Genomic DNA, 72,089 nt, shown 5'->3' with positions numbered 1-72,089 from the left:
GATGGTGTACAGCAGGAATAAGGTAGATGGGCTGATTCTTTTTTAAAGCTAAAAAATGGGGGAAAAAATTTAATTTGCATGCATTAGGACCTTGTAGAGCCCTCAGAAATATAAAATACAGAACTACGTAGTTAATGTCAGCATTTCTAAGTAAAACTAGTGAAGTCCTATGTGCTTACTCAATCTCTGAAGGTCTGTTTGAGGTAGTCATGATGTCGTGCTTTTCTGCTTCACTGTTTTGGGACATTTTCTGCCATAGTTAGTAGGTAGAGGTTCACTGTTCTCATGAAAATAGCTATATCCTTACATAAACAAGATGTTTACTACCTGACTTTCTTTGCTGTTATGTCAGAAATTAAAATTAAACACAAGAACCAGAATTAAAAGTTAGTCATTTAGGATCTACGTGTAGTCTACCTGTATGACTATAGTGTGTAAGTCAGGCTCCGCAGGTCTTGAATGGAGGATGCTCAAAGTGAACATTTCATAAGCATCATGTTGGCTGAGGTATATTCACACCTGTTCTTTGGGAAACAAGCCATGTTAACCCCAAGTAGTTTGGGGAATAGAAAAAAGTGTATTTTCCAGGCAGCGTATTCATGACCAAGAATGGTGTCAGCTCTGTTCCTAATAGTTTCTGCAGGCTCCTCCCTTTCTTCATTTACAAAAGGAGACCCTGCATGATGAATACAGGTTGATGATAAGAATCAAGCTGCACCAAATTGTTGGCAGAGACATCTAAAGCCACATTGAACTATTTACCCTGTTCAGTAGTTCAGGAACGGAAAGGTATTTTTTGAACACAGTAAACAGCAGCAGTTTTCATTTATGCTAACATCTTTATCAAGTTCTCCCCATAGCAGTCTCTATACGCTAACAAGATAAATCTCACCCCTGTCCCTATGCCAGGTGGATAATCATTACTACATCCGCTGTGTAGGTGGCTATGTGTTCACAGGTCTAGTGACTTTCTAGAGATAAAGAGCAAGTCAGAAGCAAAGAATGAATATCAGTTTCCAGACTTTGTGCTCCTCTTTTCTAGCTGTTAGAACAAGCAGTCTTTATTTAGGGTTTAAAGCTCAAATCCACCTGAGAACTGGCAAAGGTCATCTTTGTCGTTATCAGAGCTGCTGAATCAATTTTTTTTTTCAGTAAATGATTTGTTTTAATGATCTCTTTCTTAGCTGATCCTGACAATTGTGTGTTCCTTATTTACAAATACTTGCCCAGTGATTCAGGGAAATTAATCCTGAGCTGCATGCAAAATATCTGTTCTGATGAGTAGCTTTTTGTGACTGGTGTTTGGATTTGGTTGTCTAGCTCATGCAGTATTTGCTTGGCACGCTGCCTGGATGAAAGGACTAGTTTAAACAGATAATAACTAATACCAAGTTTACATCAAACAGAACGGAGCATTTACTATCCTTATTTGCATGTGAATGTGTACATTCATACGAAGAACAGCTACTCCTTGGATGTTAGGTTTGTTGAGTTTTCTTCTTCGTAGCACTCTTCTCCTTTTTGTCCTAAATATAAAAAATTGGCGTGAATAAACTCAGACCATCAGTAATACAAGGCATCACCCTAGTGAACAAAACATCCCAGCTTACTGCAGTTATCTGATTTTAGACAGTCCTTTGAATGAACACTCCCCAGTTACTGCTGAACAGAGGTTGTATATTTCAGTTACCCTGCATCTGAGAATAAAAAAACCCTTCACAGTGCATTTTTGTGCTATTGTTTAGGGAGTTAATCAAACGTATCAAATATGCTTGACCACTTTCTTCTCTGGCCACAAAGCAGTTTGTTTTGGCAGTGTCATGAAGATCCTTGGTTAGTACTGACTTCAGTGCTGATTGAGGCTATCTCTGACTCCGTCTACTGTCTCCCTCAGCATTTTATTCATTAATATTTTGAGTGAATGTTGAAACAACAACAAAAAAAAAGAAGTTCAGGCTTAAAATTGAGCAAGTTCTCTATTACTGCAGAAGTCTCCTGTTGGTTGATAGCTGGATTTTCTGTGTTCTGAGGAGGAATAGGCTAACACCAGCACTTGGAGAAATCAGTATCTCTCTCCAGAATGTCCCAGTGAGACCATCTAGCAGTCAAGAATCTGTCTGGAACAATTTCACGGGACTGATTCTTATTCTCTTCCTATTTATGTATGTTATGGCCCTTTGTATCTGCATCTGCGGTGACACAAAAAAGGGCTCAAACAATGTGTAAATTACATATAATCCAACTGCTAAAGCTTTTCTCTACTGCTGAATTCTTGCGTGCAAGGATCAGTCCTTTTATTTGTACAATTAACAATCAGCTAGCTTAACCCCAACCTGTAGATATAGATTTTTAAATAACGAAGGGTAGAAATATTTCACGTGAATTAAATAGGAAAAGTAGCATATGGAATTTAGTATGAGAGGACATGAGGGAGAGACATCCTGTACTAAGTGGTGTGTGCAATTATGTCACAGGCACTAGGATTATACCGCATAGTCTGACTGACAGTCTGTACACATCCTCAGCTGGTGATTGATAAGGTACCTGAGAATATTTTAAATGAACAAAAGTGCATATAGTTGCTTTTGGCCTCCTTTTGAAGTGCTTTTAGAGCAATACAGAGCTGAAAAGCCACTCCCTGCAGCTGCAGTGGGGACGTGAAGAAAGCAGCTGCAAGGGTTTGTTTTTGTATTTCATACTCATGTGCCTTGCGAACAGGAATGCTGGAAAGGAGCTGTTTGGGATCACTCACCTACGGGACATGTGGACCTGAGCCTGCAGTCCTTGCCCAGACGAGAGTCCTATTGGTGGACTTAGGCAGCATTTCAGTTTTTCTGGGAAGCCTCAGCCTTTTCTTTCAAAGGGAAGGCTGGCTTTTGAGCACAAGTAGAGAGCAATAGCTTGCCAGCTGTGAGATGGGCTGTGAATCTTGTTTCTGTGCACACTTGCTGCAGTCTTTGTGGTGGGAGTCAGACATTTCAATCAATATAGGACTAAGCAAACATGGTTTGCTCTGGACAGCTGTTTGCATGGGATTCATGCCTTCCCCAGGGCCTGTCTAAGTGTTAGCTGAGTGCAGTGGGTGCAGCCATGCTCTCTGCTACCTGTCGTAATCCAAGACCAGTTTGCCTGGCTCAGTTTACCTTCAGGAAAGCCTTTCTGAAAAGTGCCTACCCAGGCAAAGTTTTCTTCTGAGCACAGCTTGATCTTGACTTGAAGGACTAAGACTAAGTAATGTAGATGTCTCAGAACATGTATCTTTCTCTGTCCTGTTAACAACCTAGTGGACAATTTCAATTAAATGTGGCAGAAAGAAGTCTCAAAGTTGTATTATTCCAACATGCCTTGAAAAAAAAACAGGAGCAAGGTAGATGACAGAGACTCTATTAGTGTCTCCACTGGGAAAAAGGCTGTGGTTTGAGCTCATGCTATATTAAATCCCAGAGTGTCCACATGAAAAACCGTTTAATAATACCCCAAACTGGAAGAAGCTTTTATCAGAGCATACATCTTTCTAAATGTGAAAGAACCTGACCTTGAGAAACAAACCCATAGAAAACCAGATTTCACAGGTTCTGTTGCTAATAGGTTGATTTTTTATTATTATTTTGGGGTTTTATTTATTTATTTATTTAAATTTGGGCAGTAAGATAGCTGATGCTAGTAGCAGGACTGATCCAAGACTGAAATCCACGTATGGATACCTGTGGACTTAAGGATTTAAAGCTGTATTGGATCTAGGCTTCCTGGAAAGGACCGGTTTGTAAATAATGCTTTCACTGGTGGCAGCAGGTTTCAGATGAGGAGAAATTCTGAGAGTTCAGTGCGCCATGTGGAGCACTCAGAAATTCACACATTCGCTGCTTGGCTCCACCTAGGATGAATAGATAGGAAGGTAGACTTCCCATACAAGGCTCTGTAAAAGCCAGGGAGCAGTTTCCTTCATAGCACTCCCTTCACTCAGCTTATGCTAAGAGAGTTTTTTTTCCTGTTTTCCAGCTCACCTAATTAATTTTTACCTGAACCTTATTCAAACTATCTGAAGTTCTACTTTCACAACTGCTTGGAAAACCTCAGACTTTCTCTTGAAATGTCATTTTCCTTCTTCGTCTGCCTGGGCCAGTAACGTCTCAAGAACAGCCTTTAAGTGTGTCTGTATTTCTGCTTCTTGATAATGATTTCATTAAGTTAAACATACAAAAACAGTTATTAAGATATTTTAAAATCTGCATTAAGTTCTTTCTGAGTCCAAATCTTGACTTGAGTTTGAAAACTTGAAAAATCATTTAAGGCTTTTTTCCCATCTTGTGGGGAAATGGAGGGGACTTTGAGGCTAAACATGCTCAGTCTTCAGGGTATTCCTGTTCTCAGTCTAGACCCAGATTTTGAATTTTGAGCTTAGAATTGTGAAATGACATAAATGCAGAGAACAGTAAGCTTATTCGCCTGTAACGGAGCTGCGTTTTGAAAGTCAGGCTGATGACACCAGATTCCTTTCAAGCCTTCGCACTGAACAGAACATACGAAAAGTAAACCAGAGACCTGATTCCTCCTGTGGTACATGGGGGTAAGGCTAGAGTAGCTCAAATTCTCAAGGACTTCACTGACCTTGTTGGCATTTCTCCTGTTTTATGTAAACATAATATAAAAAACAATAAGGGCCAACAGTTTGTAGCAATGTTTTAATTGGAGAAGACAGAATTTCTAGCTAAGGTATGGGAATTACAAGTCGGGGGATATTAGGCTAGCATTTTAGAAAAGCCACAAATATTTGGTTCGTGATTATACAACAAATCTGTGAAAGTTTTCTAAGCAGCCAGTTTTAAGTATCAAGTTATGCAGAAAAGAAAATAAAGACCATTTCCTCCACTGCAAAATAAATAAATGCAGTAATGAGAATTATAACTGAAGTTCTAAGATGGTTATGAAACCATGTAATGACCCGTATTGACCCACATAATGAATCACATAACAGGAAATAAAATAGTAACAGAAACTCTTTTAGAGGAGTTGGGCTTTTGCCTTTATTCTTTATAGCTTTGTCTAGATGATCTTTAGATATCATCTTTAATAATGAATTATTGCCAGATTTGAACCAGGCAGTGTCTTTTTACCAGGTATTTTTCCACCTTAAACCCCTCAATTATGAACAAGTTCATTTAAAATTATATTTTGCTTGTTAGTTTTTGACTCTCAGCCCAATTCTTTCTAACTGGGCCCTAAAACTTTACTATTGTTTTTTTACTTGGTTTTTGCTAATTTTTTTGTGGGGGTGGGAGGGGGGATCACTTTTATTGCCAGATTTGGATTTAGTCTCTTTCCCTTATGTTGTAGGTCATCCATAACATCTAGCCAACATGTCTGCTGTGAGTTGTATGCCCTGCCTTGGCACTGTTTATCTGAGAAATGTTTTGGCAGAGTTTGTGAAAGGTCTTCCGTTCATTGCAGAAAGCGTGCAAAGGCTGCAGAGAGGTGGCAGCTGATTCCACACCATAACTCCCTACCACGGCAGACACCAAGGGGAGAAAAGTGGGATGCTACAAAAGCAACAAGCGTTTGAAATTGGATTCATACTGTTAGGATTAATGACAGGAGGTGGAGGAAAACTGGAGCAGCATTCCTCAGCCAAGACATTTGAATGATAAATTGCATTAAGGCACTGAAAAGAACAACAGCTGCAGTCCATGAAAAGCCAAATTTATCTAAATTTCTCTAGCTGATCAGTCAAAATCATCACTGAGACTTCTACTTTGTAATTGCTTTTCCACAGAGCAATCAGAGAAGAAAAGAAATTCCTGAATATAGAGATGTCTACATTTATTTTGCCAATTTTTATAGCGTGTAGACCCTGATGTTACAGAATTCCATATTGCTGCTAGCAATGGGGATTTTCAGTGGAGCTTGTTTGGGAACATATATCCCTTTCCCAGGAAGGTGCGATAAGGGCCCTCTTTAAGCAGTTTGGAAGTTCAGTATCCAGATGAACTTTTTGGGTATTGAAGGTAACCTCTGCCAGAGTGCCAAGACTTCTCATAGGGGAAAATAGATTACTATATAGACCTGAGCCAAGACACTCACAAAGGGCTGGCTGGACTTTGTGATAGCAGCATTTATAAGTCTCCATCAAGATCAGATGCAGGAGGGATTTTTATCTTCATGTAACAGCAGGGTGACTGAGATGGGGGGTGATTAAATGACTTTTCTGTAGTGTGTTTTGGTCAGCTGTAGAAATACAGGGATTTGAACCCTCTATACTAGTGGGTCCTGTCCAAGATTGCCTTTTTTCTCCTTTCAAAACTAAGAAATAAGACGCTTCCAACTCTTTTGTCGTCCCTCTCTCTAACCATATATGACCTAAAGTTAAATCAGTTGTTTGCTGCTGATGCCTCCACTGAGATCTGTGATGTCTATGAAGTGCTTTTCCATTACGGTTTGCTGTACATGCATTTGCTGCCGTTCCATGGAAACAAGGAGAAGGGGTAGTGGAACATGGTTACCAAAGAAACGGCCAATTTCTAAAGATGGTGTGTATTAGTTTGTGTTGACAAACACAGATTTGCTTATTTGATATTACATCCAAAAGTATCTTCCTGATGTTACTTCAGTAACCTCAGAGCATATCTGGAATAGGTTGTTCATCCTGTTCAGTCCCTAGACAGGGTCTGACCTGAGCAACGTCTGTAGCAGGTGCAGCTTTCCAGAGGGCAGTGGCAAGTGTCTGAAATTCTGTGATGCTCCAACAGCAGAAAGACATTTCTGGGTTTTTGGTTTTGACGTTGCTGTCCTCTGTAAGCAGACATAGCCTCAGAGGATGAAGAGCTGCACACACACAAGGAAGCAAAATCTCCTGTCACCTTTCAGACATGATCAACCTTATCATCTCAGTCCGGTGGAGCTTGTTAGCTCTCCTGCCTTGTGCCAGACTGGGCCACAGTGCGCCAGGGTGTGATGGAGGCCCTGACACTAATGTATGCAGGGACTTGGTTGAGCTGTGCAAATTTTGCTGCTTGGACAGCGGATGGTTGTCGGGTGGCTCTGGAGAGCTGCTGCATTAGATGGGTGGGCAGTGTATCATCTCCTGACTTTGGGATAGACTACAGGAACCCAGTGGGGAGGAGATGAAGGAGGACTGGCTCTTGATCTTCCCAAGGGAGAGGACAGAAATAGGGTGCATGAAAGGAGAGGAAAAGGAAAAACTGGTGTTTTTCTTCTTCACCATAAATGCCTCTGAGTGAGGGACGTGCCCAGGATGAATTCAAGGTAAAGGAAGGAAGTCCAAAGCAGAAATTGTTTGAGCATCCTGGAAGGGGAATTATTTTGTGCATCGAGAGGAATGGCAATGGGGTGTCTGATAGTAATCTGGCAGCCTACGTGAGATGGTTGGGTTTGCCTTTTGCAGCTCCCCTGGCCCCCTGTGTTACACATCATATGCCACTTGCTTGGGACAGCAGCCCTGCTTCTGAGCTCCTAGATGAAATGGTCATGCAAAGCCAGCTGTGTGTCTGACACTGAGAAGAGGGCTGAAAATGATGCAGGCTCATTGCAGTTCCAGAAGTTAGGATGTGGCTAGATTTTGTAAGGGAACCTGTTGAGGCAACTAAGAGGAAGAAGGTTTATCTGCCTGAGCAGGAGGGAATCGTGGTGGCTGCATCATGCTGGATTGTGTAGCTTTGATTTACCTAGAGCGGCATGCTGACAGCTGTCTATCCTTCTCAGTCCTACTGTGGGATTAGGGCCAAGGAAACGATTACAAGAAGTGAATGTGGGCGTTTGAGTCTCTGGTCAGCAGGTGTGTGTGATATAGCATAAATGTATTTCATATATCCTCCCAGTCATTTTTACTATGATGTGACTTAGTTCCCATAGTCTTATGGGAATAATTTTATCCTAGATAAGGATATGTTTTTTCATCTTTTTACAGCATTAAGTATGTTTTGTTTAGGGGTGTATGTGTGTGCATATGTGAATTTTTCTGTGGTTGGCTTATAACATTAGCCTTCCTAGAAGCGTCACAATCTTGTGTTTGATTGCAAGTACTTAAAAAGTAGAATATAAGGAGGTAATTTTCCTTCACTTGGATATTTTTCTACTAAATACAGCTGTGGATCACCCTAAGAAGCAGTGTTCTTGTGGTATTTTCTGTAGTTGTTCTTTAGGAAATGCTGTTTTCTCTTCTGTTTCCATCCATTACCAGCCACTTACCCAGCATCTGGAGCTGGGTCAGTGATACAAGGTTGTTCTGGTTTCCCAGTGCCAAGGGAGAGGAAGCTGCCCCAAACCTTGACCCCCTTCCCTCTGTATTCACCCCTTCAAATTCCTGCAGCAATGGTTTCATTTCCTGACCAGCCCAGTAATGCCAGGAACTGAGGAGCGAGTGTTTAATTGCCTTTTGTTTCAGCCTGTGTTGTGTTTATTTTATTTTCTTCTTTTTTGGTTATGTTCTGCAGGGGTAACAAGGGCATATTGAAGTGGCAACTCAACAGCTACTCTGAAAGGTTAAAAATGGCCACTTTGGAGTTGCAAAGTCAATGAGAGTTTCAGCTCCAACTCTGGTGCTGTTTAATCGGTGAAACTTTCTCCTGAGGATCATGATATTCTGTTCTGTCGGACTACATTTACTTAACATGATCAAAGGGAGGAAATACTTGTTCTCTTCAGAGTAACCGAATTAAAAAAACACATATTTTGATTTGCCTGTGTTCATATGTGATTCAATCTTGAGGGCAGATTTTAATCTAGTCTAAACGTGTGTAACTCCATAAACTTCACTGAAGTTGTGCTGATTTATAGCAGCCAAAAATCTGTCTTTTTGTGCTCACGTTGCACTAGCATTTGGATGATAGAGTAGTATTTGCAGGAATATTAATGAAAGACAAAATATATACTTTGTATATTCATTTATATTATTTGAGATGTATGCCATGGTAGTTTGATTACTTAAGCCTTGTAATCAGATATTGTGATGGTCACAAGATAGTATTATGTTAAAAAATACAGTCTTCCAAGTAGAATTTGTCCTTTTTTTTTTTTTCAAGAAAGCTGACATGTCTTCTTCAATGAAGAAGGCTTTTCATCAAATCAGTGGTGAAAAAGAAAAACCCAAACGAAAAATAATTCAACATGTGGGTTGTTACTTTTCCATGGAAAATTAAAAAGGAAAAAATTGGGCTGGAACAAAAAATATTTCCTGACTAGTCCTACTTAGAAATTATTTTTCTTAGCATGTCAGTGCCATTCCGACTTTGCAGGAATACTTGAATAGCCGCTAGCTTTGTAATGCAGTTTTTAAGCAGGTTCTAGTAATGATGCCACGTGATCTGTGGCACTGGCCAATACACCCTGGACATTAAGTTCAAATGCTGGACATTCACAAAGATCCCTTTGTTAGTTGTCCAGAAGAAATTCACAAAGGAAATCCAAGTGTAATTAGGATTAGCAAGTAGTCTGCAGAAATTGGTGACGTTTGAGCCAGCCTGCTCCTCTGGCCAGTTTTGAGCTGTTGTTTCCCTCCCTCAGGTTTTGCTGCCTGCAGCATTAGAGACCCTAAACCTTTTCATTTCTGAAGCAGTCAGGCCAGAATTACTGTCCTTGTGTTTACATCCCTCTGGGTACTTAGGAGAGACAATCTGTTTTTGTCAGGTGTTGTATTTATTTTGTTTTTCATAGCATTTTATGTATCAGTACGAGAATCCCTTCTGCTTCAAGTTTCCAGAAAGTTTAACCATAATTCGTTTTTATAAAACCCTGCTATTGGGAGTATGTTTTCTTAGAGTCTGCATGCTTCTGGTGTTAATGCTTATATTTGTGTAAAATAACAGGCATTCCCTCTAATTTCACTTTTGCTTCTTCGGATCATTGTATTTATAGATATTTCAATCTTTTAGTCTGAAGTTCTTAATCTTTTTGCTAGAAAGTAAGTGCATTTGTCTATGGTGTAATTTTCTTTGGATGTTTCAGTGGCTAGTATTATTGGGTTTTTTTGTCTGACAGGAGCATTCACATTTGTAGAGATAAAAAGTTTGGATTTACATAATTAACTGACCTTCTGTGAATTACTCAGTTACCTAGGTGGTTAGAAAGTTTAAGGGAAACTGTTGCAGGCATGTTTGACCCCAGTTATTAGCTGGTCGCTAGGACAGGCAATAACATAGGCTGAGGAGTTGCACATGATGGGGTTTTCTTGGCTAAACTGATAGCAGGATTTAATTTGAAACCTCTGTCTAAAAGAAGTAGTTTCAGTGCTTATCTCAAAGCCTGCTTGACGAGGATCCTAAGTGCACATGGACACACATAAATACTCATTGCAGTCCTAATGGACTAATTTCCTTAGTTTGGGTGCAACCTATTAGTCTCTCAGTAGTCCAAACCACTAATCTGGGACAAAAAAACCCAAGTAATATATGTTTTGAGGGCTCATTGCTGCTAAATCTATAAGTGTACAAAGTTGAGGAAAAAGGAAGATTTGAGCTGCATCTTGCTAATCCTAGTACACCTGTGGCACAGTGACTGATATTTATAAGTTTGATAATAGTGAGGAAGATCAATCTGGTCACGCAGGATTGTGTTCCTTCTTGGTCACTGTGATCTCTTCTGTGCACTTGTAATAAATGGTATAAATATTCTTCTAAACATTTTGAGTATCATAGCTGTTAAATATATCTAACTCCAGTGTTACATATGTGGAAATTTGTAGAAGAATAAGTGACTCTACTTGAAATGCATTTGGGCATGTAGTTTAAAAATTTGGAGCATAAATTTCAGAATTTACTTCAGCTGTTGTTCTGTCCACAACCCTTTTTCTGTTCAGCAAACATTAGCAGGGTAAAATTTTCCTTAGGCTCCTGCAGAAATCCTAAGGTACCAAAATTAAAAGACCAGCCATCCTAGGCTCTGTGTTTAATGAACAGAAAGGTCAGTTCCAATGACCTAATTTAGATTTAAGTTTTGTGTTAAGGACTTACCTGCTTATACAGTCACAGATCAGAAAGAATGCCATGCATTTCAGCGTGCAGTCACCTCCTGCCAGAATAAGTAGCAGGAACCGAACACTTGCAGACAGCTCTTCATCACTAGTTGGTAGAAACAGCCAACTTTAAAATTGATTTAATATTTGTTATGAATTATCCACTCAGTACTAGAAAATGAATTCTTAGTCTACCTAGTCATAGCCATTTGAATATGTATTTTCAAGGAATAGTTTTAGATTCTGAGAAAAAAGCTTTTTACTTGGTTCTTGAACTTGATGAATGGGATTTTAACAGTGCTGCATACTGGTCTACCTCTGGCCTTTATTATGAGATTAATTCTTCGCTCCACTGATGTCAGTGTCTGTCTAACTTAAGTGGGATCAAGATTTTACCCACAGTGTTTTCAGAGATAACAAGTTATATCAAAATTACATACACTTTGCAAATTCCAGCCTAGACTCTTACCAAGCTACATTTATTGTAGTTCCCAGGGATTTCTGGGGATCTCTTTTCTGGCAAGCTGTTTCGACTCAAAACACTTTAGACAGCAGCCTAGCAATATTACCCTCTGTCTTACCCATCTTCCTTATTGGATTAGTTTTATTGATTTCAAACCTTTGATCCTTAATATTCCATTAGTTAATATACTGATCTAACTACATAGCAGTATCTAAGGAGCAGCAGCTTGTAAATGAAGTATATATATCTTAGTGTTGCGTATCATTATCTGAAATGACATTGAATTTTGCATATTGGGCTCTTTCTTGTTATTGACTTGTCTTATACATTTTTTAGAAAGCAACCATAGCCAGAAGTTACACCCTGAAATAATCCTGCTGTGCGCTTTGTTTTTGGCCAAATTATCCCTGGTTTAACTCCAGTCAGGTCAATGGAATGAATTACTTTTATCCCAGTAAGTGAAAAGAAAATTAATTTATCCTGTGGTGGAGCAGCAGAAAGAGGGAACATGGTTACCTTTTCTATAGGAATTTATCAGCCATTGTTCGTCGGCCTCACTGGACTTCTGTGTGTACTGACTCGCCACTCTTTGGGCCGAATAAGAAACTAAGAGTGTGAACACTTAAATGTCTGCTGTTGTGAGTCTGGCATCCACACAGTTCCTCCAGTTTCTCTGTTTTCAATTTGGATTCATCTCCATAAAGATAAAGCAATAACCTGATTTCAAGTAGTATAAACTGTACAAAATTAAATCTTTTACATGGACTTTGAATACTGATATCCTGGTTTGCTATCTCACATGGAAGGTGAAGGGAAATGAAAGGAGGAAACATTTATCTGAAATGAGATCTGCCCTTATGCCAACCCCTCATCCCCCACAAACATATAACAACTAATTTCCAGGCCAGGAGTGCCTAATGATACTCCAGCCTTTTTGGCCCTGGGGAAGGAAGCGTGTGTGTGGTGGTGGAGGGGGGAAGGCTTTCATTTGCTGATCGGTGAGAGCTGGATTCAAGAGCCTGTGTTCAATATTGCCTTTGGTGATATGTAGCTTCTCCTACATATTTAGTCTCTGCCACTGGCTGTCAGATCCCCCCCAAAAGACTGTGTCAAGACGTCAAGTCTAACAAGTGGAAATCACAATAGTCAGCTTCACCTCTTTTGTTTTTACTTACATACTTGTAGAAACTGGCAGTTCCTGCAAGCACTTCTGCACAGGGAAAATGTGCTTGTGATGCAGATTGCTTTGATTCTCTGAAGGTTTTCACAGACTCTGAGTCTGTCCCTGCAGGAAATTCTACTTTTCAACGCTCTCTGCTGTGTGTGCAGCTCTGTTCTGGTCTGGGTTGTTGTATTAATTAAGATCTTTGTGTAGAGTACCACAGTTGAGCAGATACCTGCTAGATTACAAGGGCTCAGTGTTAAGGAAATCTAGCTCTCCAGAAGAGGAATAAAAATACTTGTAAGCAGACATGGACATTAGGAAATGACAGATAAGAGAAGGCTAGATGGATCTATAGGAAATTGTATGGTAAATTATTTACTGTAAGATTTCTGGAGTGTGAATGAGAATTGATGTCTATAGATCCCCTGTGGCACTTCTGTATAGCAAGCTTAAATTTTGTTAAACCTGACCTATTTCAACAGGTTGAATTTAACATTTTGCTAGATGAAAAGGAAGCATGAAATCAACAGAATAGGTTCTGTTTGTGAAAGACCTTGGTTTTGTGTTTTAAGTACACTTGAGGTGAAGTATGTTGAATAAGTATGGACTATTTAGGGGCAGAATCACTGAGGATTTTATTAAACAAAACAGCAAGAAGGTTTGTCATTCCAAGCTGGAAATGATGCCTAGCTGAGCCAGTAAAACACACATCAAAGGTGTACATATGGGTTACATTTTAATATTCTTTCAGTATTATTATAAAGACCTGTTACTAATTTTAAACTGCATTGGTAAAAACAAATTCTTTTCTCTTTTGTCTTTTCTTCTATATTGCTAAGTGATGTAAATCACTAATGTCAATTTTATGCTGATTTATGCCAGCTGAGGATCTGGCCGTGAGAGACATTTCCTCTCCCTATAATCACCCCAAATAGGGAAGGGAAAAGAGGAGGAAGGAATGGTGTCATCTGGATATGTGAATATTTTGGCTGTAATACAACCCTGGAATATGCTCTGATACAAAGATGGAAATATGGGGATTATCATAGAAACTCTTGAGGTAATCCTATAAATAGCAGAGGAGATTCTGGCTAGAAGTTGTCTATTGAAACCATTTTGGAATGAGACAGCTGACAGGAAGAGAATTTAAAACCAGAAACCACAAGGCAGATCCTCACCTGGTGTAAATCAGCATAACTACATTAATTTCAGAGGCATTGACTTGAAAGAACTGTGATGATCTCCACCAGCTGAGGATCTACAACCATAGGTACTGGGTGCCAAATGCTCTCACTCACACTAGTGTAAATCTGGAGTACCTCAACCGACTTGGTGGCGTTATTTTGGATTAACGCTACTGTAAATGAGTGTAGGACACAGTCGCTTGTGTTTGGAGAGTGAAGACAATTGGTTCATAGGATGTGAAATGTGTGTTTTTAGATCAAGGGATACATTTACTTGAGAGACTGTTTTAGTCTGGTATTGCAGATGTAGGCTATTTAACAACCAGGAATTTCCTTATTCACCCTGCTGTTACAGAAAGGTGTTGATTCCATACAAGCATTCATGACGGTCTTGGCCCCATAGCTAGCACATCAATAAATAAGCTAATAAATTCTCCAAAAGAGGAGTAGAAAGCAACATTTCACTATATATGTTCCCTGTGCTGCACTAATAATTACAACAGTACACGGCCACTGCAGTTGACTGAGTTATTTCAGTGTTACACCAACATCACTAAGGGAAGAATTTGACCCTGCATTATAGAGGACATAGTGGAGTCAGAAATGGGGCTTTCTTAAGTATGTGTGTTCACATGTATGTTGTAAGGTCAGCCTAAATTCTATACAGGTAAACATGTTGATGTGAAGACTAGTCTTGGCTCTTCATTCAAAGCCATTGCTAAAGGACCAAGATTTTTAAGGTATACTTTCATTTGTGAGAATACATTCATAAACACATCTAAGGGCCTCTATCTCCCAATATCTTTTGGTTATGTTATATCTACTACCTATTATCTGTTAGCATAATCACGGAATGGTAGGAGTTGGAAGGGACCTCTGGAGATCATCTCGTCTAATCCCCCTGCTTGAGCAGGTACACCTAGAGCAGGGGGCACAGGACTGTGTCCAGGCAGGTTTTGAATATTTCCAGAGGAGTCTTCCTCAACCTTTCTGGGCAGCCTGTTCCATTGCTCTATCACCCTCAAAGTAAACAATTTTTTTTGTCTAGGACGGAACCGCACACAGAACTCTAGTTCTTCCTGTTTATTGCCCATGCTGCGTGCGTTGGTGCACAGGCATTTCAGAGAGGTAATTGAGCACACAGGTCTCCCTGGAGGGGTGCATGAGGACCCGCTGTAGCCATGCACACCCTTGAGGTGGTTGGTCTTCTGATTGTCATCTCATGAGGCAGCCAGGGCACTCTTGTTGTGGCTCTGGTTGGCCTGTCTTATTCCCCCATTGGACATGATGGCATTAGCATTGCCGCTTTGGACCCCACCCCCTGAATCCTTCAGTTTAAAGCCCACCTCATCAAGTTGGCTAGCCTGCTGCCAAAGATTCCCTTACTCTTCTAGACAGGTGGATTCCATCCCTCCCTAACAGGCTATGGTTCCTGGGGAATGTCCCATTGTCATGAAAGCCAAAACCCTCACAACGTCACTAGCCACATAGCCAAGTAGGTTGATTTGAATTATTTGTCTGTTATTGGCTGCCCATTTTTCTCCAACTGGTAAAATAGAGGAGAAGATGACTTGGGCACCAAAATTTTCATTTGTTCCCCCAGGGCTTTTTAGCCTTCCTCGGTTCTGCCGAGGCTCTGGCTTATAGCATCATTTGTGCCCATATGGAAGAGTGACAGAGGATAGTAATCTGTGCTCTTAACAAGTTGTGGCACCCTCCCAGTGATGTCCTGGATCTTAGCTCTGGAAGGGAGCAATCCTCTCGTGACTCCCTGTCGAGTTGGCAGGTGGGTGCCTCAGCATCTTTTAACAGAGAGTCACCCACTGCAAGCACTTGTCTCTTTTTTTTTTAACAGTATTCACTCTGTGCTGCTTCTACAGTTGCACCTTGCAGACCTTGCTCGTGAGCGTCTACAGCTGTTGAAGCTTCATATCTGTTCTTGGTAGTGATGCTGGAGGCTGGAGACTGAAGCAGAGCCCTACTTTTGTGGGTCACCAGGGTCGAAGGTGCCTTGTTTTCAGTTGTGTCCACTACAGGGATGTGGTTCTGAAACCACCTGACCGTCTGTGCCTCAGCTCCACTCAGCCACCTGATGCAACAGATCATCAACCCATGCGCACCTTGTACAGGTACTTATCTTTACACCAGGAGAAGGGTCAGGGCACGTGTTGCAATCTACTGCCTGTACTGAAGCCTCCTTCCTTACCAGTTCTGTCTGGGTGGATGCATCAGACATCTCAGGATTTCTCCGTAGCAACACTGTTTTTAGCTCTGAGGCAAGTGCGCACCATTTTTGCAGAGACCTAGAGCACTTCTTTGGGCTGTGGGCCTACGAGCAGGGTGCAGCACCCTTCCTGTGTACCCTGCCATGCAAACTGCCACGCCATGCCACGCCCTGGCGGACAAGCCATGCCCTGATTGCAGCACTTCTGGTTGCTTATGCTCCCTCGGGCCATTTAAATCTCCCACAGTTGCTTCTGGCAATGCCCAAGCTGGTGGGCCACTCTGCTTTTCCTTGGGTTTCCCTACCTCAGGGAAGCCCCTTGTCTGGTGCCCAGCTGTGGAACTTGCCATTGCCACTGCTGCATTCCCTGCTGACTGATATCTATAAAATACTTCAAAAAGGTCACACAAACTAGGTCCTGTGTGGCTGCTTTCCCAATGTCTACAGTCAGGGGCTGTATGTGTGGCAGGGAAAGACCTTCTTCAGCTGAGAGTGCCCTGGCAGAAGCAGAAGAACGCATGGCTGTGCATTTCCAGTCAGCAATTCCTAACGGATCTATTATTAACATTACTGCACTAATATCTCCTGTGAGATCGCAAATGTGAAGTGGTTTTCAAACCATGGCTAGTAATACTGTGCCTTTAACTGTCCTACTGTGCCCCTCTTTTTTAAGTGCCGCATTTTTTAGCTGCTTACATGTGATAACCGTGTTTCAAGGCTACAGCGGAGTTTACACCAGCTGCTTTCATCACTGAGCTTGAAATAGCATCTAAACCAAAGGGCCCTGGTCTGGATTACAGAGGCTATATGGAAACACAAGAAGAACCAGAAAGAGGAATATTTCTTCTTGTATCCAGAGCATTTCCTGTAATTGGTCTGTTTCCTGCTCTACTTCCTACAGAACTTCTCTACCCTCAACTGACCCTTGCCTCCCATTTATTTGTATTAACCTTCAGCAAGCATCCCTGAGCATCATCTGTTCCTGGTGACATACTTAATCCTACACCCCACGGTGCCTACCCCTCAATCTGTGAATGGCACTGATTTTGACAATGCTGTAGTCAACTCAGCTGCTGATTTTTACAGGCAGTATAAAACAGTAATAATAATAATAATATAATAACAAAAATAATAACTGGTGGCTCTGGATTTATTTCAGCTTGTTCTGCGGGAAGTGTTATATCCCAGAAGCAATATGTAGAAGTTGTGTTTCTGTAGCTGGATCTTTTTACCAAGTTTGATTAACCTGATGGTGAGACGGGACTCGAGGTTGCCAGTTCTGTTTCCCTCAGGCCTCTAAAACTGTTTTTAGTTGTCTACCTTTTTTACTTTTGTTTCTCACACGCTGTTTATCTGAATGGAACTATGGACTGGATCACTGGAGCCAGAGTAATGATATTTATCCACAGAGTCACTGAGGTAGGGTTCATGTTATCAATATTATTTACCATTGAAGCAACTGTACCTTTTGATAACTCTTATTCCTGATATGGCATTGGCTGGGATTTTGGTACAGGACTGCGTGTACAAGTGTTGCACATATGCCCACAGACACACCTTCAATGTTTCCATGACTTTGAACTAAAATTCCCAATATTGTTATGAGAAAAGTAGTCCAGTAAGGAGGATGTGGAGGAGGATGAAGGGCGATGGTCTGGTGAAAAGGGCCTTGTTCTGGGTCTGTCTTATTTTCTAGTTCTGTCTCAGATATTTCCTTTGGCAGACTCCTTCGAGAGGGATTTAAAAAGAATGACTTGCTGACTATTGTCCAGAGGAGGACAAAGATGCCCTTGATCTCTGCTGCTCTTTTTGTGTGTGTGTTGTGGAGGACTGGGCCCTGCAGTCACTCTGTTGGATGTCTCCAGTCAAGGCTTTCTCAGTCCCAGTGAGAAGCTCTGCTCTTGCTGGAACTCAGTGGGAACAACCCATTTAACTGCTGGTTTTGCCTTTGAAGATATCTTCTTGCTCTTTTCCTATGTGGTCCCACTGCAAAACTAAGATTTCCTGCAGCGATCCAGTCTGGGTTTAAATGCTGAGATATGGTAGCCAGAGGGCTGTATAAGCAGAGTTTATAGGGATGTTCCCTGTTCATATATATGTTTTTTCAAATTGTGTTTATTTGTAATGGTGTTGCTGCTGTCTCTGGTTGCTAGTTGGGTTTGACCTTTTACTCAGTTCTGGGTGGGGTTTATTGCTCTAGCTTTAGCTATTTAGAAGTTGTTTAAGCAACTTGTTTTGACCCTCTCTAGTCAGCGCAGAGAGAAGCGGCATCTCCAAAAAACTGATTAATCCCATCCAAAGATAAGTATCTATGAAGGCTGTGGGAGGAGTTTTTATGGAAGACAATTTTTTTAAAATTGTGAATTAGGTGTAGGAAGAAAATGGAAGTGTCTTACGCATCTGTTTGCCACAGAAGATATTTGCCACAGATTTTAAACCAAAGCAACAGTGGTACGAGAATTTATACAAGGTTTTTATTCGCTCTGATTCCACCCATGTAATCTCAATCAAATTTTACAAGTGTTTTAGTATCAACATAATACACCTATGTTTAATTTTTCCCCCCCTACAAATAGACAAATATCTGAATAACCGGTGTAAATAATAAATTAGCATGGCAGGGTGATTTCATTTTAGCTTTAAAAGCAAAGGAGCTCTTTAGAGATTTTGAAGAGGAAATGCCTACATTTTCATATCACTGCCTGCAAATGACATGCAGTTTTATATCTCACTGGATTGAGGTTAAAAATCCCCAAACATCCCAGATCTATGCATAGATATATGTAGTTCTCATTTAAAACATGATCATTATCTCTCAATACTGCTGATTTTCTTAAAAAACACTGCCTATTTGTGAGTGCTTTCAACATCTGAGTTGTGCTTTCAGAAGAGATTAATGAGTGCTTCTTACTGTAATTGTTTGCACACTTGCATTTCTTGTTTCCGTTGTGCATAACTCAATTTATGTTTGTGGCTATGGGCTGGAAGGGGTCTGGTTGTAGGGAGTTCAGGTGGGGTCTAAGTAAGAGCAGTCTGTGGGTGAAAGAAATAAGTAAAGGCAAATTCAAATATTATGGATAAAATTATGAAATACAGAATCATCTGTTGTAGGGATTCATAAATTAAGTCTTGTTTCAGATCCTCCTCATCTTTTATTTCCTGTGGAAATTTTCAAAACACCTCCACTATCTCTCCGGGGTCTTTTCATGTTGTACCACAATGAAAACTTCTGCTCCTCTTCTGAGCAAAAACTGCTCTGGTGTTTGTAAAGTCTAGCACTGTGAAACACAGGCAATAAATAATCGTGGTGCTAATTTTTGTTTGTATGAAAGAAGTAAAACCTTACCGATTTTGGGTTATGCCCTCAATGAAGATAAATGATGATGCTATTTGCTAAAGCAAATTTTTAATAATGGAGATGTTGGCACAATTGGGTAACAAATAAAATGAGAGTAGTGATTTATTTGTAGATGTCTCACAGAAACCACTTCATCAGCTGCTCTGGGTCTATATGGCAGCAGTTTTCCACGGAAGCATCACACAAGAAGTTATAAACAATAACTGTAAGAGAGGAGGTAGGCAAGAAGTCCTATGAGATTAGAAGCCTGTGCAAGGCTGGACAAAGCTCTGCTGCTCAGGAGAGAGTGAGAGAGACAAAAGCAGAGTAATTATAGGCATAATGATCAGTTCTGCAAAGTGGCAATGCAACAAATATTTATAATTTTTGAGTGATGGTGAGGTCTTTCACCTTAGGCTTTATCCTGAAGTTGAACTCTTAACAGCTGTAGCACAATGGTGCCAGGTGCTCTTTAGGTCTGTAGATATTGATTACCTTTCATGCAGCAAATTATCATTACAAGTCCGGAAAGATATGTCTGCTGTTTTTTTCCATGGCTTCCAGAGAGTTTCTGAGCTCTTCGGACTGGGGAAGCCCTACAGACACCCAGATGCAGAGCTTTAGATATGCGGGGAAACTTTCAGCTCTACTGGGAAGATACATAGTAAGATGAGGAGTCACAATTTTGTCTTTAGTCATTCAGCTTCTACCTAAATAATTTATTGGATTTTGCTCTTACATAGTAATAGTGCATTGACTTCGTGTAGAAAACTTGGCTATGTGATGATTTCCAGTTCCTGTGAAAGGCAGGGAGTAGAATTCTGGGTTAGCATTAAAAAGAACTGTGTAGCATGACTTCAGTCACTTCTACACTGGGACAGAAATAGCCTCATCAAATTTTGGCTGTTTAATGTGGTATGGCTGATCTACCTGTACAGTCTCTCTGCTCAGTGGTAAGAGACATCAGTATGGTAATATAGGTCACCTATAGCAGACAGACTGGCCCTCTGGCAGAACCTACCTCCCTCTGTTAACTGGAGAAGGTGCTAAGGCAGTTACCCACGTGTCTCAGGGGGGAGGACAGGATCCACTGCAACTACCACCAGCTACGAAGGAATTTGGTTCTGGTTGAGGCTGGCTATGAAAGTGCCCACAGTAGCCAACGCGGAGAGAAATGCTGGCGGGGAATATTTCAATACATCCTAAAGTCAGATTATGGGAGGGGTGGGACGAAACCTATCCTGGAGGAAAACTGAGTCAAATTTGAATGTGCTGTGTCCTGCGTTATGATTTACAAACAGCTGGACAGATATCAGGTCTCACATGTAAATGTGGGAGAGGGTCAGACTGAACTGAGTTTGACTGGTAGATGTGTGTCTGGGCACTGGCAAAACAGTCATGAAGAATATCAGGAGTGTTTGATTAGAAAGGGGCTGCTTGAAAATGTCAGATTGACAGATCTGAAGGCCAGACCTTTAAGGTCATCTAGGTTGTCTTCTTATATGAAAAGAACTTCTTAATTACTTTTACTTTGAGCCCAAGAATGTTAAATGTAAGCTCTAATGCAAAAAAACAATAGGTAATCTGTCACGCATACCTTGGTGAAATAGCCATGAAGTTTAAAAGGCTTAAACTTTATATACTTAAACTTATACTTTAAAAAGTATAAAAGCATACTGTGGGTTTTTTTTCTTCATAAAGATTTTTCAATTTTATGCTCAGAGAAGCTTTTTACTGTAAGAATACAGTTTCTGACTGTTCTTGGTTATATGTGTTTTGTCAGAAACATGTACTGGCCGCCTTCTCTGCAGAGCCAGCCTGTCCCTAGCCTGTACTGTGTCCAGGAGCTCTTTTCTCCTGGGGCAGGATTTTGTGTTTGTCCTTGCTGAATTACACATAGTCCCTGCCTGCCTTTTCCTGCAGCCCATTTGGGCCCCTTTGTGGGTAGCAGCCCCGGCCTGGGGGTGTATCAATAGTTCCCCCAGTTTGGTGTCATTGCAAAGTTGCTGAGAGTGCTCTCCATCATCTCTTCCTGGCCACTGATAAGGGTGTAAAACAGCACAGGTCCCAACATGGGCTCTGGGGCTACCCCGTTGTCACTGGCCTCTGGGTAGAGTACGATCCAGTAACTACTTCCTTTTGAGCATGGTCGTCTGGCCAGTGTTCTACCCATCTGCTTGTCCTTGTAGTTGAAATACGATTTCTGGAATGCAGCATATGATTAGTGATGTCACATAAAAAGTGAACAGAGAAATAGTTAAAATGTAATAAAAGGAAAGAATAGCTTTTTGTGTCCTTTTTTTCTGAAGGCTGCACAGTTTCTCTGTTGCATTTAAACAGTTTTCTTACATTTTTCCCTGAATAGAGGGAAAGAAATATATTTCCAATGCATTATACAAAAGAATAGAATACTCATCAGCTGCTAAAGAAAAACACTTGTGATACAGGCAACATGTATAATATTTAAAATCGCTGTCACTGATAATCTTGCTTTATGTCATTCAAAGCTTTTAAAGCTGCTCTCTGAGTAGGGATCAAATGTGTAAACGATATTCACGTTACAGTCAGTCTATAACTCTGATTGTCACTGTGATTTGCAAGGAGAAAAATATAGGCATTCACAGCAACCTAACTAGTATTTTCGTTTCCTCTTTGTTATAATCAAATGCTCGCCTTTAGATTAAAAAAATCTAATAATGACTAATGGGCAATGATCTTCTGGATTAGCAGCAGCGCATTCAATATCTCTTTGAGCAGCGATTACCATCTTTTTTGGGGGGATATCAATTTAAAGGTCAAGTGCTTTCATAAAAAAGGTGATTATCCAGTATTTCATATGTTGAACAAAAGCTTAGCAGGATTCATTGTGTGTCAGTTTCTTTTGTATATAGCATATATGCAGCAAAATGGATTGCTTAATTATCTAACTACCTGTCTTCAGGGAAGGTATGTGACCATGAATACAAGCTGTCAAATAGGTACTTTGCTTTGCTTGTGATATTTAATCAATTACTGTAATGATTGCAGGTTATAAGTTGGCTTTTTAAAAATAGGCAAAAAATTTAAATTACTTCTGTACCAGCAGCCAGGGATTTGGTTATATATGGGTGATTTTATTGGGAATGGAATGTGGAACAAAGATGAAAAGGAGAAACTGACAAAATGGGGCCAAACTCCTGGCTGATCCCTTTCTCTTTCCTTTCAATTTTTGCACTATTCTTTTACAATCTAGAAAAATATTATGTTTCTCAGACATGATGAAAATAACTAGGGCTATATTTAGAACAAATCTAAGCAAGTGAACTTGAAGCTGGTTTTATTAACTCTTTTTTTAATTACTGTTATTTTTTCTGGTGGATTTTTATTTGTTACTTTCCCAGTTCAATATAATTGGAGCTATCTTAAAATTTCTAGCAAACCCATCACATTTCTATTTTTTCCAACTCATTCTTTTTTTGTCTTGTAAGGTAGCTTTCTTACAGCTGAAGAAATTCTCATTTGTAGATACGGATTACTGCCTTAGTTTGTACGTCTGTTCTGTTTGTGGATTTTTTTTTTCTTATTGATTGCGTCCTTCTTTCTACTGATGTGCCTGCCATTTGCCAAGTAATTCACATGTGTTTGCCCAACTGCATTTCAAGAAACACCTCCTGTCAGTGGTTTACTGCTGGGAATTTGTGGGGTTCTGTTGGACACTTCACATGGCATTTTTACTTCTGCTTTTGTACGGCAGAAAGTTTTAAAATTGGATAGTAATAACTGATGCCCAGTGAATATACTGGAAGTAGTGGATCATTAGTAACCTTCATTGTTCTTCAAACAAAATTTTGTATATGAAGAAAAAGGTCTTTGTGTGAAGCACAGCTAGTGCTTGGGCTTTTGTACAGAGCTCAATGCTGAAAAGTAAAAGGTATAAACCTGAGTGACCACATGCTGGGAAGATTTTTTTCAAGTGCTTTTGATAAATCAAGTGCTTCTTGCCTTTTTTTTTTAAAGTGAAATGTCTCTAAAAATATAGTTTCCAAATAAAAAATCCTATTACTGTTGTAGAGGGTATCTCATAAATACTTCAAACATCCCAAGTAGGCTGGGAGTTGTAATGCCTTTCTCATTTCTACAGACTAACTGAGGATAACCCGTTTTATCTGCTGAGGGGGAGAGGAAGAAGAATGGGAGTTTTATAACATCCCAGATTAATATGAAAAAAAAAAGAAAAAGAAAAAAACCTATGAGTTTTCATTAGTGTTATTGTATATTAGTCCCACTCCACACATCCACACATGAAAGTTTTTCTTTAATTATTTGAGAGGTGAATACCAACACAGTTAAGATAATTCACTTGATGTACACTGCCAAAAACCTGTGTTTAGTTTTCAGTCCCTGCAGAGTGTTATTACTTAATGCCTAGGTGAACATCCGTGTTTTAAACAATAGGCATTAGCTATTCTTGAGCTTTGCTTTTTTTTTTAAAAAGGGTTTTCCTTGCGGCTGCACACATGGTAAATCTTTAACTTCAAGTGTCCTTCTGTGGTGACCAACTAAAATATTAGCAAAATAAATGTTTTATGGGAAAATGTTGGCTGAAACCCCGGCAGAAACAGGTGGTATTGGGTTATTTCAATATAATGTAATGATGCAGCCAGGTTTCCATCTGGACAGCATGTGGTTGTGTCTACTTAGAGAGTATCAAAGAGTGTGAGTATGCACCAGGGATAATGGTGGTACACAAAAGTGTAGCTGGATGGCTACTTTACAAAATAATAGTCAGGGTTCTAGGTCCTCTGGGTTAAATACTTTTACTGTCAGAATCTGAATTTCTTCATAAAATATTAAAGATGAAGCAAACCTCTGACATGCAATACCGAGCCATGTAATTATAAGGCAGTTCCTGGAAGCCAAGTATTGTTCACATTATAGCTAGGCGTTTATTATAAAAGAGTTCATTACCCTTAGAAGCTAAGACATATTTCAAAGAGAGTGCCCTGGAACAGAGGCACTTTCAGCAAGCTTTACTATACAAGAAAAAAGCCCCAAGCAAGCTGATCAGAATATAGTTAGGAAATGGGAGAGAAATTAGTGGATATGTGACTGCTAAGCACTGAATCTAAACATAGTGGACCAGATACTCATCTGGAGGAAATGGCTCCATCTTCACTGACTTTGGTATAGGCATGCTGAATTACACCAGGTAAGGCATTTTTAGCCTAATACCAGAGATTATTTTCTTTTTGGCTGGCAGATGCTCTCACAAACCACAGGGCACGCATTACAAAGATTTGCCACAGACCATCATCACATCTCTGTGCTCTCTGTACAGAGGCAGGCTAAATCTGATTACATACACTGGCAAATGCTAAAATGGGGACAGGATTTAGCTTGTTGCATTTAAGGGGAGATTTGGAAGATATCTTTGTAAAATATCTTTTTGTGGGCAATAGTGTAAGAAGGGAGTTTGTGGGGACAAGAGAAAGAGGAGGAGAAACAAACTCTTTAGGGGCTGCCAGCAGGAGCAGAGTTGACACAGAGCTGTTTCCGTCACTTGGAAGTGTGGAGCAACACATCAGCTCTATCCCATGGGCTGTTCATAAATACACAGGGCCTGATTCTTCACTGCCTTTGTATTTTGTGCACGTTTAGTCCTGGTTTACAGTATCAATCAGCTTGATAGCCTTTGACATCCTGTGTCATTTGTTCAGCACAAGTGTAAATCACAGAAGCAGGGCTGGAGAAAATTAAGACCAGGTCTTAGGCTGCTGTGAATCACAGAGCCTTGTGGTGTTCTCTGATGATCCAGTGATTTGCACCAGCTGAGGAACTGGTCCAGGCACTCTTTCTCTGCTGATATACCACTCCTATAGATGTATGTGTTAACAATTTCTTTTGCTCTTTTTCCCTTGCTCATGGATGACCTGATTATACTGGAAACAGTTCTTACTGCCAGGGTGAAGAACCACCCAAAAGTTTAGGGTGCTGGCCAGCAGCACTTGGCAGCTGGAGGTCAACATGCGCTGCCATTAATTGGTAGTACCACACAGAGGTGCCAGGAGCCATGGAGAATATGAGATGACATCCAGCAACTGATGAATGTGATGATTAAAAGATCAGCAAATTATTTAAAAGTAATGGGTAGTGGACAGTTTTTGGAAGACACAACCCTTTCCTTTCTGTTCAGTTCCTATTAAACAAACAAACCAAAAAAAACCCCACAACAAAACAAACCCAAACAAACAAAAACCCCAAACTTTTACCTGACATGGGGGATAATATCTCTTTATGCCAAATATAGGTCCCTTCCCCCTTTCCTGAACAAATTTGGCCTCTAGATCTCATTCACAATACCTATATGGAGGGGAAATGTAATTAGAACAGGTATCAAGGGCCAGGCATCTCAGGCCCCGATCCAGACCACTTAGGAAAACAAGGAACTTACCCTGCAAGTGACATTCCATTTAAACTGACGTTATCTTACACCAGTGCTGTAGCTTGTGGTCTCAAGTTGCACAAGCGCTCAAGTGCTTTGCTGGATCAGGGTACTGGATGGTTTTCCTGGATCTGCAATGACTTGAGGTAGGCCACATCATGCTAGCTCATGGCTAAACTAGCCTCAGTTTATTGTTCAGTCTGACCATGTTTACAGTGCCTCCTATGGGATCGTGCCTTGGTGTATTGTACTTCATTTCCATTCACTTTGCCCTTTGAGATCCATGGATGCACGGCACTGTTCAAATTACTTTTTTAAGTGTTGGATTGTGGTCTTCCTTCAAGTGAAATCTTTTCAACAAACTGGAAAGAATTGATGGATTACCAGTCTCCTCCAAATTCAGAGCTGCTACTGAGGCCATGTGTTTGTGCAGCTTCTTGCCATCCTTTCTGAAAATAAAACCTTGCCTAGAGACAAGGCTAACTTGTTCTTTCCCTTGTCCCAAGACTAGAGTTGCTTGGACAGCAGGGAGTTTATGCAGAGCCAATTAAGAAGGGGAAAACAAGCAACAAAACAAGTTGCAAATGTTTCTTTAGGTCTCCACAGAAGCCTCAAATGAGTGACTTGTGATGGCAAACAGGCTGGAGGTACAGAGATTATGGATATTGATGCACATGGCTGTTCATCTACATCCTGATTACAACACTGATTTAATTGGTCTGGTTCAAGGCTTCTTGGCTACATGGGCTGATTTGGATTTTGTTGCCCCAAGGATGAGGAAACTAAAATAAAATGTCCCTGATCTGAGCCTGACAATGTAGGAATGGGAAAAAATGTGGAGGAGGGTATGACCAGCCACCAGCGCTACTTATAAATGCCCTGTCTGTCTCCTGCCTCTATTACGTTGCTGGAACAGTCCTTTACTACTCACCTTTGCAGTGGTCTGTCCCTAAAGCCAGCCTTTGACCACAGGTAGACCAAAAGTATAGTACTGCATGCTGATAGTTTGAGAGTCCTGAGAAAGTAAGAGGAAATTTGGTACATTCACTCTTGCCCTGTCAGAGAATTTTTATTCAGAGAATCCAGTCTGGGGAGGGAACACAGTTACTTCAGATCTGGAAACAACCAAGAAAGTTCAGTGATGTCTCCTTTGAGGAGGCTGTCAGGTGACAGTGAGCAAGTGCCTGGTGTTGCAGGGAGGAGGAGGAGGAGGGAGAAGGAGGAAATTAGCAGTTCTCTGGAGGAACAAGAGTCTTAGCTGTAAAAACAGTCCTAATTTTTGGCCCAGTACCCCCCCCCCCCCACCACACCTGTATTAACAAGGAGAGCAACTCCTTCGGGCGCTGAGTCAGGCTGAACAAAAGTCATTACCCCTCTACTTGTGAGAAAAGAGCAGATGGTCACAGCACAGTTCCAAGTGTGTGGGCGATTAAGTCATGAAACACACATCAGGAGAGGGAGATTAAGGATCTCTGTTGGGTGACACAAGAGTGAATGAGCTAGTAAGCAGCACTGTAGTTTCTGCCAGCACAGCATCTTCTCTGTGCTGTGGGACAGGAAGCCTGAAGGTGTTAGTGGAGGAAGGACGTGGTTCCCGTTCTTGATGCTGGCCCTTACAATGGAGTTGGTACTCTGGTGGGATTTGTTTTAAAGCTGCAACTGGTTGTGCAGGGAATAGACAGCCAGAGGACGTCTGTGTGAATGGAACTGGTTTTCCCATGGTTTTCCCATCATGACCCTCTAAAGCACTTGGTCAAGCTCTGGGTCTCTTTATGGTGTGCATAGTCCAGAAATACTGTTCCTACTCAAAAAGTAGTGGAGGTTCCTCAGCAGTCAGCCAGCCTCTTTTGCCAGTGAAAATCATAGGCAGCCCAGGACTCTTAGCTTGTGGCTTGATCTACAACAGAGGTATGCATCAGAGTAAGGACACCATTTATGCTTGTGTGTGTAAGCATCATGATCTCACATCTTGAGATAATGGTGCAGAGGTAGGAAAGAGGGTGCAGTTCTGGAGGCTGACTCTAAAGCACAACTTGCAATATAGATGCCTAGAAGGGACAGACTCCTCTCTGGATTTTTTGTATGTACCTGCTAATTTCCTTGGCCCTGTTGGTTGATGGGCACATTGCGTCTCCTTGGCACTTCGGAGATTTCCACTTAAAGCCTGTATGCAGCTGTGCTTAAAGATCTTTGAGAATGGACCCCCCAGTGCCTCTCAGGGTGACAAACTTCACCTTTCCCCAGAAACGTGTCAGATGCAGCAGTCTCTTCCTGTTCCCAAGAGGAAACTACTTCATAGCTGCCTTTGCATTTGAAGGCGCTTTGCTCCTGTTTTGAGAAATGTAAACCACCTGCTATTAGTTGAATTGAGGTCATGCCTGTGTCTGCCACCATGGTTCAGGGATCTGCATCTCAAAGAACTTTTGGTTCATTTTGGGTCTACCTGGAGTAGAGAAAGTCTGGGCAGCTGGACCTATTCCAAAGCAGTTCATCAATCCATAATGTTTTCAAGAAAGTTTTATTTTGCCGCCGTGGCTACTAAAGAGTTTAAGGCTGCCCTGGCAGAGGATCAAAACCTGTGTTATTTGGTACTGTACTGACTTCATAAGGGTTTGCAGCATGGACTCAATTAAGTCTAAAAAATCAGGAAGGTGTGTCTTTCTGGTCTTTACATTAAATGCATACTGTATCTCAAGTATTCTGGAGTTGAACATATGCCATGTTTTGAAGCCAGTATATTTGAAGGCCCATGAAGAAACCTACTATGCTACATACCATATATCTCCTGGAAACAACCTAAGTTATAATTATGTGTTCTCCTCTATGGGAGATGCTAGTGAGTACTTCCAGTAAAAGACCATATAAAGGTGAATCCTAAAAGCAAGGGCAAAGAATCATAGAATATTTTTATTTATCATTGAGTAGCATTGCAAAACTCTCTGTCTTCATTTCATTGGAACCCTGGCTGAGTGTTGAAAAACATAATAAAAACAATCAGTATATTCTCATTTTTCTGTGTGAAAAGATGAAGTCATGGCATATGGTCAGCTCGCCAGTGCTGTTAATAATAAACCACAGATAATTAAGCACTGATTTATTCCTCTATGTAAGTGAAACAAATTGCTTTAACGGCTTTTGCTGAGGACCATCTAGTCAGATGGATTATGTATAGGAAGTTCAAACTAAAAATTATTAGAGATCATATTTCAGTGTGGTGGAGGTTTATGGTAGAAGCAATTAGAAACCTAACAGAATGTGTCCTGTATTCTGTTTGATGGAAAATCAGATATTAATCTGGGGAAAAGTCTAATTCTCAACACAGCTGCTCCCCTTGCTCTAATGTACCAGATTTAAGCTGGATAAAAACGGAAACACGTTTTTAAAAATTGATCATAGCTTATAATAGCAGTAATCACCTTGAAATTGGTTGTTACTATAGTTAATGAACAGAGTATTAGAGCATAAAACACCCTCAGATTCCCTCAGGCTATTAACTAACAAGCTGGTTGTTAACTGCTGGTCAGATAGTATCTTTATTTGGTCACTGTCTTTCAAAGACATGGAGCAGATCCTGGGAAGCTGTGGGATGCGGTGAGGTGGGACGGAGTACTTGCTTGGGGTAGCAGCAGGAACAGAGTGGGACCTGGGACAGATTATCTCCAGTGCGAGACTCCCATTTCCCCATATGCGTAGTCCAGTTCCTCCAGGGCATCATTATCCATGTATATGAAAGCTGTGCTGCTGGCTGTGAGCTCCACCAGAGTTTGCCCAGTGGAGGTTTTGCCCCAACATGATGCAGGGCAGCCTGTGGCAGAGTGCTGGAGGTCTCATGCAGGCAGCCCCTGGGGCTCTTTGCAAGCACAGGCTTGGCTTGGCTGGTCAGAGTGGAGAGAAGCCTTCCCTTTTCAGAAATGTGTCCTGGCATTTTGCACTCTCACTGGTAGCAATACTGCATTGTGGCAACAGGAAAGATGGCACCAAATTTGAATCCCAAAATGGGATGAGAAGGAGGAGTGAATTGCTGGCTTTTCCCCTGAGCATATTCAGCAATGGGTGTGGTCTGTACACAAAAGCAAGTTCCACCTTTTTAAAGCTTTTGCTGTCTTAGTGGTTATATTTGTTTTGTCTATTTTGCATTTTGGCTTTGCCAGTCAAAAGCCTTTCTACACTTGGAGGAAAGGCTCCCCATTTGTGTACTAGCAGCATATTTGATAAGCTGGCTTGGGAGCTGAGCTGTGCCTTCCTTCAAGGCTGCATATCCTCCTGTCTTCTGAACTGAAATCCTCATTCAGTCTCGTGATATCAGACTGCCACCAACTTTCCAGCTCTGTCACTACCAGTTTTTTGTTAAAAAAACCTCTTTGCACACACAGTCCAGTTTCTCCAAGAGGCCACCAGATTCAACAACATTATTTCAGACTGGGAAGTAGCGTGTATCAGATAGCCTCACCTTGCAGAGGGGGACCTTCACTATTCAGATATCAGATATCTCCTGTGTAAGCTCAACCAGGTCATGACATGATGCTTTGCAAGTTGTCTCTGGTCTTTGAGTTAGAAACTTTGTAGGAAGATGTACGGTTGCAAAAAAGATAGGAATGCTTCAGTTTACCATACCGAGCTTAGCGTAATCTATGCTTTTTTTTTCGTATTGCTCACAAATTGTTCCTTACAAAATTGTATCTGATGTGGAGATACTGCTTTAGTTTGGATGCTCATTGCTTTCTGAGCTGTGAAGTAGTATGGGGCTAATAAAATGATATCACTGGACTTGCCTCCACTAACCTAAAGGTTCAGTTTTGCCTGCTGACTTTTCTGGTGTTCATAAATTTATGGTTTACTAGTCAAACCTTTGGTATCTTTGGAAAACTTAATGTCAGAGAGCATTTATGACTAACCTGGTGTCTCAATCCCAGGAGTCTGAAGTAATAGGAGCAAATTTCACTATTGCATGTGCTATATTTAGGTATTTTTTTCAGCACTGTTAGGGCCCTTGTTCCTAGAGAAATAGCTCTTTACCAGGACTAGTTGAAATTTGTAGCAGCAAATTTTTCCCTGTGACATGTCCTCGAGATTAAAAATGCATATGGAAAAAAGTGGGTGATTTTGATTAAATTTCTGAGTATTTGATGGGAAAGGTTAAAACAAAACATTTTTTCATTACTAATACCTAGCTGTAGCACTAGACAGGTTTGTTGTGCAGACCACCACAAGTTTTTTATGGGGCTTAAAAGCAGTTTATATCATGCTACAGCTTCAAATATAATTACGCTAGCTCAGAAAATGCTTTGCAGACGTAAAACTCCATGTGTCAGCCTATAGTTTCGATGTCTTAGGTGCAAGAAGGACAGGCTGCTTCAGCAAGGCGTTTCAACCCCATGCTCTGAAAGCCGACTCATTTCCAGGTTGCAAATATTCTGTGGTCTGTGGCGACCTTTTAAACTTTCCTAATCAAATTAAAAAGAGGCAACTTGCTGAATATAACCTCTGTAGAGTGGAAGACTTAAAATAGCTGTTTTTTTTCTTTGCTCTTAAAATGTTCTGGCATAAGTTATTGTAACTTAATTTTCCATGATGGTGTCAACAACTCTTTTCTCCTTCACAGGCCATGCTCTCCTGCAGGGTCTGGCAGTTCACCCAGAGCTGTGGGGCAGGCTCCAGCAGAGATGGAAGGCTGGCCCCATGGCTTGGAGGAGCTGTGGGGCTTACCCTGCTTGGCCAGGAGAGCTGTGGGGCTTGGCCCCGTGGCACCCAGTTTGGGGAAAGCTATGGCACAGGCTGCTGCACCGAAGTAGGGGGCTGTGAGCAGAGCAGGGACCAGGCAGTGGCTGCCCCACCAGGGTGCAGTCCCACAGCAGTCCCCAAGCTGGGCCAGGGTCTCGCTCTTTTCTTGTGGGGGTTTCACTTGTATTAAAAAAAAATCTGCTTTTCTAAAGAGAAGGAGGACTTTTGTGGGTGCATGGAAGTTAGGCATGTAGGAGAGCCTGTTTCTAGGCCCTGCTCTAGGAAATACTTAGGTTTTGAGCTATAATATTGTCATTGATAGTATCATTTGAGGAAAGTGAGAACAATATTTCTACCTGTAGGTGTTTCACCATGATACATTGTGCATGTGGAGAAGTAAAGGATGGACTGCAGTCTCCATGGGTGAAAGTGGAACTGTGACCCTCCACCTTCTCTATGGCTGGCTGCCCTGGACTGCAAAATAAGTGGTAAGTCTCTGTCTTTATGTATGAATTACATTCTATCAGTGGAAATGTCTGTGTCAAGTGAAAGGGTGTGGGTTTTTTTGAAGTCTGAGCTTTGTTGGCTCAATGAGATAAAAATTAAACCCATTCAAATTCAGTTCAGCTTGAAGTAAAGGGGTTTTTCTTTTTTTCTTGTTTTCATTCAGCTGCCAAATTGAAAATGAATGGTTCACACAGTGCTACCTGACAGTTTGTTGGAAAAATAGTCTTCTGAAAAATGCAGAAGCTTGTTTTGTAAAAGTTTTGTGGTTTGCTCTGTGGAAGACAAAATGCTTCATCCAGAATTGAATGAAAACTGTAGAAGGATTGCAGTAATTTAATAGGTTTTATCCCAAATCCCGTAACATTTTCTCTGTAGGTACAGTTACTCAAGCTACCTAATGAGCTCACTGTGCTGATCTAAATGCCCAGGCTCAAATGTCATTGAAAGTATAATGATGTTGTTAAAATGTAAACAGGATTTTTGGTTTCTGTGTTATAAACTACCTGAAACTTTTCAACTAAATGGGTTGTTCGTTTTCTACTGTGTTGTGCTTGAGGTGCTGCAGTTTGCTGTTACAGGAAATCAAGTATGTTCTACTTATTACAAGGAAGTTGTGGGGACAGAGCAAGGCTTTTTGGGTTTTGGTTTGTTTTTCTGTTTGTTTAAAACCATAGTTGTTAATATTGACCAAAGCTATAGTAGTTAAAAGTGTTTCTTTAGGAGAACTATGTTCATGTCTATGTATGAGCTTTCTTTCTGATTGAGGATACTTACCAAACTTACATCAAAACCAAGTAGAAGCCTGTATGAGCCAGATCATTGTATCTTGATCCAGAGAACAAAACAAGAGCATGAAGCAGCTACAGAAAAAAGGCACATATGGAAAATATACTTTCAGGGTTGAATTTACTTCAAGTTTTAATTTTGAGTAAAAACTCCATTCGCTAATAGCCTTATTTCAGGTGGCTGTAACCAAAATATACTTTGGTGTGAACAAGGCTAGTTGATATTGCCTCCAACTAGCCTGCAGGTAAACTTTATTTTGGTATAGCACCCCAACTCTTAAGGTAAGTACCATAGGGGGATTTTTCTGGTGGTGTTGAAAACTCAAGAAATACTTTTGTTTCTTCTGACTCTTTTACTATAATATTAAGATAATTATTTGCCATGTAGCAGTCGTTGCATCTTCTTATCCCCACAGGTATAATGAACTGGCATTTTACTACTTAGCTGTTTCCTCTACTAGTGGTCTGCAAGGAGGTATGTTCCTGAAAGGTTACTGAAACCTGAAGAGAGAAAAAACCAAAACTGAACAACTCTATTTACTGATTTGTTTCAGCACTGCAAAGGTATTGCCCTTAGCCACTTTATTAAAGAAGCAGCTTTCTGGGAAGAACTGGTAGCATAAGAAATTACATCATGGGCCAGAAAGGAAATTTAGGAATTGGAGTAAAGACACCAGGGGCCACAGCTGGAGGTATGAAGATATGAAAGCTGGGATAAGTTTGAGGTTTCTCTAAGCTACACAGAGTAGAATTGAGAGTGAAAGAGACAAAAAAGCAGCTTAATATGAACATTATTTCCAGAAACATAGTTTTGCCTATGAAGTTTAAAACTTTCTTGATTCTGTGTGAAATGCATCTTAGCTGGAGTGGAAGAATGGTAGTCTGGGGCCAGATTTTTCTGAATCTCTGAAGACACGTTCATGGTGAGGCTTTTAGAGCTCAGTTAGGTAACAAAATAAGGATGAGACTTTCAAAAGAAGGAAGAATAGACTTTTACATGAGCTTCAGCATGCAGTAAGCTCACTTAAGCAAAACAGAGGTGACAAGCAGTTGTTAGTTCCTTCTTTGACCTTCACTGCAATAGTTTTATGTTCTGGCTTAGACAAAAGCCTATTTCCCCCATCAGCTCTGTTTTGAGAAAACAAAAAATTGAATGAAATCCCAGTGTTGAGTCTTATTACAGTTTTGCTGTTCAAGAACCCTGATGTTAGCAATGCTCTTTTCAAGCTGCTCTGTGAGTATTTTTCTTCCCCGATCACTTTCTTCTTTTTCTTGGGTCTGTTTCCAGCTGAGCTTCATTGTGTTTTCACTGGAGTTTTTGGCTGAGTACCATTCATACTTACCCAGCCCTTACAGTAGCAGAGTTTAGTTAACTCCCGTTTCTTATGTTGTCCGTCATACAGTATGTGGCCTATCCGTCTATTCTCTTAAGAGACCTACCTGTGCATGTGTGTCTCTGTTCATACAAACAGTGTGTCATAATTCAGTACACACCACTGAGTGGTTGTAGCTGATGGTAGCAAAAGCAAACTGGTTGTGTGTGTTTATGTGTGTAAGTACAGACTTTATTAGAACTAGCTGCTTTAGAAAAACTGCAGATTCATATTATATTAAACTCTTACAGTAACTGGTCTCCTGGAACAGTACATTTGTTCCTGTAATGGGCTTTAGATTTGCACTTGATATTAAAGTTCTGCTTGTAAATAGTTTATAAAAAGTTAATAATTAAGAAGTGCTACAGGTTATAAACAGCTTGGCTTGAAGCATAGACTCCACACAGATCCCTAAGGACTAAATAGCCATTTGTTTAGATACACCTCGCACTTGGATAGCTTACCTTTGTGTTTTGGAGTTATTCACCTCTCTGCCTCTACCTTCCTTCCCTCTTCACAAAACTGGCATGTTGTTATAGTGCCTTAATGGAAAAATTGTTCTGGGTGGACAATAGAAATGGAAACCATCCTTTAAAAAATGTTATTTATTTATTTATTACTTCTGTTAGTTGTATTATCAAGTGAAATTAAACTCTGCGCTTAACTAATCTGAATTTTCTCACCCAATTTTTGTATCTCTCTGTCAGTGCAATATTACATTTCCTGTGGTTAAAAATGTGCTTGAATCTTAGGCATGTCATACCTATTGTAATGATTAAACACCTTTACGGAGATTGACTTTTTGGGGTCATTGAGAGAGGAAACATGCTCATCAGATCTACTTGCTGAGGTATGCTGTTTCCCTGTGTGTTGTCACTGTGCCGTGGATTTGGATAGGGGGGACTCATGTAAGAAGTCACAAGCAACTGTCTCAGGTTATGTAACTGCACCCTACCTGGCCCAGGACTGGACGTCGAGACCAGCAAATTGCTGGTGCAGCTCGTGCACTTGGTGTAATTATGTGTTTGGCTGACAAGTGGGGAAGTTTCGCTACTCCCTCAGACAGTAATTGTCTTCAATCTCCATGTTTTAAAGTCTTAACTAATGATCCCTAAGATGGACTTCTCCCCAACCTCATTAACTAATTAAACAATTCAAAATAAAGAGTTATTCAGGCTGCAAAATATTGCTGAGAGGGCCTTTAGTGCAAACATTAGCATTTCTGCAGAATCCATAATCATTAGAAACAGAAGCACGATGCCCCAGACAGTCCTGTCTTTATCATTTCAATATGCTCTGCTATTACACATTAGCACATTTTATACAGCACCTCTCCCGAGTGTACAGGTCTCTGCCCCTCTGCACATCATGCGTTGCTGCTTGCGTCTGTTCTTTTCTCCGTGCCCCTCTGCAGTGAGGGGTGTGGGAAAAGCAGCAGTAGTATCATTAGTGTCTTGCTGCTGTGCTGCAGTTTTACTGCAACTTGTTTGCAAGTGTGTGATGCTTGACATTTTGAAAGGGATTTTTTTTTGTTGTTCCTCTCACCGGCAGGGAGAGCAGGATAATACTTTGACTGAATAATAATAGTGTGTACTTTCTCTCCAAGTATGCCTTGCAAAACAGCTTGTTGTCAGACACTGAAAAGCTACCAGACGGGGAAGGTGAGGAAGTGAACATGAATAGCATATTACTATTTTCAGGAGGGCAGGGAAAATTTGAAGGGGAGAAGCATATTAGTGGGGAAGTTGTCCAATAGAGCATGTTATGCTGCATATCGTTTTCCTAGACTCTGCTAACTATCTGAAAACAGTGAGAACATGGTTGAAGTTACGATGGTGCACAGTATTTTGACAGTGATGTAGAGAGTGACTGATTCAAATCTTTCAGGCGGACTAAATACAAAGTGAAGTTAACACGCAAATGCTGTGGTTTTTACCCTCCCTAGAGTTGGCAATAGCTCTCCAGTAATTTTTTCAGTTTGTGCCAGACACCACTTAAGAATAATCTTGAGTGATTTGGATGAGTTTGGAGCAGGTAAGACCAAAGTTTGAATAATCTGTATGGAGAGAATAAGCTGAGTTGCAAAACATTGAATTGGAGGCTCTGTCACCATTTGCTTTGCCAAAACTGACCCCATCTTTGGAAAACTAGCACTATCCAGCATCCCTGTGGAACTCAATACATTTAAGCCAACTTTCAAGAAAAAGCAGTCACTTAAAGCACCAAAATTATTGTCTTAAGCAAAGGAGGTACACGACCTTTGCAGTAATGTCTGTGGATCTATGCCTAATCTTGTTAGGGCTGCTGAAAGCCATGGGCCAGCCCTGCTCCTCATCAGACAAGAAAGAAAGAGATTCTGATTTGATCAGTGGAGTGAGGGAAGGAGAACTAGTCTGTCCCAGCCCCCCGCCTACACAGATCTGCGCAGATGCTCTGCCTATACCTTGTCCTTTCCTGCACGCATGCCTGAGACTGCCTGCAGAGGTTGCAGCCCTACTGTGCTGCAGCCCCAGCTGTGGACATTTTCCTACCAGTTTCTGTTTTAACACAACTTAGTTGAGATTTTTTTTTTTAATTTATCTTAAAGTTGCAGAGCTGAAATCATAAGCTTTAAACAAAAGGTCACTTTTTATTTATGTGCACTTTATGAGTGCACTATTATAATAGCTCTTTGGATGTTAACTTTTATTTATGCTTAGCTTTGATGTAGCCATATGCAAAACATTGGAAGTGCAGTTGGGGAAACAGAAAGGGCGAGTGAAAAATAGCCGTAAGCCTGAGCTAGGCTCTCAGTTTTATAAAATGCTGTTTTAATGAACAGGGATTGTTGTAAGTTGTCTCCCTGTTGAAGGTTCTCTAGAGAAATAGTGAACAAAATTAATGTACGCAATGTGCTACCATTCCTATAATTCAGTGATCATAACTATTTTTCATAAAACCGTGCTTTAACATGGCAAGCTGCTTTTTAGGATGTGAAGTGTGGATTTAGGATGTATTTTCAGCATGTTTCACAGGTGTTCGTCGCTGTCTTTTCTTCATTGCAAATCTACATTAAATACTGACCAAGGATTAGACTGTTCAGTGCCAGGAAGTGGTCATAATTAAGAAAAGACTGATCATACTGAGTCAGACCCAAAGGTTCATGTAATCGTGCATTCAGTGTTGGGTATTGGCAGATAACTATGAAGGAATATAAGATGGAAGCATAAATTTTGAACTGCACATCCCATAAAAAGTCAATTCAGACTTCACAGAATTCACAGCTTTGTTTTGAGCAGATGTCTCTCTTAAAAAAAAGTTAATATTATTGTCAAAGGGAGATACTAAGAAGTACATTGAGGACAGCTCTGTTATGTTCAGATCACAAAGGCTATTGTATTGCCAGAGTCGGCTCCAGAGCTGGAGTCAGATTTTTAATGATGTAAATCCTAGTGGTTCCACTGACTGGAGAAAGCTCTGTTGATCTGTTTGGGTCAAGGACGTAGCCTGTAACTTTTATGCCATTAAAGCTTATCTAAGTTTTGTGTTACTCCTTGGTGGATTTTATGGTGATGTTTTCATAATTACACAGATCCTTAGGGTAAGCTCCCATCTGATAAGCCTTTTTAATTGCTTTTGAACTCTGTAGGGCAGTAAAGTCCATACTTATTACTAAATGATTGAGTCACTCAAAGCGGACACAAACACTCTCAAATACATTATTCTTTCATATTGCTCTTTGAACTCTGTCTCAGCTTCTTGACCCTTTACTCATAGCAAAGATTGCACATGTTCAGTGAAACCTATTTGTTGCCTTGCAGTCTGTATCCCCATCTGGGCAATGTGACGAAGAGAGTTTCAGTCTTCCAGACTGCCAGATCATTTAATCATGGGGTTCATAGGGCTGTCCCCTACCCACCAGCCGCAAACTCTCAAGTTGAACTCATTTTCTGCCAACAGAGAGCTCAGCAAAATAGGGGCTATCAATATTAGTGGTGGGAGAGGCTTACTGAAAACCATCTTTTCGGTTCCTTGCAGATGGGGGACGGTACCATACTGTCATTTTTTTTTCATCCTTTGTCTAGGTAGTTTCAGAAAGACTTAATAAGGCTCAGCTGTTTCCCTTGGGAGATTATTCCACAGCCTAATATACCCACTTTTGCTAAATGTTTCCAGATAGCCATCTCTTCGCCCCACCCCTGTGCTCAGTTTCATCCCATCACTTCTAGTTACTTATACTTCCTTGAGCCATCTGATAAAAAAATCTTTCCCATTCACAGGGAAAAAACACCTTTCTTCTTTGGGAGGAAGAATCCAAGGCTTGACTTAAGATGAAGGTTCTCCATTTCTGGTGTCTAAGGAAATTCCTTTCTTACTCTCCCCTTTCTGGCAAGAGATGAGAAGTGTTAATAGTTGGAGGTGCTTCACACAAACACCCCAAGTAATCTGTCTACTGATTATTATAAGTACTGTATTCTACTGTAGCATTAAGTAGTTATGGAATAATGATGAGTACATCCTGGAAGGTACTGTGATATGTCTTCACCCTTATCCTTTTGCCAGGTTAAATTCTATCTACATCAATCCTGCAAGAGAGGTCCTTGAACACCAGCTCAATTTCATTGGTCAGTGATTTTTTTTGAGTGCGCTCTACCAAATGCACTTGAGTCTCTGAACAAGGTGAGTGCGAACTCAATCATACCCCTTCCTCAACACCCAGGGAGGCCTGTCCTGTGCCAGGGACAGTCTGCAATGGTGGTGGTGGGGGCACATTTGTTTTCTGAAACAGATCTTTCAGTCTAAAACTAATGTAGCTGAGTCTTGGCTAAGCACTGAAATGTGCCATGAGAGCAGCTATAATTTCAGATGCATGTTGTTGCTGGAAGTGATTTGATGCTGTCGTTTTTGTTCACCTTTGTAGGCAGCCACAAATTAATAAAGCTGCTGCTCTCCCTGAAGTTGAGTGAAGTCTCCTGAGGCAGGAGACGCTCTGTGTGTGCAGCTTGTTTTGTTTTAAATCTAGGTACTTGTTTTTTGCTTTCATTGCCGACAAACCACTACAAGACAGCATATATCTATTGATCAAGACTTCTTTAGGGAATGCCCCATATATCTGAGATCATGGCAGGCAAGCGTTGTGGGTCGGTTGGTTGGTGGGTTGGTTTGTTTGTTTCTCCAGAACTTTTTTGAATTTCAAATGTATACCAACAACTTCTAATACAATACTGGTATCTGTCTCATTCAAAGTGGGTTTTAATTCTACATTCATTAGGCTGATATCAGAGCATCTGGAAAGGTATGGAAATGGACAAGATACCTTTCAGACTGTGATTCAGAAAGGTTTATCTCTGTTTAGTAGTGCTGTGTCTGGCCTTTTGTGTGATGCGTTACCCAGGTGCACTTTCAAGCTGAAGAATAAAACAGAGTCTCTGCATACTTGCCTTCTTTCCCCTCCACATAGTATCTAAGGATAGTGACCACCTATGTGGAGAGCTACTTTGGGGGAGCAATAGTGGGATGGAAAACAGCAGGGCAGGATTTAGGTGTGTGTAGCTGTTAGGCAAGAAAATGGTATTGTCTTCTTGAATTGCTTGGGCACGAGCCTTATCCTGAAAGCAGATATCTAAGGCAGACTGGCATATAAACAGGGCATGCCATACTGGCCAGCGTCCTGTGTCCCCTGCTCATGCTTTATGTGTTTTCACAGAATCACATATTCTTTGATGCCAGATAACTTTGCAAGGATATTCTCCAGCTCTGGCAATCCTAAGGGCCTGCTGCTGGCTCCCTGAGGTGGGCCTGACCAGCGGGTCTCTGCACTCAGATCCCACAAGCTGGGACTGGGCTGTGTAGGTAATGCTACCATTTTCTCACCTGCTTTGAGCATCTGGCTTCAGCTTGACCTTGCTATAGGATAGTCTCTGGGATTAGGAAGTTTTGCAGATTTCAGGTGCTGGAAGGCTCTGGCTGCTGGAAATGAAGGATTTGGGTATCTTTGCAGTAGTACAGCCGCTGTGCAGTGGCTTTGTGTGTGTCGGTGTGGGAATAAGTCATGTAAATGGAGTAGATTAAGTGATCAGGTTTTAGGTGCAACTCCCTGCAAGTAGGTGTTATGTTTTGACTAAACAGTGGTAAGGAATCACTCCCACCTTTTTGCTCTGTATGAGCTCTGCTTTTTGTAGAGTATGATTTGAACCTACCAACTCTGACTTTACTCAGACTGTACTGACAACAGCATTAAGGTCTGTCTTTTATTCTCCTCTAGTTTGGCTCTGCTTTCTCCTTTCTGTGCTTCTCCCTTATAATGTAAAAGTCAGTAGAAATGGCCTCCTGGAGGGAAGACTATGTCCTAGAAGATACACTTTCTATATTAAATCATCCTTGGAGCTTTTATTTTGCTAAAGGACTAAAGTGACAGCCTTTAGAGAATAATTATATGAAACACCATGTGTGAGCAAAGTGTGAAATGTCTCCAGTACCAACTGAAGCTATAGATATTTTTATTAAATATTAATGCCATGCATTTATGAAGGGTTTGCCAAGCAGATGTTAAGCTGGTCTTTGTGGTAATTTAATTGAGCAAGGAACATTTCCTGCCATTTTTATCAATGTCAGGCTTTACATGACATTTTAAACTAAAAATATAAAACAGAGGGAAAGAGAGAGAGAAATAATTAATAATCAGTTTCCATTCATGACTATCTGTTAATATTTCCCTTCAGAGGATTTAATGTTTCTCCTGAATGTTTTTCTTGGAGGCCGATACGAATCTGAGCTAACGTAGACTCTGTGCAAATTCTTCCACAGGGCCTCTGTCTGGAGACTGGCCCACTCCTGCTAATGCTATTCTTACTTTTCTATTTGTAAAAATATGATGATGATAATAAAAGCAAACCTTAAATTATTCTGAACACTCTGACTATGTGGGGCTCTGAAAATATCTGTGGATAGAGCCCTTCTTTCCTCCTTGGAGCATCACTCAATGCTTAAATGTCACAGTGGGATCTTCCTGTACAAAAATTACAGATTGATTAAACTTACTGACATTATGCCTCTGCAAAGTGCAATGTCTTAACAAGATTTAGCATTATAAAGCATTTGATTATATACAACTTGTTAAGCAAAAATAAATAAGAAAAATAATAAAACAAAAAGGCAATTGAAATGTCTGTAGGTCAGGTGCAACATAATGAGCCCATTCATGAAATATCACTGAAGGCCCCCTCCTCACAAGTATGACATTATTTACGTGGAAAAAGTGCAGTCACACTTCTACCTTGTGCATGTTGTTTTAAATTTATGAAACTGGTTTTTTACCCCAGACGTAAGTAGGCTTGTCTCAGCTATGTTCCCTAGAGACAGTGTCTGCCCCCCTGCCCCGTGGGCAGGTGATTGCTGTGGTTAAGGAGACCAATTCTAGCTCCAGCAGAAGAAGGAAAAAATAGATCATAATAAATCAAATCATGGTAAAGCTGAGATGAAATGAAAAATCACCAGCTTGGTTTGCGGGTTTGACCTGCCTCCTTATAATGGCACAGGGCATTCCATCAGCTCTGGAAACTTCTGTAGGCACTTCTAAAATAAGTTACATCTGTGTTAGAGCCCCAGAACTATGCTCTTCACCCACTCCATGCTGTACTCTGCCCCTGCCACGAAGGAGGTATGGCAGATTCTTTTGATTCACTGGATGCATCTGAGAGGGTCCTGCTTAAGGCAAAGAAGGTGCATGTACTGGCTGGCTACTGTAATGAGATATCGAAGGTTTGATCCAGCAAAGGATCATCAGGCTCATTCCTGATTTCCAGTTAAATCACTATAAGCCCAGCTCCTAGAGAAGAGCAAAGACGACTCCTTGATGAGAGAACAGATAGTTGAAGGGGAAAGCTTGTCTCCTTTTACCTCCTAAAAACAAGTAGTTGACTGTAATAAGTTCAAGGGTAAAGCATGAAACGGATAACTTTGGCTTCTACACTTGTTGCCACTGACTTGTGTGGCTGTGTGCAAGACTGCCTACAAGGAGGGAAAATGGAGAGGGGGATGCAATTCTGCAGACTACTTCTGTGCCAACGTTTGCGACTGATGCGGGAATGTGGCAAGTGTTGACTGCCAATACCTTGTTTAGTAAGGTCTGCACCAAACCCTGATGTTGTACAGAAGACTTTGTATGTTATGCATGCAGCACAAAAACATGGAGTTTCCCATATTGCCTGTAGAATAAACTCAAAACGTCATTTTCATGTAGTACATGTGCTCAGAGATAAAATACTGGTTTCTTCCCAGTGCTCTATGCAAGAGAGAGTTATTTTATATGCCCAGAATGGTGTTAAATTTTCTGTGAATTGTCCTACTAGATTGGTTCGAGATCACTGTGTCTGGTTGACAGGATGAGGATGAGAAAGCTATTTATCAGACTTAGAAGCTGGCCTAAGGCCTGGTCAAACTATTTATTTCCTGATCAAACTATTTCTCTATTCTTTTTTTGAAAGAAGGAGAAGGCTTAATACTTATTTGAGGTTGCTTATTGTCCACTTAGTATTTTTCCACTCATTTGACAAGTCAGCAGAGTGCTGAGCAGTACGTCTGACAAACATGAAAATAATAATGAAATGCTGCCCAAATACCCAGTGTTCCGCAAAGTAGCAATTGACAGAATTATTCCCCAAACTCTGCAACGAGCTCTGAGTTTCTCTATCATGCCTGGTGTCTTTCCAGCTTCTCTCACACTTATTTAATACCACTTAGCTCTATTCATTGCAATGTCTGCAGAAAACACTCTCCAAGAGGCTGCAAGACAATGAGAATGTTTTGTATTCTGTAGGAGTCTGTGTGTCGTAAAGAAACAGAAAACCAAGGAAGGCGCAGGCAGAGCTGCTGTGTGTTGCAAATATCTAGTGACCTTTTTGGAGGCCAAAGATTCATCTCATAGTTTGCATCTCAGGTCTTGGAAGTAATCAGCAGATGTTTTCCCAGCAGGTTTTCTGCCCAAGATCCTGGCTGTAAGTCATGTGGCTAATGCTGAGTCAGCATCCTTGATTCAGTGATGCTGTAGCTTAAATGGGCTTAAAAACTCCCAAAGTTCCAAGAAAGTGGTTCACCACTGACTCTTCTGAACTCCCCATTTTACGAGCACTGAGAATTGGAGGTTCTGCTCTCTCTGAAAGTTGAGCTTTTCCTTTTATCAGCAGAGGCATGTCAGTAGCAGGTAGAACTCCACACTTTATGCTTCACATGGCTTGTGACTTTTCTTTTTAATTTTTCCTACCAGAGTGAAAATGGCTTTGAGTATGCAACGCTTTCTGGGTTTTGGTGCAAAAATTGGAGGATATGGGATTCTTGGGCAGGAGGTAAAAATGAGGGTGAAAAAGGAGGTCCAACATCAAAGGCTTCCCCATCTCTTCTTTTTCTGAATTATAGCAAACTCCTGGAGGTTTTTCAGGAAATGTAAGCCATCTGCATCTCACTTGATCTTGTCAATCATTGTATAAGGAGGTGTTTTCACTGTATAAAAAGGAGTTCAGGCCCTGTGTCCAGCTGTCAGTGTCCCGTCAGGTATGGCTTCCCAGAAGGATGAAAGGTAGTATCAATTGCTTTCTGTGTTGGTGTTTTTTCTGATAGAGAAACATATGGTGCATTTCACTGTTCGGAGTTTATACTCCCCATATGATGGGCACACAGCTCCCATTAAGTTTAATGAGACTTACATGCACAAGGGGGGCATATAGGCCACATCATGAAGCTCTGGGTTTTTACTGTTTTGTGTTACAAGCTGTGATAAATTAATATATATCTTACTGCCTACTTCAGTCTGCCAGCTCCAGTGTATTTTACCATAGTTATTTTGACTGTTAGCTATACTGTACGTCTTGCATAGGGGGCTGTCTGGTGGGGAAGACAGGCCAAGCTACTTGGCCAGAGGCTTGACTCTGAGTCAGAAAATGAAGTGGGGTGTTGAAAGGTACTCACAGGACACTGCGAGCAACCCAAAAGACTATGCATTATGGACACTGAAGGGGACAGATCAGCATCTGGTATTTCTTGCCCAGGTTCCTGACTCCACTGCTTTGTTTCTGAGTGGAGTGTATTGCTAAGATATTTCTTTTCAGCAAGCTCCTGAAGAGTTAAACCCTAAAGCAAGATATCTGATGAGAATATTGCTCTCTGGAGCACACGTCTATGCAACTGGGGATTTGACAGGATGCTTCTAGCTTATAATAGGTAGGCTGTAGATCCAGCACCTCAAAATAAGGATCCTAAACAATGACTGTCTGTGCCAGGGAGGTCAGGCTGACAGTGCCTGAACCTTGCTTGGGTTCAGAGACCTGACCAGGCGTGGGGAATCCAAAGCCCAGTACTGGCAGTGCAGGCTGGTGTCTGATTGCAACAGATAGCTGAGCCAGACCTGTAAAACAAGCTTTTTACAAACACAAACAACAAGCTGCTTTAGGGTGCAGAATGCATGTAAACCAATGGTAAGTATGGATTACATGTCCCATCTTTTGTACCAATTTCACAAAGAATGTATTTGTTCCAGTCTGTGAGAGTGTTAGTGCAAGCAGTAATGCCTCATGCACATGAGCTCTGGACATCTGCAGCTTGGTCCCAAGGCAGAATACAAAAGCCCAAAGAGGATTTGCAACTCTGCTGCTGTCTATGCAGCAACCAGTGGCAAGGCTTTTGTCTGTAAGGCCTGAATTTGCTTGGAGTATGGCAGGGGTAAAAGACTAATTTCAGCAGTTCAAAACCAGAAAAATGTAGAGCCATTAATAAAATTGATAAAACACATATTTAAAAGGAGCATTGAGCAAAGTCTAGAATCTATCCTTTATTTTGGTAAGAAAATTATAATAGGGAGCATCACCTGTTAAAACAACCATGCAAATACTTCAGTGCAAGGTACTTGGCTCTTTTATTGTCTTGTCTGCTGATGGCTGTGTGTACATTTGGACAGATACGTACTTTAGTGTGTGTAAACTTCCCTTTCAAGCTGCTGGCAAGGTTTATCATAGGTTGATGAATTCCATTTTTGTAAAAGATGGTGGTGGTCTTGTGGTTTTTTTTTCCCTTCTTGAGCAGAAGTGTGTCTTAAAATCTCTTAAGTTACATTGTTCAAGTACTGAAATTTAAACAGGATAGTAAAGCTGGAAATTAGAAGGTGCATCAGATGAACACATGGCTTACTGGTTGTCCAGGGCTAGGCTAAGGTTGTGGTCTTCCACACTGGAAAAATTGAGACCGGGATAAAACTGAAGGGGGAAATAAAAGAAACAGGAAAAGGTGAAGAAAAAGATGTCATAGGCTAGAGAATGATTATTTCAACATATTTGTTACAATGGCCATGAATGTGCTCACTCAGTTGTTGAGGGATTTTGCACGAAGGCCTGGTAGGCCAGTCTCATATATGAATGGTGTATGTGTGATTGTTGCACAGATAAGGCCATATCCACTTTATACCTACAGAGTTCAATGAGGTAAACTGTAGGGATGAAAACCATATGCATATTTATTTTTCTTTTGCCAGAGTCCATACTGGAAAAAATTTCTTGGCCACTGCAGTAGCAAGAAAAGAAAGAAATGCCATATTTTCTTGTCCTGACATGACTGCATGCTGTAACCTTAGTTCTTCAGTTTAAATACTCCAAGATCATCAGAAACTTGAACCTGAATGAACCACTTAGCTCTGATATGATGAGAGACCGTGATTGACCTTAATGTTACAGAAAGAAATGTCTGAGCTTATTGCCAGATTTCCTTGTTTGAAGGTTGCTTTCTTCTGCTGTTGCTGAATTTTCAGAAGGTCTCAGTTTTATTCCCTGTATAAGGATTAGACCTTCCAAAGCTTGGGTGCCCCAGCCTCTCCCCTGCACAGCCACTTTTTTAGCAGTGCTCAATAGCTGTTTGACTTGAAAGGTGTTGCTCTGGAAAAAAAGGATCCTGTTAAGACTGGGCAGGGAGGAGAGGATGGTTGAAGCAGTGACCTGCCTTCTGGTGAGGTTCATCCTTATTGCAGTGTGCTACTGCAAGAGGATGTGTGAGGCCAAGGTGTTTGCAGTTAGCACAGTTCTGAGCTGGGTGATTCAGCCCTGGTAAGAAACCAGAGAGCTCCTCTGGGTCTGTCCAGAAAAAAAAAAAGAAAAAAAAAAAAAAAAAAAAAAAACCAAAACAAAAAAAACCACCTTTGGAGCTCAATACCATTTTAATTAGGGGAATAAAATGTCCTCTGCATAGGAAGCAATTTTTGACATCTTTCTTTTTGCTGTGATGCAGTTATCAAGGACTGCATTGATTTTTTTTTTTTTCAATTAATATTGCATTTTAATGTTGGAATTCAGACATTTCAACACTGTCTCCCACAGCATCCTCCTAGAGAAGTTGGTGGCTCATGGCTTGGACGGGTGTACTCTTCACTGGGTTAAAACCTGGCTGGATGGCCGAGCCCAGAGAGTTGTGGTGAACAGAGCTAAACCCAGTTGGCGGCTGGTCATGAGTGGAGTTCCCCAGGGCTCAGTGTTGGGCCAGTCTTGTTTAATGTCTTTATCAGTGATCTGGATGAGGGGATCGAGTGCACCCTCAATAAGTTTGCAGACAGCATCAAGTTGGGCAGGAGTGTTGATCTGCTCGAGGGTAGGAAGGCTGTGCAGAGGGACCTGGACAGGCTGGATCAATGGGCTGAGGCCAACTGTATGAGGTCTAACAAGGCCAAGTGCCGGGTCCTGCACTTGGGTCACAACAACCCCATGCAATGCTACAGGCTTGTGGAAGAGTGGCTGGAGAGCTGCTTGGCAGAGAAGGACCTGGGGGTGTTGGATGACAGCTGCCTGAACATGAGCCAGCAGTGTGCCCAGGTGGCCAAGAAGGCCAACAGCAACCTGGCTTGTATCAGGAATAGCGTGGCCAGTAGGAGTTGGGAAGTGATTGTGCCCCTGTACTCAGTACTGATGAGGCCGCACCTTGAATATTGTGTTCAGTTTTGGGCCCCTCAGTACAAGAAGGACATTGAGTTGCTGGAGTGTGTCCAGAGAAGGGCAACAAAGTTGGTGAAGGGTCTGGAGAGAAAGTCTTATGAGGAGCGACAGAGGAAACTGGGGTTCTTTAGTCTGGAGAAGAGGAGGCTGAGGGGAGACCTTATCACTCTCTACAGTACCTGAAAGGAGGTTGTAGTGAGGGTGTTGGTCTCTTCTCCCAGGATACTAGCTATAGAATGAGAGGAAATGTCTTCAAGCTGCATCAGGGGAGGTTTAGATTGGATATAAGGAAGAATTTATTTGCTGAGAGAGTGGTCAGACGTTGGAACAGGCTGCCCAGAGAGGTGGTGGAGTCGCCATTCCTGGAGGTATTTAAAAGATGTGTAGATGTGTCACTTCAGGGCATGGTTTAGGAGGCATGGTGGTGTTGGGTTGATGGTTGGACTTGATGATCCTAGAGGTCTTTTCCAACCTTAATGAGTCTATGAGAGAAAACAAAACTAATAGTGGCTTGGTTCAAAACTGCTCCCAGATATAACACTGGATTTTTTTTTTTATTTTTTTTTTTTTAGTTTTTGGGCCTAACTGAAAATGTTAAAACTGCAGCATTGGTGAACCAAATGTAGCTGGGATTACTCAGCTTCATACAGTGAAAACTCAGAGTTGGGCTGCACCAAAATATGAGTGGAGCAGGTAGTTTGTGGTGCTTTTGAATATTGGGTTGTGCTTTCAGAACACATTTGCTTCCACTGTTCAGCCTTGTCCCTGTGGTGCTGGTGGCTGGAAACACATCTTCTGAAATGGCAGGTTAAGTTGTCATGTAACCGCCTCATTTTGGTGATTTAAAGCTTCACAAAAAAATGCCAAGTATTGAAAACTTCCTTCCTGGTAAGAATCCTATTAGTTGGCAACCCTTTCTTCCCTGAACCCCTACCCCCCCGTCCCATCTTGTCCAGGGAAGTTTGTACCTGCTGAAATATCTTGCTTTGCCCGAAATCGCCCCTTCTGTTAAAAGGAATGATTTAGCACTGCCCCCATTTGCATTAAAAGCCATTATGTTCCTAGGGAGAATGTCTTCTAAAATCAGGAATGGCCAAATCTTGACAGCTGAGTGACCTTTGTAGTCTGTCTGATACTACATTAACGCAGAAACTTTCATCCTTTTTAAAGTCCTACATTTTCTTTCTAGCCACATGTCTGACTAAAACAAATATTAAAAAACCAAACTAACTATGGCCTGTTTATTTTCTCAAATAAATGCGTCCAGATAAAGCTAACATCAGGGCATTTGTCTTCTGTCAGGAAGGGATACAGCAGTACAGACATGAGCATTTTGGGGTGGCATAGCCACTTTCTTGTGTGTTGTCACGTTAGTTTGGCTGTAGCCCAACTTTAGTAGCCTCCACTGCTTGCTCTGTACAAGGGTGACAACACTGTGTCAGCAGCTAACATCTCATGGAGCAATATTCTCTTTTTCTGAAGAAAAGAAGGGGTCTTATTTGGTGAATCAAAGTATAGTTATAGCCCCAAGATTGATTTCTTTTCCTTATCCTCAGCTGCCCTGGAAAGGTGACTGTGAGGCAGATTCTCAAGTTCTGTTAGTTCATCTATCTCCAGTTAAAATGACCTTGGCACTCAAGCGCTTATGTTTTCCAGATACTGTGAAATATGTTTGCTTGTTGTAAAATTTCTTTGTGTTGTGGTTTTGAACACTCTGTAATAGGCAAAACAACAACTTTCCATTTTCCTAGAACTACTCAGCTGCATCCTTTTGAGATTATTTATTGAAGGCGGATACATTAACAGTTAACACTGGCTTTCATTTTCCCCCCCTCTTACAGCAATTGTTGATTCCAGCTCTTCTGATTTTGATGAAGACTGGCTTTGCTGGCAGCCTGTGGCTGGCACAACTACAAAGCTGATTTCAGGAACCGTAGAGGTTTATTTAGATTCCTTAAATGTTTTGGCTTGATGGTATCGTGGGTATTTTGAAACTTTTGAAGCCTTTTCAATTCCTAACAGCACCAGGCAGGCAGGCATAGAAACACACAGAGACTAGGAAGAGTGTGCCATCTTTGCTTTGTTCTTCAGGCTTGTAAGTATCCCCAAGTGGGCAAATCAGGCCAAGCACAAAAAGAAATAATAATAGCAACTGGTAGATGGGGACCACATTCTTCCCCTCCCTCAGGAGATGATGGAGAAAGATGGATGATTCTTTGTGTGCCTCCCTTAGTGCAGTTTGCATTGGTGGAAGGGGTAGTGCAGCTGTGAAATTTGGAGCCTGTGCATAAATGCTGATTCTTGTGCTCTGGAGATCAGGTATGAGCATGGAAGCTGGCTCCTGGGCCTTGGCTTGCCTTTTGCCCACAGGTAGCTCAGTGCTTTTTCTCTGTCCCTGTGCTATGTGCTGTTTGGATTTGTACACAGAAAATTTCTGTTTCCTGCTGCTTTACCATTGATATTTTGTTTGGGTCTTCTGGTGGAGGCGGAAATGCATGTGAAGGAATGCTGGGAACTGGAGTGAGGGAAGGGCATGTGGAGGCAGAAATCTCTGGAAAAATGTTTTTTGCATGCTACATCTGCATGTTTGGTACTGGAAAGTCACGTGCAGGTGCTGCTTGAGCTGAGGAAAGGTAACAGTTTTGCATAACAGGGATGTTTTTATACCTAATGTTATGAAAGTGATCTTTTTTGGAATAACTAGGCAGAAATAGCCACAAATACTTCTGATCCATTTTAAGAATCCATACTTGGCTCCTAAAAATCTTCCAGTGATTTCTTGTTAATGCAGTGAGTTATATTAAATGCCTGAGCTCCTGCAAGAGAAGTCAAGAAGAAGCAATGGTGCTGTATTGGGCTACGCAACCTGAGGTAGTTTGGATTTTGCCTGCTCTGTCCTCAGGTGCTCTTGTCCCTGCCCTCAGCCATTCCCCACACACTGGATGTGATGTGCTCTACTTGGGCTAAACCACAGGTCTCACAAAGCTACTCCTCTGCATGACTGTGTGAAAAGGCACTAATGAATGCAGTTAGCCTCTAAAACCTTGAGCCTTCACACCTCCAGTTGTATAGCTGAAGGATTTGGGCAGCTGTGGGAAAGATGGGAGGGTGTAACCACTGGCTGCTTGGTCATTCTGCTGGGATGCTGCAGGGCACCTCTGCTGTGCTGAACCCAGGAACAGGCTCTTGGTCTCTTGGTTGGATCGGAAAGTGATGACTTGCATAGGCAGAGCAAGATGGGTCTCTCACTCCGTTATCTTTTTAGTGTAGCTGAATCCTGTTGCTGCCTTGTTGCTGGTTTGGCGGCTGCTCAGATGAGGCTGCGCTAAGGCACTTGCTTTTTCTGACTGTGTGCCTAGGTATATGGCTGTGCAGAAGTGTCTCCTGCTCAGACCTGGTGGTCTCTGCACAGGCGAGGCTGCCCCTGCTATGCTGAAAGTAGGCTTTCCTTTTGTTTTAGGTATTGTGAGTGTTGGGGATGCTGCTTTTGGGAGGTATTTTGGTAGCAGCGCTGAATGGATGTAGCAAACTCCCCTGCAGAACAGGAAACTGTTGATAAGCAACAACCAGGTTCTTCTGAACTGGTATATATAATACCGGCAAATAATTATTTTAAGGCATGCTGAAAGGCTGTTAAAATTATAATTGATTTTCCCCTGCGAAAGAGTGATTAGAAACAGAATACATTATTAGCACAGTTCATAATAGTTAGGCCTGTCTTCTGTAGTTAAACCGGAACTGTATGGGGACAGGACAGGCCTGAGAATAGAAACAGTGGCTGTTGCATTAGAAAACAAAACAGTCCCTACCTTTCCTTTGCCCTCCTCCCCAAAACCCAGGTCTGTTCAGGTTTTAGCAAGGACCCTGTGTCAGTTAGCTCCAGTGACCACTGGATGTAGCTATTGCTTCACAGAAATACAGCCAAGTAGACACCTTTCTGCCTCTTCTTTGAGATGACTTGACAGAGGTTGCTTTTTATATGTAATTTCTGCCACTGGTCTGTCCTTCCCCTGTCCCCCCCTTTTATTTTTTACTCTGTGTGTATACTTTCTGTTTTATACCTCAGTGCTCCTTAGAATATGAGCATGTTATGTTGCTATTCCTTTTTTTCATGCATGTTCTGCTTATCAGCAATGAAGAGGACATGGGACTACAGTGAGTACTCTAACAATGTGATAGTTACCTGCTTGTAACTGCAATCACCTTTTAAGAAAAGCAGAGATGGTCCGAACTCTCCATCTATGAAATCCCAGTCTTACAGAAGAACAAATTCATCAAATGCAGGCAGTGGCCAAAAGATCTGGAAATGAAAATATACTTGGCCCTTTTTGTGTGACAAAAACGTAAAGCCAGGTTAGATATTACAGCCTTTATTTAGCTGTTTATACTCAAAAGCTCCTGCTCTCCAGGATTGAGCATGAGTACTGTATTTTAGAGGTAATGTGGGAGAATAGATGTTTTTTGTAGGTATTCTGTGGAGAGGCAAGAAATCTAGAAGCACTGAAAACAGACTGAATCGTAAAGGAGAAAACCACCACACCCCCAAGTAGACCATTTTTAAATAAAAGATGAAAGCTAATGATATCTAAAGGGCACAATATGAAATTTCCTGTCTGTACTTAAAAATACAAAACTGGTATTTCTGAGCCAGATAAAATTACTAAATGATTCTCTTGGCATTGTTGTTCGGAAAACCATGAGTCAAGTTTCAAGTGCAGGAGGCTGGAAGTGTTCAGAGCTGTATTCTTACCTGTACTAGTGGTTTGCAAATACTTCAAAGCTTTCCACTTTTATTTGGCAGGAAGCAAAAGTGATTAAAAGAATAAAATAAAAAACCACAACCAAACCCCTCTTATTCAGCAAATCATCAGGAACACTGACTCACTGTTACAGTGGGTACATCTGATGCATTTAGCTTGCATGTGGTCACACCATCTTAGTAGTAGTCTAAGGAACTTGTGTGATTTCTGGGTTTGGTCAGAGTTGCTACAGATTTTCTTTCCACACATTGTAAGTGCTGCCAGCTAGGTTTGGGCTCTCCAGCTCGTAGTGTTTGTTCTTATGTCCTTTGTTACAGCTACTCTTGAATTTTCAGGTAGTGGTAAATATGCCTCTCTGTGAGGGATAACTTCCAAGGGCAGCACGATTTTTCTTACTGTCTTACTGCAGACTTGCTGGGGCCTGAAATCTGAAACTGGGGAAGGGTATTGCCACCCAGCGCTGCACACATCTAAGCAGCCCAGCGTGGTTCACAGCCTGGTTGCCTCCTGCCTGCTGCAGGATCAAGGCTTGTCTGGACTTCCAGGTCAGGATCAGTAGAATAAATCTCTCACTTGTGTGTTACTAAACAACTTCTACCTGTAAAGAATTGACAAGGCTGCCAGTGTAGACACTTAAACTTTTTATTTTAGTTCTGCCTAACTCTAACTTACTGGTATTGGTACAGCAAGATGTATTGAACCCTATCAAATGGGGCTAGAAAGGACAATAAGTTATTTAGCCTTGTCTCTTTCCCCAAGGCAGGATCAACTAGATCTAACCCTCCTTGACAGATATGTAGCAAACCTGTTCTTAAAAACCTCCGGTAACAGAAATTCAACACCCTTCCTCAGGCAATCTTCGCCAAAGCAGAACTCTTTACTGCTAGAAAGCCTTTCCTAAGGACAAGCCTGGATCTCCCTTGCTGTAAATTAACCCCTTGATTTCTTGCCTTATCCTCAGATGAGATAGAAAATAGTTTATTGTTTTCTTCTTTGCAGCAGGCTTTGGCATATTATAGGGCAGTCATTGCCACTCCCTGCGGTCTCCTGTGGACTATGCATTCCAAGTCTTTTAATGTCCCTCTCACCCGGTCCACTCCCCCCAGCACAAGACCATGTTTTCTGGATCTCTGATTGCTCTCGCTGCACTCCTGTGGGCTTTCAGGCCAGTATATTATGGAACAGCTTTTTTTTCCCTTGTGTTGGAATGCCCATAGTTGTCTCTCAGCCAAGGCACACTCAACTTTCAGCAACTAAACCATAATTTTGGTTTAGAAGGCTTTAGGGAGACAATGCATAAATAGTGTCTTGCTACTGCTGTATACTCACTGAAAGGGGAAAATCTTGGAGAGTTGCCTGGCTGGGTTTTAGACAAACAGGATTGCTTGGGTGTTTGCTTCCATGGCAGACAATAGAGAATAAAGCTCTGCACCAGGAAAAGAGGGGAGCCATATGAGTAGTGTATTGTGCCTCCATCCGAACTTAGGCCCTCCGGTGCTAAACATGCAAGAGGCATCTCTGAACAGTGCAGTGTTTGAGCCAGAGTGCAAGTATAAAATTCCTGGCATCCTACTGGCCAAGCTCCTCCATTCAGATTGCTTGCTTTAGAAAGAGCAAACATCAAAAACGTCCAAGAAACAAGACTAAAAGAACTCAAACACGGTGGTTCTCTAAGCTGCTTCTTTCTAATGCAGCTTTATTTTTATATGACTGTTAACCTGAATATGAGAAAGATCTTGCTTTCCCCCACCAGCTTCCCTCCCCTTTAGCACGGTGCATTTTAAATCAAGCTGTCCTCTGTACCTCTGCGGCAAATCTGCACATTTCTGGTTTTGCTCTTTCAGAGGATAATTTCTCCTGTTTAATGAGATCTGAGAATGAAGTCAGGCATGAGTTGGAGAAAGGTCACAGCATGTGCTCAAAGGTATATTAACTACTGTTGGAGCTGGCATCCGTCGACTTCCATGAGGACAAAATTAAGCGGCAAACAGTAAATACTTCCACTAGCACTTTATTACAAGCAGGGCCATTTACAATGAATAAGAATTTGAGAAGCTTCAAGGATGAAATGGGGATGCTCACAAATAAAGAGAAAAATCTTACTACTTAGAATGTGATTCCAGTCAAGGTTAATGGGGAAACAGTTAATGAGGGGTACAGAATCCAAAGGCTGCATTGATGCCATATTGTGTCTTACACACGTAATTAATGCTACTGCCTACTGCTAAATGGCTCTACCTGAGCACATTTTCTCTAGCAGGAACTTTAAATCCCCCACACTGTATACAGGAGCACTTTCCTCATGCTTTACGACTCCCACTAATGCTGAACAGGCTAAATCAGAACCAATTTCTTCCACTCGTTTCTAGGATGGTGATTTGCATCCATCACCACCACAATACATCCATCATTCAGGGCCCAGTGGTGCAATGGCAAGTTTGGCATCAGCTTCACAGGGGACAGGATCAGCCCTTGAATGCATGTAGTGAGAGAAGAATGACATTTTGCCACTGAAGCAGCATTTCCACAGCAGGCTGTGCTGTGGAAAAAAGACAGCTCCCTCTTGGCGAGACTATTCTCTATTGTCATCTTCCTCTCATAATTTTTTAAATTTATTTTTTGGGAAAGTCACTTTTTTACAAGGTCCAAGCAAATATTGCCTCTCAGTGGCCAGCACAGTGAAAAATGAAAACCAGCTGAAGGGAGAGGTAGTCCATGAGCCATCCTCTGCCCAGGCAGAGAATAAGGATGCAAAACCCCACACAGTCAGCTAAAACCAGCTCCCTCCATTCACATCTGCTCCTGGAAGTTGGACTGTGCTGAGTGTCCGCAGTGGGAGAAGGAAGACCAAGACGAGATTATTTTGAAGGAAGAAGGGAGGCTGCCTAGAGTTTACCGTTTGGTTCTGTTGTTTAAAGATATTTTGTTTTCTCTTCCTCTGACAGAGGCTTTAAAGTAGGCCATTTGTATACACTGTTCTTTCCACCCAGTGCTCATTGTATTGACAGGAATCGCTTCAGCTGAACAGTTTCGTCAATGTGCTCAAGCCTGTTTGTAGGTGGCATCCAGAGGGCAGATTCCACTCTTATCCAAGACCTAGGCCTATTCCATTACTGTCTTCAAAACATCTCCCAGGTGCACTTAGGCATTGCTTTTCCTCCCAATCCCCTCCTTTCTCCTTCTGTTGTTCTGAATAAAATGGTTTGAAAAGCACATGCCAAATCCTCAATTTCTTTTGGGCACGGAGTAACAACTTTACAGGATTAGCCTCCAGATTCCACCTGCCCTTGATGTAATAGGGGTATGAAAACTCGCAGGAGGGACAGTTGCTCCAGTGCCACATAACCACACAGCACTGACAGCTGCAGAATTGCACCTATTGATCATGGTGTACGAGTGAGTGTTTCATCAGCCTTTAATTGGGCTGATTCCTAAATAGAAAAGGGTCAAAGCAGGTTGTGCTGCTGAGTCTAAACAGCCTTACCAAGTAGAGGTAAATGTCTCATAAACAGGTCACAATTTATATCCTCTTTGAATTCCTCGGGATCTGGGATTTACAGCCTTCCTGAAAGTCTGGCTTAGAGGAACAGAAAAATGATGCAAGGTTTGCACACAATTCCAGCACATGTGCCTCCCCTCCCTTTAAGTGGTATTTCACTTGTTTTGACTACAATCATACACTTCAAAGAGTGCCTATCTGTGCCTCTACAAAACCACACCAAGCCAGTAGCTTTCCTTGTGCTATCCTAGTAAGTTTGACCCCAGACAAGCTTCCCACTGGATTCTTCTGTTCATGGGATCTTCTTCAGCACAATTTCTTCTCACTGCAAAGCAGCAGCACCATTGGAGTCAAACCAACCTGCGCAAGCTGAAGATTTGTCCTTCAGTGTGGGAGGGGGGAAAAAACCACTTTCTTTGAGCGTCCTGTTGTTGTCCAGCTCTCTAGCACTTGTGAAGATTGGAGTTCAGTTAATAAATCCCTTTCATTACATTCAGGAGAGGCTCATAGAGTGACTGAATGAATCCAACTTACGCTGATGATGGACTTTTTCTTTTCCCTTCCTTCTCTTGTTCTTAAATGCTGAACTTTGAAAATCCTAGATTGAGTTTGTATTACTTCAGATGCATCATCGTTTTCAGGGAGCATACTCGCATTTTGCAAGAAACTGAGTGGTTTTCTGGCTTGGAGAAATGGGTGTGAATTAGAAGTTCACTTAATTCCTTTTCTAATGTGTTTTGAGGTTTTGGGGGGAGTTTTTTGGTTAACATATCCTTTACTCATCTACTAGTTGTGTAATACTGGTGGGAGAAGAGGCTGATAAAAATTATAATAAGCAGAATAAATTTAGATATTTTGGAAACTTCATGGAAATGTGGTTATGCTAATCCTTCTGCCCATCTTCTGACCCTATAAGTTTGTAAATGGAGGAGACCTGTGTATTTCCTGCTGTAGTCTAACCTTCCCTAGTGTTTTTACTGCCAGATTTTAATGCCTTTTTTTTTGGTTGTTGTTGTTAAAGGCATAACCTGTTTTCAATAGTATTTAGAAGCTGGTTCAACTGTATGAACTAAAGTCCTCAAAGGATTTAATCAATCAATGGTGTGTAGGGTTTGGCCCTCTCTATTATAAATGCTGACAATAACAATCCTATTCTGGCTAAACTAGCATGAGGTTAAGGTTAATGCAAAGCTAAATAAATAAATGAAAAGCAACCTACACCCCCCCCCCCACCCCCCCCCAATTGTCTGGCAAGTGTAGGAGAGGGCTGGTTTGTGAGCAGGAATGCTTGTGAACCTATTTGTAGGCTGGCTAACGTGAAAACCTTTCTAATCCTGGTGATTTTAACTTGCTTACATTCCTTTGAAGGTCTCCCTCCTTGGTGGGTATTGAGGCTCTATTGCCATGATGCATTTTTATAATGCATTCCCTAGGAGTTAGCACTTGCCATGGAGACCTGCACTTTGTCTTTTAAGCAGATAAAAAGAGAGGTCAGTCAGATGTAATTCCCCAACTCCTCGTATAAACAATTTAACCGCTGCAGCAACATACTTGCTTGGAATTACTCCCTCAGATTCAATTCCCTTTTCCTGCTCCACTTGTAAAAATGGTTAGTGTCCTCTATAAACTGCTGCTCAGCCTGGTCCAAGGCTTGCTGTGGAGTTGTAGAATAAATGTTAATCTAATACAGGTTACTGGGTCAAATGCAATCACAGGCTTGTGGGAAAAGCTTAATACTGTTCTGCTTCTTCTAACACAGTAAACCTGGATATTATATGATAGGTTAAATACCACTGAACCATGGCAAGAATTTTCTTGAAAGTAGGATTTAGTACAAAGGAAACTACACTGGAAGAGTGACCTAGGATTGACTTTGGTCTCTGAGAGCATTCTAAGAAGCTGAGGTATGCTGTGAAAATTATCTCCATGAAAACATGAGGTACAAAAATCCCTAGGTCAGGGGATGGCCAGCTACAGCAAGGATGATTCAGCTAATAAAAGGCTGCATGTGTTTTTATATGGCTGCCTTCTCTCTATAGGAAAGAGCATTTTGCTTTTTTTCCCCTTGCAGTGACTGTGAAGCCAGCATGATGTGGCTAGCTCCAACTTCTGATATCTGAGATTGTGTAAATACACACTTAAAAATATATATCTTTATCACTCATATGCGAGTGCTGACAGTTGCTTATTTCCTACAGGCTGGCTTGTGTTATCCCTTGCTGTCATGTACCTCTCTGTCCTGCAGTGATGTCAGTTTGGCACAATATTTCACAGTCTTTAGTGGAGGTTTTGTTTGTACTCAATATGGCTGAGGTCAGAGACCGAGTGAAGTCATTAAGCGAAGGTTTGAGGACCCAATCCTGCACACAGACCTGGCTCAGTATGTACTAATCTGTACCAGCTGACAGCCTGGGCCAGTCTCTTTCCACAGTGTATGTTGTCTGCTCCTCCGTGTTTAAGTAGTCATTTGTAGTCCTGGTGTTTGATTACAGAATGAGTGAGGGTGGGCACAAAGACAAGGGGTGTTGGGGCCTCAATTTTATATTTGTTACTTAAACCAGCTGAAGTAATAAATCATGTTAGCGAGAGGACTCTGGATGATACGCAGGGAGAGAGGACACTTCAGCATGCCAGGGCTTGAGAGCAGTTGAGCTCAGATATTGTTTGGATCAGTCTGAACTATTAACAGAAATGAAGCAGTTACACTGGATGGTATATGAATGTACAACTTTCCTAGTCAGTCACACCAAACCCCCAAACCCATTACATCATAGCATTCAAGTGTCAGAACACTGCCCCGACAACGACGGTTATATTCGCAGAGCAGTGTTAAGCTTTATTTTACATGTGGGTAGTGAGAGCCAGGATCAAAACAGCCTGTGGAAGAGACAGGAATATAGCCAAATCTTTTGAGAGTGTTTGTTTGGCTTTGTTTGTTTTTTAGTTTTGTTGTGATGTTTTATGGTGAAGACAAAACTTCCTGCACAAGACTTTTTATGGAGTGCCATGTAGAGCAAGCAGTGCATACCTTGGTATGTCTCAAACATTGCTTTTCAAATTTTAATTCAGAAATGCGACTTAAGTCACTTCGGTATTTGCACACAAAGTGCATAAAAGGTTTACAAAGAGTCTCTAAAAACAGGTGGGCTGTGGAGTCAAGAACTTTTCTCCATTTCAGAAAAAAATACAGGTCAACCCTAGTCATGCAGAGGGAGTTCCTAATTGGGGTATGCTAGCCCTATATGGTAGCCAGTCAGGTGTTTCCAGCTATGTCCCCCCCTGATTTTCCAAAGCCAGTACAGCTTGGGCTCCTGAAATGCCATGAGTCAACTTTCACTGCCATCATCTGAGCAAGAGCTGAAAGATGGTCCCCATGTGTTAGAGACGGACAGGACTGTGCTCCCAGAGACCAGGAAAAAAGGAGGGACTGCTCATATGGTTGATCTGCAGGCAGATGGGGGGGGGAAAGATCTTGAGGAGGCTGAGGTTTCAGGAGACCTTTGGAGCATTTCAAGCAGAGGGTTTGAGCTTCCACCAAATGATGTCAGAGCTTTTACACAAATGTGCCTTTATAATTGTATTTTAAAAAAAATTTTCACAACGAGTAGAATGACTGCAGGTTTTAGCTTGTCTGGGGAAGTGTAAGAGTCTGCTGATCAAACCTGTGCTGAACAAGAGAAAATTCTTTGTCTGTGCTATTTTCTTTGTGTTAGCCCTGCAACCCTGTTAACCTCTGGTCCCCAAGCTCTCTCCTTCATTTCATCTTCTGTAACCTCTTTTGCCAACATTCTGTTACATCAGACAATCTCCTGAATAGTGAGGCCCTCTGCTTTCCCTCTCCTCTCCCAGGGTTAGTTGTTTTTTTTACCTTTTTCTCCCTGTTCCATTCTTCATCAAAATGTATACTTTCCCCTTCTGAGTATTCTTCATCCAGCCATATTTCTGTCTTCTGCCCATTTCTCATGTCCCTTACACAGGCGTCAACATCTTTCTTACTCTGAGTCTCCCTTGTCCTGACAAATGTGATGGATCTAGCAGATGTCCTTCCTCTGTGCTCCCATGGGCTGTCCAGGCCACACCTGCCTCTGTGCAGCTGAAAAGGTGAGAGGAGGAGGAGGAGGATGTCTGAAGTTGCTGGTCGGTCATCCTTTCCTCCCCACTCTCCTCTTTAGAGCCAACTTGATAACCTGATTTTATTAATTGAGCAGTCAATGGAGCAGAAATACCAGCTGATTCGCAGGGTTCAGAGAGGAAGACCTGGTCGTGCTGAATTTCACCTCTACTCTCACTTCTGTCGTACTGCTGTGCACTTTTAAAAAAATAGGTGTATGACCTGTTCTCCTTTGGAAGAAAAGAGGGAGAAATGTCTCAATAGTTACCAGATACTCACTCTGTAGGACTTCTGTGTTGTGTATTTTTAAAATCCTATTTTCTTCCTAACCCTCCTTCCCCCAAGCTGCTCAATAACCCAAAACTTGGTGCACTGAAAGGTACCATAGTTTAAGCTGGAAGTGCTGACTGGTGTATAAGCAAAAAGTAAGCATCTGGTTGTTTTTCTACTTCCCTCCAAGAAAAATTGGGGTGTCTGGTAGTTTTGACCAACCTTTTATAGCTGGTGGTGGATCAGTTCCATCCATTAAGATTTCTTCGTGCTTCACCTCAGGAGATGTTCCTGTCACAGCAAGTGCTCCGTGTCTTGGTGAAGGTTCATAATGTCTCACCAGTAGCCAAGTGTGGTTTATGTGGCTGTGTCCCTTGCCAGGCCCTGAAGCTGGTGCACAAAAGGCAGAAAGAAGGCTGCCCAAAGCAAGGACACTGATACAAATTTTCTAGATGCTTGCAGGGGTGTTTCTTTTCCCTTTAAGGAATAATTAAAAAAAAATTGTGACATTTTAGAAGGCCATTTGCTAAGCTCTGCATGTTCTGTGTATTTTAGTGTGTGAACAAATTAGATTATGAAAGGTAATGTATTAGTGATTTGACAGTAATGTGGAATCTTGGAAGCATTAATCGCTAATGCGTCTTTCATAATTTCAGCTAAATGATCTCAGCTGAAATGCAAGAGAGGCAATTGAAAAATTCCTCGAGATTGCAGTGAAACCTGGCACTGTAATGCAGATTACTTTGATTTACTGCAAAATCCTGCAAGGCAGTACAAAATGTTCACAGCAGCTGTGTTTAATAGTTACAGTAGAGATGTGTGATGAAATGGTGAATACATGCTGGTATTTGTCCTGTAAAATACAAGCCTTGTTCTTCATCTTCTTGTTATGTATTAAAAAAAAAAATCAACAAACAAAAAACCCCCAAAACTGTAGGTTACAACATACTATTCTTCTAATTTATTATTTGTATTACAAAAATATTCAGAGACCCTACCTGAGATCTGGGCCCTAGGATTCTGGTGGCTGTACAGATATATAAGAAAAGACAGTGCTTGTCCTGAAGAGGAGAATTGGAGGACCGTAACGACCTCCATGAGGTTGCCCCACACCCAGGTATCCATGAGCCTAGCAGTTAGTCCTGTTGCCTCAGATCGTTACTGCAGGACTGGTGACTAAGAGAAGGGTGATACCTGCATTTGACAGGATGGGAACCTCTCAAGGTCAAAACTAATGTCCTGGACACGACCTGTAGTCGCTTGGCAGATAGCGTGCTGTCTGTAGGAAAAAAACCAAACCAGAATAAGCAGGCAGATGCTTTTTCCTCTGGTTGCAGTGGGGTGGAACCACACACTGACGCACTCAGCAGAGTAGCAGGCTGACTTCTTTATGGCAAGAACATGGATAACAGTAATGAACAAGAAATACATCTGCTCCCAGGTGATTTATTCCAGTAGATGGGAGCAGAGGAGTGGTGTTGGAGGTGTTCAGGTTACAGCTTTTTGATTAGGAGCAGTGGATTAATTTTTATCAAGGGTGTTATTTGCTTTCGTATTTTCAGGTAAACACTGACCTGCTGAAAGCCAGAAAAGCGGATGTATTCTGCAAAGGTTTGCTCTGTCTTAGTGCCATAATGATCTGCCTGTGATGGCAGGTCATGCAAATCTTCATGTCTTTTCTTCCTTGCAGGACGAGAGTTGACGGTGGTGGTCTTTAAATGGGCATAGTTGCATTTCAGAGCTAACACACCAGCAAAATGAATTTACAGCTCTCCCCCAACTCCCAGTGTACTCCACACCTCTCCTGGGGTCCATCCTGTCTGTAAAGTTAGTCATGGGTGTTCTTAAGTTACATGTTTGTCTTCTGCAGTTTAGGGACCAAAAAACTTTGTTTTCTCTGAGGCGGAAGCTAAGATTTTTTTTTAGGTCTCACATCTTAGCTACTGTGCAGAAAGACACCTGGTTACTGAGTCACCACTAGGCTCTGGTATTCACCTTTGATGTGAAATGTATCAGCTTTCAGCTGATGAATCCTGCATTGTGCATGGATTAAATATCTCTTAAAGCCCATTCTGTTGCTAACTGACTCCACCATTAGTTAAGAATTGATGCTTCCACAGTGCAACATTTCTTCAAGTAATCCTCTTTCTGCTGAGTAATCCTGGTGACCTCAAGGAGACTTTATTCCTGCCTCTTCTGCCTAATGTCTAATGTATGAAGTAGGGTTTATTTAGGAGAGTAAAAGTGAGAGGATTGGGCTCTGTTCCAGTGGTAGCAATATTGGCTGTGAAGTGTTAAGGTGATACTTGACTCCTCCTTCATTAGAAACCATAGAGTACAGCTGTTTAATGCATATTAAGTAGTGGAGAAGCATAAAAAAGAAATTTCCCCATTGAAATCACTTTACTCAGTATGAAGAAAAACAAGGCTAGCCTTCATAAAGCCAGAATTCTCTTCAAATCAAGAAAATATTGCACATCATGTTAAAACTACTGTGCTTACCATGTGACACTTCTACCTCGTTGTGAACTCTCTGGAGGGCCCGTATTTCCCAAGTCAATTACAAAAGCTCAATAAATAAATGGACAACTACTGTTTTTAAAAAATAAATTTCAGCAGGAGCAATATGGACTCTAATTTCACTACAATGCTAGAAAACTGATGAGTTTCTTTGCGTAAAACCTTTAAAAAGACTCAGTGGGCTCTTTACGTCTGCCTAAAAAGAGCATTTCAAGCCTGCCCATGAAATCATGATTGTCCCAGTGACTTCCATAAATGCCTGTCTGTATCACTATCCCTTTTGACTAGTGTTGCTGAGTCTTCAAGAAATGGCAGAATTTCTCGTTCTCCTTTTTAAAGTGGATGGTGGTTAAAAAAAAAAAAAGGATGTCTCTGCCTTTAAGCTAAAATAGAGACTTCTCTGAGTCTGCGTGGGTGCAAAGAAAGAGCAGAAATTTGTCTTCCAGTGCAACATTTTCAACACCTTTTATATGATTCATTCATTTATTATTATATGTGATTGGTTTTATGAAGCCTGAAGAAGCACCTGGCTTTCTTCAGAGTATGCAGAAGGCATCATCCTCACCTTGAAGAGTTTTCCCACTGTGCGTGTCCATACTGGTTAATGGAAAGCAGCTTGGACTCCTGAGCTAGCCAGTCCCTCCAAAGCAAAAGCAGTATTGCTGTGAAGGACTGTGGATGTTGTGGTTAGTTTTGCTGAGACAAATGGCCAAGTGCTGGCCAGGTGCCACAAGAGCATGGCCCTGCTACTCCTGAGCTACAAGTGAGCAGCTCCAGTAACTCTACACAGGGTGGATGTCTTGTTCACTTGGCAGTGATGTGGGCAGCTGGCCATGCTCTTTTTGCTAGGTGTAGACATAATGACATCAATGATGTTTCTACCCAGATACAAAGATTTCTTGGATCAGAAGAGGCAGCCCCCTTTCTGCAGTGGAAACAAACCCCTCACTTTTTCCTACTGCTGTTGAGACTATTTATTTTTGTCTTCATTTAAGTATTACCATTTGTAGCAGGAAAAATATGTTTTTAGAAAATCCTTAAAAATATCTGAAGTGTTTTTGGCATTAGAAATGAATTTTAGCAGAGAGCAATAGCAGATTCATTTTTGTGAGAAGATGTCATTTTGAAATGAAAGTACAGAAAGTACTTTAATTTTTGTGGTTTTTGTGAAGAATAACAGTTGGAGGAGAGACAGGTATCATAAAGTTACTTGCATTCTAAAAATAACCCTCAAACACCAAATCTAAAAACTCCACCTAAACTGGAATAACACATCATCCTGTCTTTTCACACATGCGGGTTGAGTTCACCTCTTGGCCCTGTGCTGTTTTCCTACTTCACTGAATCCAGAAGCAGGTTGAAGGTTTCTCTCCTAATACTTAAACCCCATGGAATACAGGCGTCCAAGAGATCACTATAGCATGACCCTACATGGCAAATATGTTGTAACAATGCAGCAAAATTCCTTAAACAGTATTACAGGGCTTGTGAATATGACTGAAACATTTGCTGACATTGAAAATAGGATCAAGGTTATTTTTCAAGGCAGTCCATGTAGTTTACCTACACAAAATTAAAAGAACAGCCAGGTATTCAAACAGCTGTAATGAAAAGAAGACTTTTGGAAAAAAATGCAAAGGAAATATAACATTTAGTGAATAGTTTTTGTTGTAAACAAATAACAAGCAATACCAGAAAATAAAAACTGAGGCAAAAAACTGCTACAGAAAGAAAAAATTTGAAAACCTGGAAATGAGTTTGCCAAAAATGTGTGTATAAATGAATGCGATTTGTTTTATTATGCAACCTAATGGTGGTGAGGACTGGGGAGTAATGATAACAAAACTGTCATACAGTTTTATTCAGATCTTATAGTGGTCTTGGATTTAATGACAGAAGGTGATAGAACATTTTCACCAGCATCTTAATGAGCAGCTTCCCTGCACCTAAAAATGTGGTATGGATGTAGTATTCAGCCCTTCCCATAGAAGGCTTGACTTCTGGCTGGAGGTGTCAGGTCAGAACATCAAAGGCTATCTGAAAAGGTCCTGGGAGCTGTGGAAAGACCTTCAGAGCAAATGAAAATGTTTCTTATTTGTATATGGACAGATTGTGGCTAAGCTCTCAAATGCCATTTGAGGCTCAGTTCAACCCAGAGTAAAGCCCTCAACTTTCTAACCTTTCATTTCCTCCTTTTATTTAAGGAGATGCCCTATAGCCTGCACCCTGCTCTCTCTGCTGCTAACCTTCAAGCTGCATCCAAGAGCTTTCTTGAGAACTGGCTGGGGCAAGTGACTGGCTGACAAATTTTCTTCTGATCATTGGAAGCCTCATAAGCATGGTTCTACCAGAAGGGTTTTCGCATGTCACTCAATGCATCTGCCACCTGTTTGCCTCCGTAAGTAATGAACAGATATTGGCAGCCCCCTGTGAGAGAAACCTGATACACTAGCTGCTCCCGGGTGCCTAGGTACAGCAGCAAACACCTGGGTTTTTATATCCAGACTGTGGCTAGAGGGACAATCTTAAAAGTTTTTTACTTCTTCTTTTCCTTGTATATTGAATAGTTTGGTATTTGATTCTTTGTACCAGCTTGCATAAATAAAACTCTTGCAATACCTGAAGCATGCTCAGAAATGCAGCGGATCCTCAGCTGGTGTAAGCCCGCATATGCAGTCAGCTTCATCAGAATTGTGCTGAATTGCAACAGAAGATTTTGCATGATGTTTTCAGGATGCCATGGCAGGGGCACAAGCCAAACAGAAAGAGCAGTGAAGTGCCAAAGGGTGAAGCACAAGCTTAGATTATCTTTACAGTTAAGAGAATTTTTCTGTTTTTCTTTTTTTAGTCAAACCTGTAAAAGGTGTGGCAGAGGTAGGGAGCGTAGGGAGGCTATGTGCTGTGGTGCTGTCCTGAGTCTCAGGTTCTGCCAATTTTTTTTCCACCTACTCTTTCATAGGGCAACAGAAGTGTTTCTCTTTGTTACTTGAAAAAGCAATTTAGCAGCTTTGTTTGTTGTTTTGTAACATGCTGGGCAGAATGCAAGATCTAAACTATTCCAAGAGAGGATTTAGGAGTTTACACGCACCTACACAGGAGAAAACTTCTAAGCCTTTTTGGCTTTGTTTTTGAAACTAAAAGTCACCAGTTTAGGAAAAAACAGCATGGCAAGGCCCACTATTTGGATGTGTAAAATGGATAAATTTAGGCTAAAGAAAAGATGCACATTTTTAGTAGTGAAGCTAAATCATCAGTGGAAGAATTTCCTAAGAGATGTGATAGATTGAATATTTAAATGAAGACTTTCTGAATGAAAGAAGTCCCTGAGGTGTTTTTTTTTTGTTCTAGATTAGAGAGAAGGTCAAATGATTATCTAGATGATAAATGGTCCTGTCTGGCCTTCAAATTAATGTATTTATTAAAAATAAACAAAACCCAAACAGATTTATAACCTTATTTTCCCTAGTACTTCCGCAAAGAGAAAGCAAGCCAGCACCATGATACGTATATTCTCTCTTAGCACAGGAAAGGAGCAGGACTGTCGTTGCCTCTCAGACAGCAGGATTTTGTGGGTATGTGCATGCAAAGACCTAGCCAAAGGTGGGGGTCTTTATTAGGCATCTATTTAATAAATAAAAAAGATTATTGCGGAGTGGATTTTTTTAGGGTGTCAGTTTTAGAGGTGGAATGATCTCATTTATTTTACCAGTGCCTTACTGGTGATGTAGGTAATTTAAAAGAAAGAGTTAAAAAAAAGAGTATTTATTTTATAAATGTATTTTTATATATCTATATAAAACAAATCTGTGATAATTTTGACTACTTCAAACCATAGGTTGTTTAATGCTCCTTAAATGAGATTAGTTATGTGATATATAACGAAATTCAGATAACTTTACAATATCCCAAGCTGAATAGCTGGTAAGCAGATACCTGAAATTACTAGCTACACTTAAAAATGTGGGCACCACCTTTAAGCAGAATCATAGCATCAAGCAGACGCTGTTATGTCATCCTCATGGGGATAGCATCCCAGGAATCCAGTTCATGGTCCGTTTGATGTAGGGAGCATACAGGGCCTGCCGAGGCTGCTGAAAACGTGTAAATAGCACTGGGATGTGAAACATATTTCCAGACAAAGCTTGCTCTGCCTCCCAGTAAGCAGTAATTTTCTCCTACCAGATTTGTGTTAGAGCAATCTGTACGAGATCCAGGTGTAGACAAATTTGAAGTTAAATGGTCATCTTACTGGGGCTTGGTTTAAATGAAGTGAAGAATAATGCATTAGCTCATCCAAATAATGTACCTTATAAATTGAAAACACTCCTGAGAGAATCTTCTAGGGCAAGTTTTTTAACTCTCTAGCACTTAATTTCATGAAAGCGTCAGGTAACTGCAAATCATTCAGTTGTTGATGGTTTCAAAGTGGACACTGATTTTGGTTGCCTAATTTGCTGCATTAAGATATCCATGCTTTATTCAGTCTTACCTTCATACAGTTTCAGTGAGGGATATGGCATTTAAAATAATGTACAAGGACAGAAATGAGCTCGTTCCTAGGAGACAATATAATACGATATGGTGATACTTTTTTATAATAAATTCTCTTTTTCCTTGGACAGGAAAGGAATGGTGAAGGTGTTTGCCTTTTTTCTTCTTGTCTTCTGAAAACATCATTAAGATTTGACAGAACATATTATGTATTCCATTTTAATTTGGGGAAATATTTTTTAAATATGCATTAATTCTCTTTCTTGCCTGAGAACTGGCTATTTGAAGACCTGATCCAACATCTGTTGTTGTAAATAGAAAGCCTCCTCTTAACTGTAAATATAGCTGGATTGCCATTTGACTGCATTTGGGAAGATTTTCTAGTCAGTGGAGTGAAATCCAGGGTTGGCTTACAACCATGGTCAACAAGGTAATTTTTCTCTCTTTTGTTCTTACTGTGTCAGTTCTGAGGATTCCTTCCTTTAAAAGGAAGTTTGAGATTTTAGTTTATTTACAGAACAGATGTCAGACAAATAAAATTCTTCTCTTAGATCTTCACTTCTCATAAGTCTGTATCAGAAATAGTAATGAAAGCAGCTGAAGCATCCATTCATATACCTAGAAATAGTTTATGGGGACACTGAAAGACACTGATGTTATCTTTTTAATATTGTGAGGAATAATCCTATTAAAGAAGAAACAAGGAAAATTGTTATGCCCACAAGGCAGAATTATCCAAAGTTGATTGGAGCAGCTCAGGTTACTCTACAAAGCCCAAGCTGTGTGCTGGCCTATCTTTCCATCAGGGCTTGGTGAATGAGCAATCATTTGTGGATTCTGCTCATCTCTCTTTGCGAACTTTGTTCGGTGGAATTAGATACAACTTTGACAAATTAGAAGTGCCCCTTAGCCCCACTGTCCCTGCCACAGCACAGTCTTCCAATTGTGCCTGATTTTCTGAAATTTGGCCGCATCAAAGCTGTCAATGGCAGGCCTTCCACAAGGCTACACTTTTTAATAAGGGAATCTGTCAGCACTGACTTCGCCAGGTCTTGCAGCCTTCTCTTAATCTGCAGTGCAAACTGCCCTTTCCTTTGCCTTCCCTCTGTTGCAATGTACTTGGACTCTGAAATAAATATCCCCTTTGTTTACAATGTGCCCACAATAAAATTAGCCTTTGGGATTAATTGCAACACAGAATAGGCTGTGTTTCATCTTTCCTTATAGCACAGGTTTGGGATTAAATAAAATTCAGCCACCTGCCTAACCGATGTCTGTTGCTTTTGTCACTGTATCCCTGGTTTTGCTCATAGTTTCTTAAAAGATGGTGCTGGTTACTGAGCTCTCTTATTTTTCAGAGAAGTTAATGGAAACTTCAAGTAGTGGCTTTCAGGACCAATACATCTGCAGGTGACTTGGAGAGCAGGGAGAGTGGGATTGAGCAGTGTGTCTCCCAGCTCTACATAAAGTCCATAAGCAGAACTGGACCAAGAGGTTTGTGAATCAGCTCAGGAAACTGGTACTGCTGAAATGGGTACCACCACTGATTTATAGTACTCAGCAGTATCGAGGGAATCAGCCTGACCTGGGGTTTTCTAATCTGTACCTTGCCTTATTTATTTATTTATTTTATTTGCCTGAGAAGGGGTTAATTCTCCTCACTGTGGGGGTCAGCTACCTTTCCAGCTTCCCGCGCTCTGCCGCGTGGCGTGGCAGGGGGGGCTGGGAGGGGCAGGGCCATGGTGAGGGCGGCTGACCCCGACTGGCCAATGGCAGGTTCATTCCATACCACGTGACACCATGACCAGTATATTGAGGGGGGGGCAGTGGCAGCGCGGAGGCGGCGCGGCGTCGGGTCGGCGGGCGGCTGCGGCGCGTGCGGTTTGTTTCGGCGGTTCGTTCCCCCTCTCCCCTCCCTTCCCCCCTCCCCCGGGGCTTTGCGCCTCTCGTTGTTCTCCTTTACATTGCATTTCTACTGTTGTTTCTTTTAATTTTTCATTATTAAACTGTTCTTATCCCAACCCACGAGCGTTACCCTTCTGATTCTCTCCCCCATCTACCGGTGGGGGAGTGAGCGAGCGACTGTGTGGGGCTGAGCTGCCGCTAAACCACGACATTTATTTTATTTGCCTTATTGTAAAGAGTATTTGATAAACCTATCATACTGGTGGGGCTGGAAATTAGCAACATGTTCTTTGTCACAGAACTGAAAACCACAGGTTCTTCGCTCTGCCCTGCCATTTCTTGTGCCACCCCTCCATCCACTGACATGGAGGAGATTTTGGCCCTAAATAGGCTGGGAAGTTACTTCACGGTCCTTGTCTGACCCTGTTTGCTAAGGTGGGTTGTTGCTACCGGATGAATTAAGGAAACTTTAGCTTCTGCTTACTGGCCCTGTAGAGACTACCCTGAGACAGGTCTTTCAGTTCCGTATGGGCGACTGAACCCCCTGCTTTGGTTATTGTAACAAATTTTTGTGCATTGCCTTTGGCTCATGATATTTCCACAAACAGGTGTGATGTCCCTTGGTCACTCACTAGAAGTCAATAGATGAATTTGTTGCTCTCTTCAGGAAATGTCATTGTTGGCTCCCCTCACTGCCTCTGGGAAGAAATCTTTCCCATATAGCCAACTGTCACCTTAGTTTAGCTTTGAAAGAAAATGAAGGTTATCTGCAATCTGTATCTGTGGATGTGCCCCCCTTATTTTATATAACAGTTCAGGAGTGGTGTTCATTCTTAAACCCATGTGAAATAAGAGTTTTAAGCTCAAAGGTAACTAAGTTCCCCCAGTGTTGGGGAAAATAAGAAACTGGATTGGGAAGAGACACTCTATCAGAGCCTTTATTGAAAGCATGGTTTCAGTGTGAGTTCACGAGTTATTTAACACCAGAGGATCCACACAGGAAGAAATCTCATAATACTTCTGCTGCCAGAAAACTTTCAGACTATTGCTCTGTCTTAGACGCAGAAGTCAATCAACCACAAGAATCAAATAAGAAGGAAACCAGACTTCATTAGTTCCAATCCTCACGGTACTATTTCTTTCATTTTATGGTTGTTCTGGAAGCGGAGATGGCTTCCCAGTGATGCATGTGCTCCACACCTTCATCACCTCGGGGTTAGTGCTCAGTGCTTGGGGCTGCTCTTGCAAAGGACTTCAGCAAGTACAGCCTGTAGCAACCTTTCTCTTGAAGGTCACCTACTATTAGCCCATAAATCTTGAGCTTTGTGCTCTGTTCTGGGTACCTGTTTATTTCAGGATATAATTCAAGGTGTTGGTTATGATCTTACTAAGCCCTTAAAGGCCTGGGACAAGGTTAGATGAGAAAATTGCTTCTCCCTCCCACCCCCACTTCATGCCCTATCATGGGGGTTATGATCTGTGGGGTTCCTGTGATTATTCTCCCTGCAGTCAACAACACGGCTTTGTCAGTGAAGCAGAGTGTGTGTCTCTGAAATGTGCGTCTCTAGCGGCCTGAAAAAGTCCAGGTTTAGAAAATGCAATATGAGGCACAAAACTTTTTGAATTTTGAAATTTCCTTGGCTTTTTTACTGCAGAAGGATCTGCAAGCTCTGTTCTGTGTTGGTGTACGTCATGGTCTCTTGTATTTGCTGCTTTTTGCCTTGTTGCTTCTGAGTGCCCCACTATTGCCATGTATATTTTTGCAAAAGTATGATGGATAAAAGCTCATGCAAGTGTTAATATTTGTTGTTTTGCAATGAAACATGGCAGATGAGATCATGCCCTGTAACTGCTCATGCTGTAGCTTGGGAAACCTGGAGCAGTGAAGCCTGAGAACTGAGCTCCAGAGACAGCTGGGGCGATACTGGAAAGGTCAGTGGAGAGTGCCAGAGGATTGACGAGCTCCTCAGTGAGGTGGGAGAGGCCAAGTAAGGCATGATAAGAAATTAAAGCAGTGAGGCAGTGAGAGGAGGTAAGAAGTGGGTGCTGAGACTGCTGTGGAAGTTCCCTTGAGGACCTTGTTAAGAGAAAGTTCACCACAAGTCTTGAGGGGGGCAACTTTTTTTTTTTAAATGGTGCAAACATTTCTTCCTATGTTAAACCTTCAAGGTCCTTTGTGTCAACTCTTGTACTCTTCAAAAAAAGTGCATAAAGTGCCAGTACAAAGTGAACTAAAAGATGCAATACTTGTTAGTTTTTACTTTTTGGTTTTTTTACACACCTTTACCTCCTCACAGTTGATCTTATTGGATCAGTACAGCCGCCTTCTGTGGCCACTCCACTGTTAAGCTCGTTGTACCACACCTGTTTGATTTGCATATGTTGGGCTTCTCTCAGAAAGGAAATGAATAATAATATTTTACATTTTAAAACAGAAAATGTTATATCCCTCCCAATCCCTTTGTGCATAATCTGATCTTAAAACACTGTAATTTGTGTTATAGATACAGATGTCACATTATTGGGTGGTCTGGATTTACATACCACAAGTTTTGTAATACCTAGAGCTAGCAGTCAGAGTCAGCAATAGCTTTCCAGTGTGGGGCCAGCCAGAGAATGACAGTGTTTGCAACAGCTTTTGAGGTTTTAAAGTATTTGTTTTTCTTCATCATTAGAATGGAGGCAAGGCCTCCTGAGCATTTCACAGGAGGGAATTTTGTGAAAGAAGTCAGGTTTACAATTTCTTTCCTTGCTAGTGACAGAGTGGTCTAGCCCAGGCCGCAGAGATCTTCCTTTTAAAAACTTCACTGAAATAGATATCGCTGTGAAATATTCCCGCTTTGACAAAATCAGCATATTTTGATCAAAAAAATATTTTGCTAAGAATTGTTCCAGGCAGCTCCCTTCTGAATGACTTTGATCACTCTAGTTAACTATTTTAATTCAAGTCAGTTTTCCATGGCAGCAAGCTGTCTGCAGCACAGATTCTGCTCCTGCTGGCAGAGCTGCCCTTTCCTTCCTTCAGAGCGACAACAAGAGCTATTCCTTGTTACATTTACTAGGAGAAGAATTTACTCTTCCATTATTCCATCAAATTATATAAATGAAATAGTGGTGATAGTTCTAGCTCATCAATAGCAATATGTTTACTCATTATCTATGCCAGACTGAATGTATATAATTAAACTATATAAAGGACCTTGAAGTGATGTTAGCATTTTAATACAGAGAAGTAGAAAAATTCATGGAAGGCTGAATCTTGATTTGTAATTTTACTGAGGTCACTGCAGAGCTTGTGACCATGTGTGATATTAGCTACACTTACGGATATAATAATGAGCCACACTGAAGTTCAGCTAAAATCATGTGAGATGCTGGCAATCAAACCTGCAAGCATTTGCAAAGAGGCTATTAACAACTCAAAAATGATTCAGTGCTTAAGCCAAAAC

At 41.3% G+C, this 72,089-nt stretch overlaps 1 long non-coding RNA gene across 1 annotated transcript; it reads left to right on the top strand.

Annotated features, from left to right (window-relative positions):
- The first annotated feature begins 31,849 nt into the window (after positions 1–31,849).
- Positions 31,850–64,866, top strand: LOC142055036 (uncharacterized). Its single transcript, XR_012659783.1, has 2 exons — positions 31,850–31,966; positions 64,449–64,866. It is a non-coding gene; the product is annotated as an uncharacterized LOC142055036 (long non-coding RNA).
- The last annotated feature ends 7,223 nt before the right edge of the window (positions 64,867–72,089 follow it).

This window comes from Phalacrocorax aristotelis, chromosome 3 (genome assembly GCF_949628215.1).
Source record: "Phalacrocorax aristotelis chromosome 3, bGulAri2.1, whole genome shotgun sequence".
NCBI classification, from domain to species: domain Eukaryota; kingdom Metazoa; phylum Chordata; class Aves; order Suliformes; family Phalacrocoracidae; genus Phalacrocorax; species Phalacrocorax aristotelis.
Note: the sequence above shows the minus strand (reverse complement) of the source record. Positions and strands in the feature narration are given on the sequence as shown.